The following is a 72,089-nucleotide window of genomic DNA, read 5'->3' on the forward strand; positions in this document are numbered from 1 at the left end:
CCCTTATAGCTCCCAAGGGTCAGCTCGAGCATTCCAAACTATGTTCCATAGTGCACTAGATTCCTACCCCAGTCGAGAGCCACGTTCTGCAAACTTCGGTCCTGGTCCGTACCACAAACCTTTGGCGATAGCGATTGCTGATTTAGATAGAGATATTTTTGATGCATCGCTTATTCCGGAGGAAGAGGTGCAAGCCTATAAAGATCTGAGTGAGGCTGAGTATAGTATGTCAGTGGGAGATAGACAGCTTAAGAGCTCGTCTCCAATATGGATCGTACCCCACCTCGGTAATTTCTGCTTGAAGGGTCTTGGTCGAAATCCGAGAGCACAACTTGGGGAGAGTGCTTGTACAGATACGTATGTTTTACCAACGCTCTCTTCCCCTGTTTTCTTGACTGCCAAGGGTACCTATTTCGTATGTTATGAGCGTGCATATACATGGTTGCCCCGTGACTTCTCGGGTACCTGTTATATTGCGAATCTTTTGCCACCGACTTTTACAGTTGCCTCAGACTATCACAAGACTAGAGTTGTGAGAGGCGTTATTAGTAAAGAGGACACTGCCGGTCAAGAAGCAGGAGACTTCTTTAAGGGTTTCTTGCCGTTTTGGGGACCTATGGTTAATAGTAGGAACCTGAGACAGTTGACCCGTGTAGTAGAGTCAACTGCTAACATAACTGCGAGTGCTCTTGGTAATCTAACAGCAGAACTTCAGGCGGATAGACTTATGATGTTGCAGAACCGTATGGTTCTAGATGTTGTTCTAGCAGATAGAGGTGGTGTGTGCAAAGTGATCCATTCGAGTTGTTGCATTTTCATCCCTGACAACGCTCCAACTGTTTACCAAGCCATCTCGAAGTTACATAAGATCTCCGAGTCCATACACGTGGACGAAGGTGGTTGGCCACTTCTAGGATGGTTTTGGGGCCTGATATCAACTTGGGGTTGGCAGATTCTGATGATCGTAGGGGTTGTTGTAACGTTTTTGCTCACGTGTTGTCTTTGTGTGCAGTGTGGTCCTGCCTTATGTGGTCTTTGTGCCACAACGTGTATAAGACGGCCATCTGTTACCAAGGAGACATTGATGGATAGAATGATGTTCCAGCAACAACTGAACGATTTGATGAATATCGAAATCGATTCTGATCTCGACTAGTGCTTGCCTACGTGAGGGCAAAAGGAGCGTCTGAGGTTCCGTGAGAATCGTAATGGCACTTTTTGGGTGTTTTCGAATATGGACGAGTTTGGTATCTACGAACCGCAAATGACGAGTTAGGTGGGTGTACGCATTTTCGCTACGCTACTATGTATGGTTCATCTCATTTCTGGGTATGTCCATCTGAACCCTCGGGTTCCATCTTAGGTACGGCATCCATTTTGTTTCTTGCCCTCAAGTAGCCAGCGAACGGACCCTGTCCGCTTCGTGACCCAGGGATTCCCAAGTTTCCGTGGAGGACACGTGTTCCTTTGAAGGTGTCTTTACGATGAGGGGGATGACACGGCAAAGGCAGATGGCTCCGCCCGAGGGTCATCTTGCTGTGCCAGTGTATTGTTTCAGTCATGCATGCATTAGGCACGAGTCCTTTGATCCTGCAATTAAGTTTCTGATATTACTTTTTACACTCTTTTTCCAATCTGTGTGCATCCTTGTCTTTCCTTTGCATCTGTTCCTGTCCTTTCTCCTAATTCGTTTACAGCCAGAATGGAATGTGCTTAATGTGGGGATAGTGTGCTTTTACAGTTGGGAACCGGCAATGCTGCTGTAATTATGTTCCGGGCTTCTGAAACATGAATGCGACCCTCTTGAAGTTTATTTTGGGAACTGAGTTGTAACCTTTGTTCGTCATGTTGTGCAATGACGAAAATGTGTATAAAAGGAGCGATCCACTTGTGCAATTTGAAGCAGTCTCCCAGAACCTACACGTTGTGTACTTCTTGCAACTTCTGTATCCCTGCAGTAAATAAACGCTGATCTTTGACGCTGCCGGAAGTGTCCCATGTCTCTGTGTTTTGTACGCCGGAACAAGTAACCCACGAAGGTTTCAGGTGTTGTCCCCTGGCACCGCTGGGCCTTAGAATAGCCCAGTCCTTCAAATCCCTCTGGCTTTCAAGAAAGCCATAGTGGTACCCCTCCTAAAAAAAAACGGAGCTGATCACGCGCTTTTACCTAACTACCGCCCGATCTCCCTGTTTCTGTTTCTGGTGAAGGTTTTAGATGCTCATGTAGCTAAATGTCTATCCAGCTTTTTAGAGGAGTCTAGATACTTGGATCCCCATCAGGCCGGGTTTCGGCCAGTTCATTCCACTGAAACTGTGATCCTCGCTGTCCTGGACACCCTCCGGGACAACGCTGATAGAAGCTCCCCTCAGGCACTGGTATTATTGGATCTCTCTGCCGCCTTTGACATGGTCAACCATACCATTCTGGCTGACCGTGTCAAACAGGCGGGTATTCAAGGTGTGGCGGCTCGCTGTCTGAATTCCTTTCTGGAAGATCGCTCCCGGGCCGTCCATCCAGGACACTTCTTGGCTTCCCCACGCAAAACCACCTGTGGTGTCCCACAGGGCTCGGCTCTCTCTCCCCACCTATTCAATCTTTATATTGCCCCCTTGATTCAGTCCCTCAAAGACAGGAAGGTGAAAGTTTTCAACTATGCAGATGACCTTCAACTAGTCTTCAAGATTGAAAACCTGCACAGCTCTGTCACTGACTTCCAGGCCACCATGCTGCACATCCAACGTTGGATGGACCATAACCACCTTAAATTAAACCCTGGCAAGACAGAGCTTGTTCACACCGGGGGCAGCCATAAGTTCTGGGGTCCACACTATTGGCCACCTGAGCTAGGACCTCCTCCCTCCCCTTCCCCTTCGACCCCTCGACAATGACCTCTCACTGAAAACTCAGGTTGGCGTGGTTATCTCTAAGTGCTTCTTTCAAATGCGCAAGATCAGGAAAATACATCGCCTTCTCACTGAGGAAGCACTGATCCAGGTCATAATAGACACTGTCCTGTCGCACTTGGACTACGTCAACTCTGTGTACTTGGGCATGCCACTATACCTGCTCAAACGGCTGCAGAAGGCCCAGAACCATGCAGCCCAACTGGTCTTTCGACAACCTAGATGGCAACCTGTAACCCCCTTGCTGAGGAAACTGCATTGGCTCCCCATTTCCCAGCGCTGCGCCTTTAAAACAGGCAGCCTCATCTTTAAATCCATGCATGGCAACAGTCTCGTATTTGTCAACAGCCTGATACTCAGGCACATTCCCTGACGCAACCTACGATCTGCCACCTCTCACACCTCACCACCCTGGCGTTCAAATGGGTATGTCAAGGAGGCCGCAGATTTGCTACCCTCGCCTCCAAAATGTGGAACTCCCTCCCGCTGGAAATACAGTCCTGCACCGACCTTCTGCAATTCAGGAAGTCCCTTAAAACATGGCTATTTGCACAAGCCTATAATTAATGTCCTCTTCGATAGCATACAGAGCCTATAGCGCCATGAAACCACCCGGTGTACGTGCGCTTTACAAGTCATTATTAACATTAACAAACAGCCAGCAAAGCAGCCCACACATTGACCTGTCAGACCAGCCCATCGGGCACAGCATGGTTGCCCTATAGCTCTTCTACCTGACCCTGCGTTCTTTTTCAACCCTTCTCTCTCATTCTCAGTTGTTTCATCTGCACTCTATGTCCTCTGGGCCTTTTCCCTACCCTTCCCTTTCCTGTCTTATATCCTTCCATGGCCTTTCACAAGCGGCCTTTGAACCCCTTCCTTGTGAGAGACCCTTTTGCTACCGTCTGCCATCCATTCAGCTACCTCCCCTCCACTACCTTCATATCTGTACAAGCTTGGCTGTAGTCGAGAAGTAAAAATGGGTTATGAGGCAGAGAAACGTTTTCATATTCTAGGAAGCATGGAAAATAAGATACTACCACTCGCATCAAACTGTAAAAATCAGCAGTTATGGTCAAACATATCATAATGTGGATTTGTAAAGCGCACGTTCACCCAAGGGTATCTTGGCGCTGAATAACTGAATCTGAATGTTTACAAACAGAATCGAAAAGTTAGATGTGTCCACACAAAAAAAATAACGTACAATGCATAACAATACCAAGATACACTTTCAGTCTTTTGTGGGAGCTAAGCAGATATTCAGATTTTCATTGTGGGAGAGAATTTTACATGAAACAGGTTTATAAGATTTCAAAAAGATGACTTTTAAAAGGGATCTATTTTAACACAGAGTAAGTAAAAAACCTAAGCAGTGAGCTCATTCATACCACAAAGAACCATGGAACTTCTTGGGTGGTCAGAAATGAAATAGATTAGATTCTGTCTGTAGTGCCTGGAAATCATGGTGGTTTTTTGGACGTGACCTACGCATGCTTTGGGCATACGATTGAGCGGAGGGGATGTAAGCTTGATTTTCAGTAAACAATAGGGGGCAGATTTACTAGGAAGTGCTGCAGCGTGGCAACGCAAGCCCTTTGGCTGCGCCATGCTGTGGCAATTCCAAAGCACAGGAATGCAACATATTTACAATAATATGTTGCATTCCTGTGCTCTTCCCTGCGCTGGCGCACAGCTGTCATGCGCTGGCACAGGCACCCTTGCACCATGGTGCAAGGATGCCTGCGTCATGGGGGGATTGTTTTTGTGCAAGAAGGGGCACCTTCCTGCATAAAAACAATCACTACAGGCATTTTACTCTTTCAATGCATGCTGTAGAATGCAGCACGCATTGAAAGAGGAAACAACGAGGAGAAATGAAAAAGTTTCTCCTTGTTTCACATTGCTCCGCCATCCCTGGGGAGGCGTAGCATTCAGACGCATTTCCAGATTTACAATTCCTCGTAAATCTGGAAATGTGTCTTGTTCCATGGGTGTTGCTTGGGAACACCCACAGCAACACCCATAGAACGCCCCTTGTACGCAAAAGTGCTGCGTGTAAAGGGGCCATATTTACAAGGACAGGAAAAGCCATGCAGGGTGGATTTTCCTGTCCTTGTAAATATGGAGCAGTAAAATACGCCACCAGTACGCCACAAAAAGTGGCGTACTTGTGGCGCAGGGGGCTTGAAAATCCGTAAATCCATTCAGTACATAACATAGAACTGTAGGCTGAGAACGTGAATTCTGTGTTCAGAGGGATGCCTGGATTGGGTCTTTGCGACGAAAACGTCTTGCCCACATAGAATTATCACAAGACTTAAAAAGCACTACTCTCTGGACATCGGTGCACTGCGTGAATCCGGGTTCCATTCATACTCGAGAAAAATAGTTTAATCTTTTTTTCCAGCTGTCAAATGTAATTAACAAGAATTCCATGATGCTTTCATTAAGGCTAAACCTCTTTGAGCTTAAAGGGTTTATATGATGTTAAAATCCAGGGTAATGAAGAGCAAATCAGACACAGTGTTGCTTGGCAATTGAAAACCCCACTTTTCTGGCATAGATGCATTTGCATATTAGTTCACTCCTAATGAAGAGAACAGCGCGTGCAGCTGCTACATATAACTAACATCCATGGACAAAGCCAATAGGTCTGGCTTTAATAAGCTAACACATGCAAATAGCATTTGTGCATGCCAGTGGTTGCTTGCATTCACACATTAAATCCAGACTTATTGACAGAGGCATGCAACCCCTTTTGCATTAAGGATGTCTATGCTGGAAGGCTCTCACTTGGTCCAGATAGGAAGAGAAGGCTTTTTCACAGAAGAAAGCTCCACAACTACTGGTGTCAGACAACCTATTCCCTCCAATTTAGCTGCTCCTCAGCTGGCTTCAGTTTCATCCCATGTCCGTTTGGAGGGTCGTGGCCTGCCTGTCATATGAATTGTGCTACGTAAGCAAATGATGCCAGTTGGACTGTTTCCACAAGGGTGAATGTTTGCATTGTCCAGCATTCCGTCCATGAATTGTTTTTTTTTGTGCATATGTCGCCCTAAGTGGGAAGGGTATGCCCAGACATGGGTCCCGTGCTCACTACACCACTGCATTCAAGCTAGCCTGGCTGATGATGGGTGATGCCCTGAAACTGATCCCAGGATGCTTGTGTTCGGTCCAGGGAGGGCCTGGCTTGGCAGTTCAGGCTGGACTGTTCCCACAAGGAACAGGGTCAAGACTGATTTGCATATGGCTGGGTCCAAACTGGGGTGGTGTGGAGAGCAAAAGAATGATGGATTAAACCCAGATCCTTGTGACTGGGGGTGAATGCTTGCATTGTCCAGCATTACGTCCATCAATTGTTTTTTTTTGCATATGTCTGTCATGTGAAGTCCGATATACAAAATAGCAGACCATATATGCCAATATTTGGGAACAGAAAACAGAAAGCTATTGTAAAATAACTCGGAAATTTAAATTCAGCATTCGTTTGCATTCTAGACGAGAATCTTTTAATGGTGATAACACTAAATAAAAACTATTGTTGGCATAACAATCAGAAGCTTCTTATCTAAAATGGGAGTGATGTCATTTTTGCATTGACAGAGACTAATTCACAGCCTTGCATGCACTGCACTACATTAGCAGACTGCTGGCCATACACAGCACGTGCTTAGCTGAATACTGGCTGTAAAATACGGTTTTTGTTTGTGCTTGTCTACATGAAAACAGAGTAGAACGGGGAGAACAGGTAAAGGCTGTTATGGAAAAGAGGAGTTTGCGGTGTTGTAGAACCTCGTCCTTTCTGCAGGGTAATGCAAAATGTTTGTCTTCCTTAGCTGAACCCGTTTTTATTGGCTTTAGAACTCTGCACACTTTAGTCCTGCTAACCAGTTGTAACATGCATGTACTCGCCCTTCCAAACATGGTAACATTGGTCAACATCAGATTGGTGCATTTATTCTACTTATAAGTCCCTAATATATGGTACTACACATATCCAGGGCCTGTAGATTAAAAGCTTTTAGTGGGCTGCGGCACTTATTGTGACACCCATTAAAGTAGCACTGTAAAACATGTCTCAAGCCTGCCACAGTAGCCTGTAGTGAAATTTTAAACTATCATTACGACCTAGTAAAATAAAACTTTTGCCTGACCTACATGTTCTTTTTTAATACTTATATGTCACCTGTAAGGTAAGCTCTAAAAGCTCATAGGATAGGATGCATTGTATTAAAAACGTAGGACATGTTTGCTTAAGTTTTACATTACTTGGCAGGAAAAAAACCAAAGTAATTTTTAAAAGTAGCAAGGCTAGCTCTCCCATAGGCTAACACTGGGTTACCTTATTACTTATAATCAGTGATAATTTGAGTTTAGCAATAGCTATAGAAATAGTTCTTCCACTCCATTGACTTGCAATTTAAAATCCTCTTTATAGGTCAATTTGGATTGTAAAATGCTATTCGTAAAATGCAGATTTTAGAAAGTTGGCCTTTTTCCGCCTAAACCCAATATGCTTTTGTACCAGTGTCCAAGGGCACATGACTGTTAATGGCTCCCCTGTGGTGTGATATGTATTCCTCTCTTGAGCAGGGTGGCCTGGGGACTAACACTCAGCTCTTCCTGAGCTTCAAAGATTAGCCTAAGGGTCCTATCTAGCCCCTTCCTGACATCTGAAGATGCCTACTCTGTCATTGGCAGATGCACCTCACAACTGGGCTTGCCTGCGCTATGTTTGGAGCCAGACCCAGGGGAAAGGGAAGAACTGACCATAGCCTGTTTAAGGTTAGTCAAAGGGGGTGTCCCCCACACACAGGCTGGTTCTGGGTATAAACGTGGCACCCTCAAAACATCTCATTAAAACACTCCTGAATGGAAGAAGATTCAGAGGAATGTTTGTCCTGCTCTCTGAATAAGGAAGACTGGGCCTGCTTGCCATGAGCCCAGGACCCATAAGTGAGCCAAGGAACAGTTTGCTGGCCTCCTGTTTGAGCTACAGAGACACAACAAGCATCCAGAGGTGTCTTTTGTTTCCAGCTGACTGTCGTGGGCACATACAGACAGCACATGCTTAAGTACACCCATGCATGTCGCCATTTCCATACTCTTTCACCGTATTACCAGAAACACATGAGATGACCACCAAGTGTGATTGATCAAACACTCTGGGGAAGTAATGCTGATCAAACACTCAGGGAATATAATGCACAATTGTATTTGAGAATCCAGAAGTACAGCGAATTGTATGTATATTTCAGGGGTAATGCAAGGCTGTATACATAGGCAAGTGCAAGCCTATGTTTTGTGAGGCTTACTGCGAGACCGTGCAAGACTTCCAAGTCTCAGAGGCCATCTTGGATCCCAAGGGCAATAAAGTTACACCCTCACTACCACACCCTGCTAGGCAATCTTGCCTCAACAGAAGACGTCCTTCTCCCGAGCGGCCTGTGCTGATTCCCAAAGCATGTGGGGATTTCAATCTTACCTCATATTTCTGCTCTCCTCTCTTGATCGCCGTATCTTCTCTGGCTGGCACAATCACCATTACAACAAACAATTGATGGACGGAATGCTGACAATGCAGACATTCTCCCCCAGTCAAGAGATCTGGGTTAAATCCATCGTTCTTTTGCCCACTACACCACCCCAGTTTAGACATGGCCATATGCAAATCAGTCTTGACCCTGTGCCTCATGGGAACAGTCCAGCCCGAACTGCCAAGCCATGTCTTCCCTGGACCGGAATCAAGCATCCTAGGACCGGTTTCTGGCTATCAGCCGTCATCAGCCAGGATAGCTTGACTCCAGTGGCGTAGTGAGCACGGGTCCCACGTCTGGGAATACCCATCCCACTTAGGGCGAAAAGCGTTACAACAAACAATTGATGGACGGAATGCTGACAATGCAGACATTCTCCCCCAGTCAAGAGATCTGGGTTAAATCCATCGTTCTTTTGCCCACTACACCACCCCAGTTTAGACATGGCCATATGCAAATCAGTCTTGACCCTGTGCCTCATGGGAACAGTCCAGCCCGACTGCCAAGCCCTGTCTTCCCTGGACCGGAATCAAGCATCCTAGGACCGGTTTCTGGCTATCAGCCGTCATCAGCCAGGATAGCTTGACTCCAGTGGCGTAGTGAGCACGGGTCCCACGTCTGGGAATACCCATCCCACTTAGGGCGAAAAGCGTTACAACAAACAATTGATGGACGGAATGCTGACAATGCAGACATTCTCCCCCAGTCAAGAGATCTGGGTTAAATCCATCGTTCTTTTGCCCAATACACCACCCCAGTTTAGACATGGCCATATGCAAATCAGTCTTGACCCTGTGCCTCATGGGAACAGTCCAGCCCGAACTGCCAAGCCATGTCTTCCCTGGACCGGAATCAAGCATCCTAGGACCGGTTTCTGGCTATCAGCCGTCATCAGCCAGGATAGCTTGACTCCAGTGGCGTAGTGAGCACGGGTCCCACGTCTGGGAATACCCATCCCACTTAGGGCGAAAAGCGTTACAACAAACAATTGATGGACGTAATGCTGACAATGCAGACATTCTCCCCCAGTCAAGAGATCTGGGTTAAATCCATCGTTCTTTTGCCCACTACACCACCCCAGTTTAGACATGGCCATATGCAAATCAGTCTTGACCCTGTGCCTCATGGGAACAGTCCGGCCCGAACTGCCAAGCCATGTCTTCCCTGGACCGGAATCAAGCATCCTAGGACCGGTTTCTGGCTATCAGCCGTCATCAGCCAGGATAGCTTGACTCCAGTGGCGTAGTGAGCACGGGTCCCACGTCTGGGAATACCCATCCCACTTAGGGCGAAAAGCGTTACAACAAACAATTGATGGACGGAATGCTGACAATGCAGACATTCTCCCCCAGTCAAGAGATCTGGGTTAAATCCATCGTTCTTTTGCCCAATACACCACCCCAGTTTAGACATGGCCATATGCAAATCAGTCTTGACCCTGTGCCTCATGGGAACAGTCCAGCCCGAACTGCCAAGCCATGTCTTCCCTGGACCGGAATCAAGCATCCTAGGACCGGTTTCTGGCTATCAGCCGTCATCAGCCAGGATAGCTTGACTCCAGTGGCGTAGTGAGCACGGGTCCCACGTCTGGGAATACCCATCCCACTTAGGGCGAAAAGCGTTACAACAAACAATTGATGGACGTAATGCTGACAATGCAGACATTCTCCCCCAGTCAAGAGATCTGGGTTAAATCCATCGTTCTTTTGCCCACTACACCACCCCAGTTTAGACATGGCCATATGCAAATCAGTCTTGACCATGTGCCTCATGGGAACAGTCCAGCCCGAACTGCCAAGCCATGTCTTCCCTGGACCGGAATCAAGCATCCTAGGACCGGTTTCTGGCTATCAGCCGTCATCAGCCAGGATGGCTTGACTCCAGTGGCGTAGTGAGCACGGGTCCCACGTCTGGGAATACCCATCCCACTTAGGGCGAAAAGCGTTACAACAAACAATTGATGGACGGAATGCTGACAATGCAGACATTCTCCCCCAGTCAAGAGATCTGGGTTAAATCCATCGTTCTTTTGCCCAATACACCACCCCAGTTTAGACATGGCCATATGCAAATCAGTCTTGACCCTGTGCCTCATGGGAACAGTCCAGCCCGAACTGCCAAGCCATGTCTTCCCTGGACCGGAATCAAGCATCCTAGGACCGGTTTCTGGCTATCAGCCGTCATCAGCCAGGATAGCTTGACTCCAGTGGCGTAGTGAGCACGGGTCCCACGTCTGGGAATACCCATCCCACTTAGGGCGAAAAGCGTTACAACAAACAATTGATGGACGGAATGCTGACAATGCAGACATTCTCCCCCAGTCAAGAGATCTGGGTTAAATCCATCGTTCTTTTGCCCAATACACCACCCCAGTTTAGACATGGCCATATGCAAATCAGTCTTGACCCTGTGCCTCATGGGAACAGTCCAGCCCGAACTGCCAAGCCATGTCTTCCCTGGACCGGAATCAAGCATCCTAGGACCGGTTTCTGGCTATCAGCCGTCATCAGCCAGGATAGCTTGACTCCAGTGGAGTAGTGAGCACGGGTCCACGTCTGGGAATACCCATCCCACTTAGGGCGAAAAGCGTTACAACAAACAATTGATGGACGTAATGCTGACAATGCAGACATTCTCCCCCAGTCAAGATATCTGGGTTAAATCCATTGTTCTTTTGCCCACTACACCACCCCAGTTTAGACATGGCCATATGCAAATCAGTCTTGACCCTGTGCCTCATGGGAACAGTCCGGCCCGAACTGCCAAGCCATGTCTTACCTGGACCGGAATCAAGCATCCTAGGACCGGTTTCTGGCTATCAGCCGTCATCAGCCAGGATAGCTTGACTCCAGTGGCGTAGTGAGCACGGGTCCCACGTCTGGGAATACCCATCCCACTTAGGGCGAAAAGCGTTACAACAAACAATTGATGGACGGAATGCTGACAATGCAGACATTCTCCCCCAGTCAAGAGATCTGGGTTAAATCCATCGTTCTTTTGCCCACTACACCACCCCAGTTTAGACATGGCCATATGCAAATCAGTCTTGACCATGTGCCTCATGGGAACAGTCCGGCCCGAACTGCCAAGCCATGTCTTCCCTGGACCGGAATCAAGCATCCTAGGACCGGTTTCTGGCTATCAGCCGTCATCAGCCAGGATGGCTTGACTCCAGTGGCGTAGTGAGCACGGGTCCCACGTCTGGGAATACCCATCCCACTTAGGGCGAAAAGCGTTACAACAAACAATTGATGGACGGAATGCTGACAATGCAGACATTCTCCCCCAGTCAAGAGATCTGGGTTAAATCCATCGTTCTTTTGCCCAATACACCACCCCAGTTTAGACATGGCCATATGCAAATCAGTCTTGACCCTGTGCCTCATGGGAACAGTCCAGCCCGAACTGCCAAGCCATGTCTTCCCTGGACCGGAATCAAGCATCCTAGGACCGGTTTCTGGCTATCAGCCGTCATCAGCCAGGATAGCTTGACTCCAGTGGCGTAGTGAGCACGGGTCCCACGTCTGGGAATACCCATCCCACTTAGGGCGAAAAGCGTTACAACAAACAATTGATGGACGGAATGCTGACAATGCAGACATTCTCCCCCAGTCAAGAGATCTGGGTTAAATCCATCGTTCTTTTGCCCAATACACCACCCCAGTTTAGACATGGCCATATGCAAATCAGTCTTGACCCTGTGCCTCATGGGAACAGTCCAGCCCGAACTGCCAAGCCATGTCTTCCCTGGACCGGAATCAAGCATCCTAGGACCGGTTTCTGGCTATCAGCCGTCATCAGCCAGGATAGCTTGACTCCAGTGGCGTAGTGAGCACGGGTCCCACGTCTGGGAATACCCATCCCACTTAGGGCGAAAAGCGTTACAACAAACAATTGATGGACGTAATGCTGACAATGCAGACATTCTCCCCCAGTCAAGAGATCTGGGTTAAATCCATTGTTCTTTTGCCCACTACACCACCCCAGTTTAGACATGGCCATATGCAAATCAGTCTTGACCCTGTGCCTCATGGGAACAGTCCGGCCCGAACTGCCAAGCCATGTCTTACCTGGACCGGAATCAAGCATCCTAGGACCGGTTTCTGGCTATCAGCCGTCATCAGCCAGGATAGCTTGACTCCAGTGGCGTAGTGAGCACGGGTCCCACGTCTGGGAATACCCATCCCACTTAGGGCGAAAAGCGTTACAACAAACAATTGATGGACGGAATGCTGACAATGCAGACATTCTCCCCCAGTCAAGAGATCTGGGTTAAATCCATCGTTCTTTTGCCCACTACACCACCCCAGTTTAGACATGGCCATATGCAAATCAGTCTTGACCCTGTGCCTCATGGGAACAGTCCAGCCCGAACTGCCAAGCCATGTCTTCCCTGGACCGGAATCAAGCATCCTAGGACCGGTTTCTGGCTATCAGCCGTCATCAGCCAGGATAGCTTGACTCCAGTGGCGTAGTGAGCACGGGTCCCACGTCTGGGAATACCCATCCCACTTAGGGCGAAAAGCGTTACAACAAACAATTGATGGACGGAATGCTGACAATGCAGACATTCTCCCCCAGTCAAGAGATCTGGGTTAAATCCATCATTCTTTTGCCCACTACACCACCCCAGTTTAGACATGGCCATATGCAAATCAGTCTTGACCCTGTGCCTCATGGGAACAGTCCAGCCCGAACTGCCAAGCCATGTCTTCCCTGGACCGGAATCAAGCATCCTAGGACCGGTTTCTGGCTATCAGCCGTCATCAGCCAGGATAGCTTGAATCCAGTGGCGTAGTGAGCACGGGTCCCACGTCTGGGAATACCCATCCCACTTAGGGCGAAAAGCGTTACAACAAACAATTGATGGACGGAATGCTGACAATGCAGACATTCTCCCCCAGTCAAGAGATCTGGGTTAAATCCATCGTTCTTTTGCCCACTACACCACCCCAGTTTAGACATGGCCATATGCAAATCAGTCTTGACCCTGTGCCTCATGGGAACAGTCCAGCCCGAACTGCCAAGCCATGTCTTCCCTGGACCGGAATCAAGCATCCTAGGACCGGTTTCTGGCTATCAGCCGTCATCAGCCAGGATAGCTTGACTCCAGTGGCGTAGTGAGCACGGGTCCCACATCTGGGAATACCCATCCCACTTAGGGCGAAAAGCGTTACAACAAACAATTGATGGACGGAATGCTGACAATGCAGACATTCTCCCCCAGTCAAGAGATCTGGGTTAAATCCATCGTTCTTTTGCCCACTACACCACCCCAGTTTAGACATGGCCATATGCAAATCAGTCTTGACCCTGTGCCTCATGGGAACAGTCCAGCCCGAACTGCCAAGCCATGTCTTCCCTGGACCGGAATCAAGCATCCTAGGACCGGTTTCTGGCTATCAGCCGTCATCAGCCAGGATAGCTTGACTCCAGTGGCGTAGTGAGCACGGGTCCCACGTCTGGGAATACCCATCCCACTTAGGGCGAAAAGCGTTACAACAAACAATTGATGGACGGAATGCTGACAATGCAGACATTCTCCCCCAGTCAAGAGATCTGGGTTAAATCCATCATTCTTTTGCCCACTAAGCCACCCCAGTTTAGACATGGCCATATGCAAATCAGTCTTGACCCTGTGCCTCATGGGAACAGTCCAGCCCGAACTGCCAAGCCATGTCTTCCCTGGACCGGAATCAAGCATCCTAGGACCGGTTTCTGGCTATCAGCCGTCATCAGCCAGGATAGCTTGACTCCAGTGGCGTAGTGAGCACGGGTCCCACGTCTGGGAATACCCATCCCACTTAGGGCGAAAAGCGTTACAACAAACAATTGATGGACGGAATGCTGACAATGCAGACATTCTCCCCCAGTCAAGAGATCTGGGTTAAATCCATCGTTCTTTTGCCCACTACACCACCCCAGTTTAGACATGGCCATATGCAAATCAGTCTTGACCCTGTGCCTCATGGGAACAGTCCAGCCCGAACTGCCAAGCCATGTCTTCCCTGGACCGGAATCAAGCATCCTAGGACCGGTTTCTGGCTATCAGCCGTCATCAGCCAGGATAGCTTGACTCCAGTGGCGTAGTGAGCACGGGTCCCACGTCTGGGAATACCCATCCCACTTAGGGCGAAAAGCGTTACAACAAACAATTGATGGACGGAATGCTGACAATGCAGACATTCTCCCCCAGTCAAGAGATCTGGGTTAAATCCATCGTTCTTTTGCCCACTACACCACCCCAGTTTAGACATGGCCATGGCACAATCACCATGGCGGACCCGCCTGGACATGCAAAATATTAGAAACAAAAAACAGCAGTCAGTTAAGTGACAATGTGGCAATGTATCCATGCATATATGATAACAGGACATAATACTAAATCACATAGTGGATCTGTCCTCGAGTGAGGGGATCATTTGTGATTTGGCATCCAGAATTCAAATCATGCCACTGTTAAGAGATATGTACTTACCTTAGTAGCCCCCGACATGGCCCCGCAGGGATGACATGGACCTACCTGCAAGTTCTCAATGTGCCCTTGATAAAGATGTGGGTCACCTCTGTAAGTCCTACCTCTTACTCAGGACTGTAAGGAAAGCAGATGGGACTGATGAAGGAAATCCTGTTGTGGAGTCAAATGTGCTGCCGCGATTCCCATGTATCTGCTGTTGTCGTACCTTGAGGAGACACAATTAAACAACTCATGTGGACATGACACCCAGTATCCGTTATGTTCTGACCTCCATATCCTAGAGTTGTGGCAAACAATAAGTGAAGGTAAGTATCTGCGATCAACAAAGCTCTTGTCTTTGATATCAGTGCACTCATAAAGGAATGGTGATTCTTGTTATCGGGGTTTTTCTGATCTCTGTTGTAATTGTATGCAGTTCACTCAATATCTGCAGAAGGGAGACAGAGGTATTTTACATTTGGAATGTACATGCGCATGGCTTCTCTAGTTTTCAATACAATGTGTCACACACTATGTACTATAAACAATCACCTAAAACCTCTGACACATAACTCATGGGGATTTTCTAGCCTTGCTCTGCTAAAACCTTGTTGTTGAACCTATGCATGAAGCAAATTGTAACTGCACCTTGGTGCACAAGCTGTTAGTTGCTAAGTGCAGCATTAGTCCCTGATAGCCACAATTGCAATGTTAGTCTCTGATTGCATAATAAGTCAAACACAAATGGACACTGTGCTTGATTCAACATGTACTGGTGTCCTGAGGCTGGGTGTAAAGTATCCAGGGCACGTTGAGTAGAGGAAAAGTACTTTATTTCCAGGAAATACACAACCCACGAAAAGAACAACCTCCTCGAAGAAAATCAGGCAGCAACTGACATGGGCAGGCCAGAATTCCAAACAGGAATGTAGAATGCACGCATGACAGCTGCCACAAGAAAGCGAATGCAGAACCCCCAACACTACACATCCTCCCCCCAAAACACAATGAAAAAAACAAATATTTTTCACAAAATATAATTAGACATCCAAGAAGGTTTCTCAAGGATTCTTTTCCCCAAAGCAGAGGGTACATTATGTAAAACCTCATTAGAAACAACCTTTGGCGAAACGACTTCCGCTGGAGAAGAATCGGACAAAGAATTACCATCAGTAAAGACCAAATCTCCACAAGAAGAATCCACATTATCCAAACAGTTGCTCTTTACACAAGAGGTAGAATCAAAATAAACACCTTTATTACCTTTGAGATAGCAATGCATTTCAGATTCCAAACCTTACCATCATTTAACATAACTGCATTTTTCAAAACTTTAGTGACCTCAAAGGGACCAAGAAATTGGTTAGTACCTTTTTTCACCTTCCATGGTTTATTGACCTTAACAAGTGTGCCAATTTCAATGTTGATATTAACCGTGGAACCTTTTCTAAGGTCATAAGATCTTTTGTTTCTGATGGTTTCTCTAACCATCTCCAAATCTAAATTGGAGACAGTGCTAGGAACCAACCATGCAGGGTTAAGTTTAGTTCTAGGAACCCTGCCTCTCATAATTTCGAAAGGAGTACATCCAGTCATTTCATTAAATGCAGTACGATAACTCCAGACAGTTTTAAAAATGTGTAACTCCCAATTATTATCGTCAGTGCCAACAAATTGGATAGCACCGTTGAGCACCCTATTGAAGCGCTCAATCATGCCATTCCCACTGGGATTGTACAAATAAGTGGTACGAAGCTTAATACCTAATCTTTCAAAAGAAATTGAGCTTTGTGGGAAACAAACTGTACATCATTGTCAGAGATGATTTTGAAGACCCTCCTCAGTAAAAATGGTGTCTACGAAGGATAAAACAGCATCAGTGTCGACCTTGTTAACCATCTTGACAATGGGCCACCTGGAAAACACATCGATAGCAGAAATTATATACTTGGATTCATTACCAATGGAACCCACAATGTCAACAGCAATGGTTTCCCATGGACCATCTGGAATGCAAGAAAAACTCATATTTGATCGCAAAGTTCTGAGAAACTTATCAGCATTGGCACGAATCGCATAATTCCTGACAATACGTTCCACAAAAATGCCTAAACCTGGCCCCCAGAAACCATTGCTGACAGCACGTTTAGTCTTCACAATGCCACAATGACCTTCATGAGATAACTTAACAATAGAGTCTCTAAGCTTAAAAGGAGGAATAGCTTAATCTCCTCTCCAAAGAATGCCTTCTGCAGAAGAAAGTTCATTACTCACTTCCCAAAAACACATGAAATCAGGACTTAAAAGGATTTTGCAAGGCCAATCATTATTGATAAAAGACAATACCCTTTGCACAACAGAATCATCAGAATAAGATTCAAACCAAACTTGCTTATGAATAAAAGGGATACCTTCATCATGAACCAAAGCAATATGGAAATCATCCCAAGAATTGGAAACGCATTCCTTAATTTTTAAAGGCATCCTGGATAAAAAATCAGCAAAAACATTGTCTTTGCCCGGAACGTAGAAGATCTTATATATAAAATCTTGAAGTCTCATAGACATTCTAGCAATGCGTGCAGAAGCCTTGAGCATGCCATCAGTAGTAAGAAGGTTGACTAAAGGTTTGTGGTCACTTCTAATGTGATATTGTTTACCCCAGATTAAAGCTCTAAAATGTTCCAAAGCTCAAACAACAGTTAAAGTTTTCCTTTCAATTACAGAAAAAGTCTCCTCAGCAGAGGTAAGGGATCTAGAAGCATAGGCAATGAGGGCCTCACTCCCATCGACCTGTTTCTGGAATAAAACAGCACTCAAACCTTTAGAACTGGCATCAGTAGTGAGCACACTCAAGAGATTGGGATCAAAACCAGATAATGTAGTGTCCTCAGCAATGGCAGATTTGACATCATTGAATTATTTCTCACAATCAGAACACCACAAAAATGTTGACTTATTTTTAAGAAGTTGTCTGATTTGGTACACTCTGCATGAACCTTTTTAAAATATACTTAGCATAGAAGTCAGTGAGGCCAAGAAACAACCGAACGTTATCTTTGCTTTTCGGAGCAGGTGCAGAGAGAATTGCTTCCACTAGTGTTCAGGTTTAGGTTTAACACCATCAGAGCACAAAACATTACGTAAATAACTAACAGAGGTTTCAGCAAACTTACACTTCGAAAATTTTACAGTAAGGCCTCTGGAATCTAATATCTCTAATACCTTGGTGAGTAAGGAATCGTGTTCAGATTTGTCTTTACCATACAAAAGGACGTATGCTGGAAACATTGGACAAAAAAAACTTGGCGTCTTTGACAGAAGAAAGCATCTCAGAAATACGTGGTAATGGAAACTGGTCAACAAGGATGTTGTTATTAAGATACCTTAAGTCAATGCATAAATGAATATTGCCATTGGAACGTTAGGCAATAACAACTGGAGATACCCACTCAGAAGACTCAATTTTTTCAATAAGGTTTTCAGCAACTAAGTGATTCAGTTCTTTCTCCACCTCAGTCCTAACAGTAATGGGAATGTCCCTTGCTTTGAAAATTTTAGGACATGCATCCTTCTTGAGAATAATTTTATGCTCAAAGTTAGTTAATTTTTCCAATTTTTTCACTAAAAACATTGGGAAACCTCTTGAGCATGTTTTTACTGGTAGGTTCACTATCTGCAAGGACCATTACTGATTCAGGGCTTGCAACATATTTTAGCCTTAGTAAGGAAATCTGAACTGTGTAGCAGAAGTGCTAAAGTTATTCAAGCTGAATCTGTTCCCAAACAAGTGGAAATTGTGAGTAAAATTAATCTTAATTCTTACTCTTCTAAGAGTTATGGGAAAATTGATCACAACCAATCTGACGAATACAGAGATAAATCTAAGTCTTGTCTGAAGGAAATCTTTAAATGTTTCAGGTGTGACAGTCCTTCTCATCTTGCCAACAATAAGTTTTGCCCTGCGATAAAATAAAAGTTTTCACAATGTGGTTTAATTGGCCATTTTGCTAAGGTCTGTAAAAGGAAAGCTATGCAAAAAGTTACATGTGATTGTGATTATAGTGATGACGATACCAAGTCTTTCTCCCTTGCTGATGAGAAATTTGTTCTTATTGTCAAGGATGAAAGTTCTGAGAAAGTTTGCAATGTTTCTAACAAGAAAAAACCCCTGTGTGATATGACTATTGGTGGAGTTGACATTCAAATGTATGCTGATTCTGGTTCTCCATATTCTATTGTAAATGAAAATGTGTGGAATTCTTTATTTATTTCCAAATTAGGGGCTGATCTTGAAGAACCTGATATTTCTCTGGAAGGGTATTCTGGAGAAAAAATTGATTTATTGGGTTTTCGGAATTTAGTTTTTAGGGTTCAAGAACCGTGAAAGTCTTGGTAAATTGTAGGTATCTAAAAAAGGACCTTCTGTTTTAGGTTGGTTTGACCAGGGTGAACTTGGTATTTTATTAGATTCCAACAGCCCAGTTTCCATAGTAACAGTTCATGGAACATTCAACTTAACTGACAGGTCACAAGTTTACCATATTTTCAAGTTCACCACAGAATGTTGCAAATACAAACAGCAGGTGTGGTTGGCTTTACAAAATATGACCTTATCCTTTCTACAGTACATTTCAAAATGTTTTACTAACTAATAAGAAACATGCTTTTTAAACAAAGTAAAATGATGCACCCTATTTTTAAATGTACAATGTTCTTAAACAACCAATCAATTCTCTACTTTCTTAAAACCAGCATCTTCTCCACCATTTTAGATACCTCTCATTCCACCAATTTACTACCTCAGCTACAGACATCTTTTGATTACTTCCAGTCATCCCTTCAAGATGCTTTCAGTGTGGAGTGTTGGGCACAGCTATGTTTCCTGGTGCAAAAGGTATGCTGAGCGCAGAGGTATTGACAAAGACCGAGCTTTGCAAAATGTTGACATTAAGGGGCATATTCTCAAGGATCTATTGCCGAGTTACAGGCACTTTAGCGCAGCCAAAGTCGCGATAAATATACCGCCCCATTCACAAGCTGGTGATAACAGCCAACACCACCAGTTTTCCGGCAATAGCATCCTCAAAAAACATCGCCACAGATGACACCAGCAACTATCACTAATGAGATGCAGAGTAGATGTTCCCAAGCAAAAATCCTCAACAACACCACTCCGCAACATTCACAACAACCAGCCAGATCGGTGATAAGAACACAAACCATGTGATAAGGTGCGTTAGCTGCAGGAAATTAACACCTGCTCTGACCTGGTGCAAAGCCGGATGACAACCGGCAGCATAAAGGGAGCCCAGCCCAGAGCCACACCTGAAGAACAACAGAGGCCATAGAGCTACTCATCATGCAGCTCGGAGCCCCAACATGGCCACAACACGCACCTCCACCACCCCCAGGACCGCCACCCCGACCCGACCTCCACCGCCCCCCCGGACCACCACAGAAGCAGCGTACACAAAGACAGCGGACCTTCAGGAAACGCACCAGCCTCACAGACTTAACACCAGAGTATGTAATTGCCCACTACAGGCTCAAAAGGACAGCCATCCTCTGCATCCTGAACATCATTGCCCGCAGGCTGATGGTACCAACACAGCAGACAACCAACATCCCTCCGCAGACAAAGCTGCCGGCTGTGCTGCACCTGTTGGCCCGCGATTCCCATGTATCTGCTGTTGTCGTACCTTGAGGAGACACAATTAAACAACTCATGTGGACATGACACCCAGTATCCGTTATGTTCTGACCTCCATATCCTAGAGTTGTGGCAAACAATAAGTGAAGGTAAGTATCTGCGATCATCAAAGCTCTTGTCTTTGATATCAGTGCACTCATAAAGGAATGGTGATTCTTGTTATCGGGGTTTTTCTGATCTCTGTTGTAATTGTATGCAGTTCACTCAATATCTGCAGAAGGGAGACAGAGGTATTTTACATTTGGAATGTATATGCGCATGGCTTCTCTAGTTTTCAATACAATGTGTCACACACTATGTACTATAAACAATCACCTAAAACCTCTGACACATAACTCATGGGGATTTTCTAGCCTTGCTCTGCTAAAACCTTGTTGTTGAACCTATGCATGAAGCAAATTGTAACTGCACCTTGGTGCACAAGCTGTTAGTTGCTAAGTGCAGCATTAGTCCCTGATAGCCACAATTGCAATGTTAGTCTCTGATTGCATAATAAGTCAAACACAAATGGACACTGTGCTTGATTCAACATGTACTGGTGTCCTGAGGCTGGGTGTAAAGTATCCAGGGCACGTTGAGTAGAGGAAAAGTACTTTATTTCCAGGAAATACACAACCCACGAAAAGAACAACCTCCTAGAAGAAAATCAGGCAGCAACTGACATGGGCAGGCCAGAATTCCAAACAGGAATGTAGAATGCACGCATGACAGCTGCCACAAGAAAGCGAATGCAGAACCCCCAACACTACACACCCTCCCCCCAAAACACAATGAAAAAAACAAATATTTTTCACAAAATATAATTAGACATCCAAGAAGGTTTCTCAAGGATTCTTTTCCCCAAAGCAGAGGGTACATTATGTAAAACCTCATTAGAAACAACCTTTGGCGAAATGACTTCCGCTGGAGAAGAATCGGACAAAGAATTACCATCAGTAAAGACCAAATCTCCACAAGAAGAATCCACATTATCCAAACAGTTGCTCTTTACACAAGAGGTAGAATCAAAATAAACACCTTTGATACCTTTGAGATAGCAATGCATTTCAGATTCCAAACCTTACCATCATTTAACATAACTGCATTTTTCAAAACTTTAGTGACCTCAAAGGGACCAAGAAATTGGTTAGTACCTTTTTTCACCTTCCATGGTTTATTGACCTTAACAAGTGTGCCAATTTCAATGTTGATATTAACCGTGGAACCTTTTCTAAGGTCATAAGATCTTTTGTTTCTGATGGTTTCTTTAACCATCTCCAAATCTAAATTGGAGACAGTGCTAGGAACCAACCATGCAGGGTTAAGTTTAGTTCTAGGAACCCTGCCTCTCATAATTTCGAAAGGAGTACATCCAGTCATTTCATTAAATGCAGTACGATAACTCCAGACAGTTTTAAAAATGTGTAACTCCCAATTATTATCGTCAGTGCCAACAAATTGGATAGCACCGTTGAGCACCCTATTGAAGCGCTCAATCATGCCATTCCCACTGGGATTGTACAAATAAGTGGTACGAAGCTTAATACCTAATCTTTCAAAAGAAATTGAGCTTTGTGGGAAACAAACTGTACATCATTGTCAGAGATGATTTTGAAGACCCTCCTCAGTAAAAATGGTGTCTACGAAGGATAAAACAGCATCAGTGTCGACCTTGTTAACCATCTTGACAATGGGCCACCTGGAAAACACATCGATAGCAGAAATTATATACTTGGATTCATTACCAATGGAACCCACAATGTCAACAGCAATGGTTTCCCATGGACCATCTGTAATGCAAGAAAAACTCATATTTGATCGCAAAGTTCTGAGAAACTTATCAGCATTGGCACGAATCGCACAATTCCTGACAATACGTTCCACAAAAATGCCTAAACCTGGCCACCAGAAACCATTGCTGACAGCACGTTTAGTCTTCACAATGCCACAATGACCTTCATGAGATAACTTAACAATAGAGTCTCTAAGCTTAAAAGGAGGAATAGCTTAATCTCCTCTCCAAAGAATGCCTTCTGCAGAAGAAAGTTCATTACTCACTTCCCAAAAACACATGAAATCAGGACTTAAAAGGATTTTGCAAGGCCAATCATTATTGATAAAAGACAATACCCTTTGCACAACAGAATCATCAGAATAAGATTCAAACCAAACTTGCTTATGAATAAAAGGGATACCTTCATCATGAACCAAAGCAATATGGAAATCATCCCAAGAATTGGAAACGCATTCCTTAATTTTTAAAGGCATCCTGGATAAAAAATCAGCAAAAACATTGTCTTTGCCCGGAACGTAGAAGATCTTATATATAAAATCTTGAAGTCTCATAGACATTCTAGCAATGCGTGCAGAAGCCTTGAGCATGCCATCAGTAGTAAGAAGGTTGACTAAAGGTTTGTGGTCACTTCTAATGTGATATTGTTTACCCCAGATTAAAGCTCTAAAATGTTCCAAAGCCCAAACAACAGTTAAAGTTTTCCTTTCAATTACAGAAAAAGTCTCCTCAGCAGAGGTAAGGGATCTAGAAGCATAGGCAATGAGGGCCTCACTGCCATCGACCTGTTTCTGGAATAAAACAGCACTCAAACCTTTAGAACTGGCATCAGTAGTGAGCACACTCAAGAGATTGGGATCAAAACCAGATAATGTAGTGTCCTCAGCAATGGCAGATTTTACATCATTGAATTATTTCTCACAATCAGAACACCACAAAAATGTTGACTTATTTTTAAGAAGTTGTCTGATTTGGTACACTCTGCATGAACTTTTTAAAATATACTTAGCATAGAAGTCAGTGAGGCCAAGAAACAACCAAACGTTATCTTTGCTTTTCGGAGCAGGTGCAGAGAGAATTGCTTCCACTAGTGTTCAGGTTTAGGTTTAACACCATCAGAGCACAAAACATTACGTAAATAACTAACAGAGGTTTCAGCAAACTTACACTTCGAAAATTTTACAGTAAGGCCTCTGGAATCTAATATCTCTAATACCTTGGTGAGTAAGGAATCGTGTTCAGATTTGTCTTTACCATACAAAAGGACGTATGCTGGAAACATTGGACAAAAAAAACTTGGCGTCTTTGACAGAAGAAAGCATCTCAGAAATACGTGGTAATGGAAACTGGTCAACAAGGATGTTGTTATTAAGATACCTTAAGTCAATGCATAAATGAATATTGCCATTGGAACGTTAGGCAATAACAACTGGAGATACCCACTCAGAAGACTCAATTTTTTCAATAACGTTTTCAGCAACTAAGTGATTCAGTTCTTTCTCCACCTCAGTCCTAACAGTAATGGGAATGTCCCTTGCTTTGAAAATTTTAGGACATGCATCCTTCTTGAGAATAATTTTATGCTCAAAGTTAGTTAATTTTTCCAATTTTTTCACTAAAAACATTGGGAAACCTCTTGAGCATGTTTTTACTGGTAGGTTCACTATCTGCAAGGACCATTACTGATTCAGGGCTTGCAACATATTTTAGCCTTAGTAAGGAAATCTGAACTGTGTAGCAGAAGTGCTAAAGTTATTCAAGCTGAATCTGTTCCCAAACAAGTGGAAATTGTGAGTAAAATTAATCTTAATTCTTACTCTTCTAAGAGTTATGGGAAAATTGATCACAACCAATCTGACAAATACAGAGATAAATCTAAGTCTTGTCTGAAGGAAATCTTTAAATGTTTCAGGTGTGACAGTCCTTCTCATCTTGCCAACAATAAGTTTTGCCCTGCGATAAAATAAAAGTTTTCACAATGTGGTTTAATTGGCCATTTTGCTAAGGTCTGTAAAAGGAAAGCTATGCAAAAAGTTACATGTGATTGTGATTATAGTGATGACGATACCAAGTATTTCTCCCTTGCTGATGAGAAATTTGTTCTTATTGTCAAGGATGAAAGTTCTGAGAAAGTTTGCAATGTTTCTAACAAGAAAAAACCCCTGTGTGATATGACTATTGGTGGAGTTGACATTCAAATGTATGCTGATTCTGGTTCTCCATATTCTATTGTAAATGAAAATGTGTGGAATTCTTTATTTATTTCCAAATTAGGGGCTGATCTTGAAGAACCTGATATTTCTCTGGAAGGGTATTCTGGAGAAAAAATTGATTTATTGGGTTTTCGGAATTTAGTTTTTAGGTTCAAGAACCGTGAAAGTCTTGGTAAATTGTAGGTATCTAAAAAAGGACCTTCTGTTTTAGGTTGGTTTGACCAGGGTGAACTTGGTATTTTATTAGATTCCAACAGCCCAGTTTCCATAGTAACAGTTCATGGAACATTCAACTTAACTGACAGGTCACAAGTTTACCATATTTTCAAGTTCACCACAGAATGTTGCAAATACAAACAGCAGGTGTGGTTGGCTTTACAAAATATGACCTTATCCTTTCTACAGTACATTTCAAAATGTTTTACTAACTAATAAGAAACATGCTTTTTAAACAAAGTAAAATGATGCACCCTATTTTTAAATGTACAATGTTCTTAAACAACCAATCAATTCTCTACTTTCTTAAAACCAGCATCTTCTCCACCATTTTAGATACCTCTCATTCCACCAATTTACTACCTCAGCTACAGACATCTTTTGATTACTTCCAGTCATCCCTTCAAGATGCTTTCAGTGTGGAGTGTTGGGCACAGCTATGTTTCCTGGTGCAAAAGGTATGCTGAGCGCAGAGGTATTGACAAAGACCGAGCTTTGCAAAATGTTGACATTAAGGGGCATATTCTCAAGGATCTATTGCCGAGTTACAGGCACTTTAGCGCAGCCAAAGTCGCGATAAATATACCGCCCCATTCACAAGCTGGTGATAACAGCCAACACCACCAGTTTTCCGGCAATAGCATCCTCAAAAAACATCGCCACAGATGACACCAGCAACTATCACTAATGAGATGCAGAGTAGATGTTCCCAAGCAAAAATCCTCAACAACACCACTCCGCAACATTCACAACAACCAGCCAGATCGGTGATAAGAACACAAACCATGTGATAAGGTGCGTTAGCTGCAGGAAATTAACACCTGCTCTGACCTGGTGCAAAGCCGGATGACAACCGGCAGCATAAAGGGAGCCCAGCCCAGAGCCACACCTGAAGAACAACAGAGGCCATAGAGCTACTCATCATGCAGCTCGGAGCCCCAACATGGCCACAACACGCACCTCCACCACCCCCAGGACCGCCACCCCGACCCGACCTCCACCGCCCCCCCGGACCACCACAGAGGCAGCGTACACAAAGACAGCGGACCTTCAGGAAACGCACCAGCCTCACAGACTTAACACCAGAGTATGTAATTGCCCACTACAGGCTCAAAAGGACAGCCATCCTCTGCATCCTGAACATCATTGCCCGCAGGCTGATGGTACCAACACAGCAGACAACCAACATCCCTCCGCAGACAAAGCTGCCGGCTGTGCTGCACCTGTTGGCCTTTGGGACATTCCAACAAACATCAGACAAAGTTGGAGGGATCTCACAGCCAGCCCTATCCAAGTTCCTCAATCCGGTCCTGGATGCCATCATCATCTTGGTACCCCAGTACCCATACTTCCCCCACACTGCGCAGGAACAGCTGCAGACCAAGCAAGGATTCTATGCCATAGCTGGATTCCCGCACTTCTCGGGGGCAATCGACTGCACACATGTCCTACTTCGGCCCCCTGCTGACACTGCACACAATTACAGCAACAGAAAGCACACACATACATCAATGTGCAGGCAATAGTGGACCACCGGGGGCTCTTCACCAATGTCGTTGCCAACTACCTAGGCAGTGTGCACGACTCATACATCTTCTGACAGTCCATCATCAACCGGCACTTCCAGGATGGCACCTACAGAAATGCAGTGCTCATTTGTAAGTACCAAATGGACACACCACACACCTCAACTCCACAATCATGTAACTCACCACTCTGGCAATACACACGTTACAAACCCACATACAACATGCCAAACAACATGCTCACCCACCAGACCCGACAGCACAACTTACTGTGGCAACCTGGGCTAGCCATGTACATGAGCCACCAACAGCATGGCACATCAGCCACACACCAGCGGAATGTGGAGGTAGGTGGCAACCAGGCATGTGCGAAGGAGGCGAGTGACCCATGAATGAGAATGCACACATTGCCAAGTGTGGCGTGGATGTGCTGGACAGACTGCAGTATGCAGACCACAGACATATACATGTCGACATATACTGCTGGTGTTGGTAGTGTTGTGGACAGTGGACACAGCCATGTCACCCCAGCCAGTGGGGAAGGTCACGGAAATGTAGCTTGTTACATCCCCCCTGTAGGTGTGTGCGGAGTGGGCTTGCCCGGCGTAGGCCAGGCTAGCATAGGGGTGTGAAAAAAAAGCATGTAGCCCTAGGAGTGGTTCTCCTCCGGAATGCCCAACGTGTCTGCCATGGCAGCGCCTCTCACCCTGTCACAAGGCCAACACCATGTGCGGCGGTGCCTGCGATCATGTGTGCCAGCCCGGGCTGGTGCTCCCCGAAACAGTATCGTCTGCCCCTGCGCATCCAGGCCTCACTGCTCACCTGCCGACACCGGCGTGTCTCCAAGAGTGCCCACCACATGTCTGTGCTAGCTCCAAGCCTGAGGCCCACTACCTTGGCAGCCTCCCCAGATCATCACATTTGGAACTGAGTTTTGTTTACACAATGGCAGAGTACATATTTAAGACGGAGGTTAAATCTCTATACTCCCTTCGATGTGGAGCCACCAACTCTGTGAATAGCATTCCAACCACACGTGTCTGTGGGCCCTTGCAGACTTCTGCCTTAGGCCTACACACCTGTCTAGCAGGCCTCAGACAAATACAATCCAGTTCGTCCCAGCCAGGACACACGCCCTGCTCTGGTGCCTCCACCTCCGTCAAACAGGAATCTTCTCCACATGCCATTCCAACACAGTGTGTTAGATATCCAGGAGGAGCTGGATACACAGCGGCTGCCCCACACTGACCGCTGCCTCTGGCACACACTACGGTTGAGTAAGACACACATTTGGAACTGACTCTTGATTTGTCAATTGCAGAGTTGATATCAGTGTACAGGCCTCATCGCAGAATGCATCCCCTTCCAGCTCTGGTGCCACTGACTCTGTGCCACGGGAGTCATGGGCACTCTCCCGTTGGACTATGTTGGTGTCTGAGTCCATTGCCCAGGAATTGTCTTCATCATGTAGCTGATACTGACATGGTGGGAAAAAGGAGACTATAGCATTCAACTCCTCAATAATTCCTGTTTCTGCGTGCTTCCGCCCTCTGCATCATGCCCTGGATGGACACCTTCCTCTGTCCCCCATAACACTCTGCGGAATTCTCCTGGGACATCAACGAGGAACCACTCAGCTCTCATTGCCCTATCTCAGTGCACCACAAGTCACCGTCCATTGCGGGTGTGCCTGTGCCGGCCCCAGTGCATCCGGGGCCACTAACTCTGTTCAGCTCAAGTCATGGACCCATGCTGTTTGTACTTTGGACATCTGATTGTCTGATCACTGTTGTAGTTGTTGCCAGCACCAACCAACCCCTGAGGGGTTGCTTACACTACCCAACATCCATCCAGCAAAGGCGTCACTGGACGTGTGACCCTGGCAATAAAAGGTGCCGGGCGCACGTGCCCATACCACAAATTGTCTCATTGTGTCTGTGTGGTCATTATGTATGCATGAGAGCATACCATACCATATCACATTGTGCTGGGTGCAGCGTCCGCAACCTTGTCACCTCACGCAGTGGTGTGGACCTGGGACATGTGGCTGTGTCGGCCCCCCCTGTGAGCATATGTGAGTTGACCAGCATACGGCAGTACAGCGTAGGGTGTGGTCTTTCGACATGTGTCTTTGGGCATGGTTGAGTTTAGGCCTTGAGGAAGAGGTAACTGATGCGTGTGTCTCTGGTGTGGTGTCACCCCCACCCGTCACGCATTGTGCAATTTTGCTGTGCAGCATGCCCACAGCATGTGGCCTTGGCTGAGGGATACATGAGGGTGAGCAAGCCCGCCCGTGGTCCGGGATCATGCATGCCAACTGTTGTGTGTGTTGCTATTTCCGCAGTATAAGCCAGAGGTCTACCCTCAACCGCAGGGCGAGTTCAGCCAGGCATGTACTCTACATCTGTGTCCGCCCTGTCCTTACCATAGGCCTACACGCACGTGGCCGCACACCTTCTGTGCACAATATCACTGTGTCGTTGTCAGGCTTGTGGACATGTGCAGCTGGGCATGACAATGGTGTGCCGTAGGGGTGAGGGTGATGCAACCGCACTGCACACACTAGTGAATAGGCTCATGGGGAGGGAGGAGCAGCAGTGAGGCTAGGTAATACACATTGATGTCGCTCATTTGCAACATGCAGTCATACAGGAATAACAAAGTCACACATATCACACACCAATGGCACAGTGAGCCTACCAACATATCATGCAGAACCAACTGTTGACTCATGTCTCTCTGCACTGTCTCAGGTGACCAAGGATATGAACTCTGCGCTTGGAAGATGACACCCCTCCGAGCCCCGAACACACAGTCCCAGAGCCAGTACATTGCGGCCCAAAAACGTACCAGGGGCATCGTGGAACGCGCATTTGGCATGTTGAAGTCACGTTTCAGGTGTCTGGACGTCACAGATGGAAGGCTCCTATATAGCCCAGACATCGTATGCAAGATGATCGTTGCATGTTGTGTGTTGCACAACATATGTGTACGCAGCAAGGCACCATAGATACCAGTTCCAGAGGCGCCAGACGATGATGATGAAGATGAGGCAGGTGGCCCACACCCCACTGCAGCCGCAGCAGGAATAGCCCGCAGGGACACCATCATTGCAAATTTCTTCTGATAATCACGTCACATTGTGACTGTCCCTGGCAATCATGGGGCAGTAGAGAATAAACACAGGCACGGCATGTGCAAATAAATGCATTCCAAAATTACATTCACTAAGTGCATGTCACTCATCTGCACAGGCACATCACTCGGACAGGTGTGAATGCAACATGTGTTGATGACGATTTTATGATGTGTTAATGGATGGTGGGTGTGTCACCTCTGTGCAGAGGGGCTGTTTGGGGTGTCACGTATTCGAACTGCCAGTCCTGTGTATCACAGTTAGTAGGTTATCCCACTCTTTGGCATTTCCATGTGTCCAAGGATATTCCATTTTGGCTGCCATTTGTGACCAACAGGTGACAATAGGGCTCCTTGTGGGGTCAGTTATGTACCACCATGATGCAGGGATGCCCCCGTGACACAAGTCCCACAACATGGGCAACATGTACGTAAGCAGGAGTCGCTACCCCTACATTCGTCCACGCAGTCATGATTGATTGATCATGGTCATGACACGTCTGTGTGCAGGAGGGGCTGCTTGTCCCTCTGCAATTTGAAGGGGAGATGCGGTTTCACTGCGTGTTCCATGCGTGTGTCTACATTGGGGCAGTTTACATGCAGATTGCATGTCAATATACATTGTGACTATGAGAGGATGCCTTTGTGATGCGGGGTAATGGTCATTTGTTCTACATCACGGATGTGGGGTTGTGCTTGTACATTGTCATGTCACCGTTTTTGTACTCTGGTTTTATGGTGCATTTTCCCACATAACGCGTGGGAATTGCAGACCTGTCGCTGATTTTCGCTGGTTTTTGTATCGCTATTGGCCTCATCGCAGCTTTTTTGGCGTTCGTGTTTCGTATTTTTGCGGCGTTGCCTTAATCGCGGACATTTGACGCGTTGTCGTGGGACTATCGCATGGCTTGGGAATACCACGTTAACATGGTGTTATTTTCCCGCGATGGACTGCTGGTGAAGAGTTGCATTAAGCTACTTTTGCGGTAGTTATCATACGTTCTTGAGAATATCCCCGTAAGTGGATTGGACAGAGAGGATTAAAGTGGCATCAATGAATGCCTTTGGTTAAAACCTTTTTGCACCTCCAACCCCCTGACCTCATGAGTGTGCACTGTGGAGACAATGACCTAGGCATATTGACTTGGGTAGGTCTGGAAATGCTAATGAAGGACACCTTTGCAGAATTTTTTTACATTATTTTTTTATTATTGTATTTAATTGCATTTTAAACCACAAAAAACAAAACACATACAATGATACAAAAGGGTTGTGAGGGGGCACCGCGATCGTTAATGTGACTGGTGAATGATCCGAGAATGAGCGGGCCAAGACGGAACAATCCTGCACCCTAGGCATTAGAGTTTGCAATATGAACCAATAGTCTATGCGCGTATGTACATCATGTTGCGCCGAATAATGTGTATAACCTCCACTAGCGCTAGAATGAGACCTCCATACATCGGCCAGCTGTAATTGTAAAGCGATATCCGTCACTGCCTTCACCGAAGCTGATAGCGGATGCAAGGGACCCCTCAAGCGATCAAGAGATGTATCTAATATACAATTAAAATCCCCACCAGAATACCGGCAGGGATTCGTGATCCTTAAGTAATGCGAAAAGGGAACGATAGAACCCCTCAGCCATAGGAGTTGACAATCAAACATTTCCACTCCGGGCTATAGCATCTAGACACAACATATCTGCCTGCCGGGTCCATCACCAATTGTTCCAGCTTGAGACCAGCCTTGGGGTTTAGTCATGTCAACACACCTCTAGAGTGGCAAGTAAAACAAGCTGCATGAGAGGCACCAGCCAATCTGCTACCTGCAAGAAGCGTGCACCCCGGCTGTAGATGCGTCTCCTGAAGCAATGCCACGTCAATCTCTTTACGTTTCAGATAGGCAATGATTTTCCGCACCTTGCGGTAGTCATTCAACCCCCGAACATTCCATGTCATGAGGGTCATTTGTTTAATCAGTCTAACCCTAGCATTAGACTCTGTCATGGAGCCCACAGATGCACAAAGTGTGACCACCATCCTAAGACCCACCACCCGCGCCCCTACCATGAATAAAAAAGGAAAACATGTGATGTATGAAAGGAAAAAAAGGAATCAAACCAAATGAGCATTTCCCCCCACGTCTTGCACACCCCAATTTTGCAAAGGCGAGCATCAACCCTCCCACATACCACAAAAACCAAGAGCCATGATGCAATCCCATCATGAATACTACAAAAAAACCCCAACAACTAGAAGAAATACAGTGGTCAACGCAATGGGGCAGATGTTACCCAGAGGTACAAACTTATCCATCCCACCGCCACAACACCGCATGCTGATTATAAAGCTCCATAAGAAGTGACCTGCAGCAGTAAAACAGTAACAAACAGCATTTAGATATGTGTCATGTTGATACCAGTAAACAACTGGGGGTCTAACCCCCTATATAATCAGCACCACAGTTGTGGTAATTGCACATCCCCTCAGTCATTATCATCAAGGCCACCGGGAAGAGCATTCATAACAGGAGTGTCACTCTGTCCTTTTCCACGCTTGCCAGCTTTTTCCCAATCTTTTAACGCTTTCAGTAGGGACTGGGGGTCAGAGTAAATCCTGGGCTCTTGCATGTTTATGCATCTCTCTTGCCTCTTTCTGCACCTCTCTTGCCTCTTTCTGCACATTTCTTTTTCTCTTTTTGCATCTCTGCTATCTCAATAAAGGGCAATTATTATAAATCATCAATCAAAAATATGAGATGCACTCCTGTTTTCTTCTCAGTTTTTATCCGTTTTCTTCCTCGTCCTCCGTAAGTTCGTGCCCACTGAAAAAAGTGCTTTGCCCTGGTGACACCTCGATAACCAAATTGTGATATGGGGCGATTAGAAGGGCTTTGGTATGCCCGAAATGCATTGGGTCTTTTAATAAACACTGCCTTGGACGAACTTTGCACCTGTATGTGTTTTTGTCAGAGGTCCGTAGGTGCACAGCATTAACATGGGAAACTTTGAAAATGGCATAATATTCCTACGTGTGGGTTAAATTGGAATTGATCATAACAGCAGGTTTAAAAATGGAGTACAACAAAAAAAATTGAGTAAATTGTTGATAATAAGCAGGCGCAGAAAAGGCGCAAGCATCTTGGCAGTGCGACTGGAGATGGGGTGAACAATCGCCCCATATCACGATTTGGTTATCGAGGTGTCACCAGGGCAAGGCACTTTTTCCAGTGGGCACGCACTTACGGAGGACGAGGAAGAAAACGGATAAAAATTGAGAAGAAAACAGGAGTGCATCTCATATTTCTGATTTATAATAATTGCCCTTTATTAAGGTAGCACCCGGCAGAAGAAACAGAAAACAATGACTTATTTCGATTACAGTGTAAATATTCACACGCATGGTGAAACACCTTGGTTTGGCAAGCAAGACTGTGTTTAAGAAATATGACAGTGAACTTTTAAAATAGTCATACATATTGGGACAATATTTAATGCTAATAGTGGTCATATCTTCTTAAATGTTGCAATTTTAATAGTACGTTGGTAACATGATAATGATCATCCTTTACTGGGTGATTTGTGGCGATTGTATTGCATTGTGGGTAGTGTGGTTTTCTTTTGCATAAAAGCAGTTAATGGGAGGGGCAGGGTAAAGTAATTGTCCATTCAGGTAACACTAGGAGGGCGGGATTTCTGACTGGTGAACGTGGTTAAAAAGCAAGTGAAAGCACGGGGTGAACCCTTTTGACCATGAGATGAGGCTCGACTAGGTTTTAAAAGTCGCAGCTGGTACGCAAACTTTTTGGGATACATCGCGGTTGAGAATTGAATGAGGCGATAGTCAGTGGGTTTAAAATGGGGATATATGTTGAGAACGAGTGACAGAGCGCATGTGTATGGTGTGAGCTAAGGTGAGCTAAGGTGGTGTGAGTTGAATTTTGAGTTAGTTATGATGGAAGGAAGGCGGGTTGTAGGGGGATGGATGTGATAATTGTAATACAAGTGGCAAATTTATGAAGTGGAGGGATGTTTCTAAAATCGGTGATTATTGGTCGAGATGGCATAGATAAGAGCAAGATGAGAGGCTGTAGCGGTGTTAGCTGATGAAGGTAATATGCGGGTATTTGAAGTGAGAGAACAGAGAGGGTCAAAGGGAGTAAGTATGCGATTCACTCAGGGATCAAATATTTTGTCAGGTGAATGATGTGTTATCGGTAGAATGGTGTTCAGAATTGGGGTATGAGTAGAGACATCCACAGAGGAGCAACAAATATATCGAGATAGATTTAGCAGGTAGTATAATAATAATATGAATTTAATATGTTAGATGCGTTATTATAACAGTGAAAAATGAATTAATGCCAAATGTTTTATTGTCTATTTTAGTTACTCCTGAAGAAGGACTTTGGTATGCCCGAAATGCATTGGGTCTTTTAATAAACACTGCCTTGGGCGAACTTTGCACCTGTACGTGTTTTCGTAAGAGGTCCGGAGGGGCACAACATTAACATGGGAAACTTTAAAAATGGCGTAATATTCCTACGTCTTAAATTGAAATTGATCATAACAGCAGCTTTAAAAATGGAGTACAACGAAAAAACAGAGTAAATTGTTAATAATAAGCAGGCGCAGAAAGGGTGCAAGCATGTTGGCAGTGCGACTGGAGATGGGGTGAACAATCGCCCCATATCACGATTTGGTTATCGAGGTGTCACCAGGGCAAGGCACTTTTTCCAGTGGGCATTCACTTACGGAGGAAGAAAACGGATAAAAATTGAGAAGAAAACAGGAGTGCATCTCATATTTCTGATTGATGATTCAGCACAACCTGACCCCATTTCCATCAGGACTACACAGACACACACTCTAAGACCCCTACCAGGGCACTCCAGGCCGCAGAGGGAATTCTGTATCACACAGAGGGGTACTCAGTTGGGACACACATTTTAGTGAGACATGGATAACAAGGCAGAACCAACAACATGGATGATGACAGTGAGAGGCGTGTGGTGGCACAAATGCTGTGCACCAGGAAAAGGGCACACTATAACCAGTGCAGGGATCAAAGAATTGACAGTTACGAGTGAACTAGAAAAAACTTGAGAAACTATGCAAAACTGAAATTTTGAAATGGCGGGAGGCCATCTCCCTCCAGGATTATATTGACAAAAGTATTGCACCATGGGGTTTGAGGATTTACATCACCCCATCATATAAGTTGCCGAAGTCGCAAATGCTTAAAGACTGGGCAGCCAATTCAGCCAAAAGCTCCAAAACTATGGTGGAAATTCTAGTTAAATATGCGTGGCAAGACAGAGAAGCCGTAAGAGGAGAAATCAGATGCATAAAGGATTAACTGAATACCAATAGTGAACAAGACACCATTGTCAAATTCCTGGGTGACAAGAAACTCAGACTCATGACCTATGAGGACGACATAAAAGCCAGAAAACAGAGGAAGCTACACTGTGACTGTGCTGATTAAGAATCAGGCAGCATCCTTACATACAGCCGCAAATATAATCACCTGTATGACAATAGCAAAGATACCACAACTACCACACAAAGGACACCGGAAGAAGAGCAAGGTAGTTCAAGCGACGTGGATACAGACACATCAGAAGCATTGCTAACTTCTGAAAGCTCAGCCTCAGGAAGTGATGCTACTGTGAGACCTAAGACCTTTTTAGACGAATACCGAATCCTGCGCAGGGGCCGCAAACCTCGAGACTAACCCCCAAAACCGAAACCCAAAGGCAAGTAACCCAATCAGATGGGGAGAGGGAGATGAAGGGGCTGAGGCGCAAACAAAAGAGGAGGAAGAGGAGGAAGAGACTCATGCAGAAGCAAAGGAAAAGAGATCGACAAGGGGCACATGGGAAACATGTCTACTCGCTCCAAAACCACTACATAATGGATGCCAACATGGTAAATTGTACGATCATCAACCTTAAAGAGAGACCTCTCAGTGATCTTGAAAAAAGAACTCTCTGTCTAGGTTTATCTTTCTGCCCTACAGAACCTGTTAACTATCTCGACACACACATAGATTTATTTAAATTCTGCCGGAAACTTAAGTTGAAAAAATGGCTCAATCTCAAACCAGACACTACTTTTTAAACCACCAATAGCAGTGGGAATATGACATGTAACAAACTACTCATTGGGGACATAGACACTCTAGTCACCCTACACAAACTTGAGAGTGGCGATAGCAATGTGAATGGCAATGTTCACTATGTTCTTGATGATCTTGATATCACTTATGACAGAGCAGCATCCAAGAGTTTTAAACCGGAATCCACTTTTCTTCCTAACACAACACATGACAACATAAACATCTTTCAGGATGTGGTAACCAATCAGCTTCTCAAATTTAGGCACAAAACCTGGTTTACCAAATCCAACAGGTTAGCGCATAATCTCACCATAGTACAGAAGAACGCCATAAAAGATGTAGCCAATGACAACACGATCATCATACGTCCTGCAGACAAGGGAGGCAACATTGTGATCCTTAGTAGGAACATATACATTGATGAAGCCATGCGTCAATTGAACGACCCCAAATCATACACTAGCAAGAATAAAACGTAATACAGCGACAGCATCACAGGTATATGGAGCAGGTTGGTGGAATGGAGGGACAAAGGTCTCTCAGAATGGCAAGAATATTGCTTCCTCAAGAAAGACTATCCGATACTGCCCGTTTAATACCTCCTACCTAAAACACACAAGGACTTTCTGAAGCCACCGGGAAGACCCATCGTATCCTCCCGAGGTAGCGGTTTAGATAATGTGTCCAGATATGTTAAACATTTTTTGAGGGACCAAGTGATCACTGTCAGGGACACGAAGGATTTTCTCAATAAAATCTATGACATGAAATGGCAAACAGGATACCTGTTGATCACTATGGATATCAATTCCCTGTATACTATCATTGAACATTAGCAAGGTATAAGTGCCTGCACCAAGTATCTATCCAGAAGGCCAGTTAGACACTTAGAACATACCAGAATGCTTACGGACATGATTAGATATTGTCTAAATAAGACCTTTTTCATGTTCAATGGTAGTATATTAACACAAACTCTCAGGACCGCCATGGGGACATGTTTCGCTTTGAGTTTTGCGAATCTGTTCCTGGGGGCATGGGAGGAAACCATCAGGAGAGATCCCGCCTTGGAAGATGATTTAGAAAAGGTGAAGCTATGGCTCAGGTACGTAGATGATCTTTTTGTGATATGGATGGGGACTGAGAAAGAAGCCAGTGATATCATCAACAAACTTAACTAAAATATTTACAACCTTACACTCACCAGTAATATCAGCAGAAAAGCAGAACAAAGTTCTGGACACCAAGGTAGAAATGCACAACAACGAGATCCATACCAAGTTGTTCAGGCCACTGCTGGTAACACATTACTACATGCAATGAGCAGTCACCCCGACAACCTTAAGTGGAGCATCCCATATGGGGAACTCCTGAGGGCCAAGCGCAACTTGAGCTCCACCACCACCTATATGGCAGAATAAACCACCATAATAGCTAGGTTCACAGAAAGGGGATACCCCAAATGGGTTCTGCGTAGGGCCATCAACAACATCAAAGACATTGACAGAACAAAGACTTTAGAGAACACTCTCAAGGAATCTACCATGAGGGTGGATGACAACCCCACTAGGGTCATACTCACCTATAATGGCAATTCCAGAGAGATACAGAAACTCTTCACCAAAAACTGGGAAATACTCACCAAAGATCCCATCATAGATACCTCCATTCCAGATACACACAACATTACATACAGGAGAGGACGCAGTCTCTGGGACATTCTGGTCCACAGTGACATCAATGCCACCAACCATAGCAGAGGTATCAACTTATAGGGCTTCCTTCCGACAGCCACTGGAAGGCCTGTCGCAATAGCCAGATGAAAAAAGAATACCACAACCCCACCACAGGCACCACTGTTCCCATCAATCAGTTCCTCACATGCAGGCCCACCTTTGTAGTGTACATTTTAGAGTGTCCCTGCAACCTCAGGTATGTAGGCAGTACAACATACATGGCCAAAAAGCGAGTATTACAACACATGAGGGCAATTACCAACAATAACATACACTATCCTATAGCAAGACATTTCAAGACACACCATTTCTCGGATAGTTCGAAACTGACATATTGTGCCATCGAACAAATTGCTCCCAATAGCAGAGGCGGTAACAGAGTACTGCAATTGAGGAAAAGAGAATCCAGACACATTATCAACCTGGGGACCAGATACTTGGGTGGACTCAATAAGGACGACTAAATGTCCATACATTTACATGATGAATGAGGTTTGCATATGCTCCCTCAGACCTAGTAGAGCTTCTGTATCTTTCACTCTGTCTAACCTTGTTGATTCACACATGGGAATTCTTGAACCACCCTTGAATATTTTTTAATATCTTAGAATATATATTTTTAATATTATGATCCAGTTATAGTGATGTGCATTTTGATCTTATTAGCCCTTTCCCGATCTCTCACCTGTCTATTTTTCTTCTTGTAGGAGGAAAGGAAGGGACCTGTTGGATTGATCGCGCTTACCCTGGTGGGCTCCCTACCCTTCTCTTCGTGATTGCATCCACCAGATTTTGCACGTTGTCCAGATAAGCAACTTTACTTTTAAAATTTTGGTTGATAACACTTAAGTAGTTTTCGTTTGCACATTATCTGTGGATAGGAGTACTAGCTTGGTCTCCATGAGGTATCTAGGTTCACTTCACTTTTTAGTAACTACACTTTTTAGGTCATGTTACATTACACAGGTTTTCCACTCTTGGACTGCCCAGACATCCTGTAATTGAGTCCTGAGGTTTCTGTGTCACTTCGGTACTGTGACACTCGTGTGTCTGGATCACCACTTTGGGGCCACTCTGGCACTATGCCGACTTATCCTGTTTAACTTAAGTTACCTCGATGACATTCTCAATTTCACACTAGAGGACGTATATACTTGTTACAGCCTAGTTCTACCTTTGCTCAAAGTGATGCACCTTACAGGCACTTTGCTGCTACGAGCTTTTCTAGGTGAGACGTGCCGTACACTAGGTGAGACGTGCCGTACACAGGCATACAGCAGGCCTCATGTCACGTTGAACCATTTGAACCGCCGCCAGCATACACTTGCAGGCATTTACTTTAAACGAGATTTGTTACTGTTCATGTACTCTGTTAACATGTTCCAAGATGGCCGCCAAACTTTTTCACTGTGTCATTCTATGATGAGTCCTATGTTTATTGCCATGATAACATGTTTCTGTAACTGACATTGTTGTTCACTCTGTGTGTGCTCAAGGCCATCTTACGGCCGAAATGCGCAATGCGGGGTGTTTGATGGAATAAATCCCCTTTGTGTTACTCAATCTTGTTGTTGATTTTGTGTGCGCTATATCGCATTGGACTTACATTTACTTATCGGCTTGCTCCGCCGGTCAGCGTACCATCCTACTTGGGTCTCTGGCTCCCAGAAGGAGCTTTTTGTTTGGGATGGTTATATGTACATACACATATATACATAAATATATCTAACATTGTTATGGTTAGAGAGAAAGAAAAGATAATTAGCTGTTTGAGGAGCAGTGAATAAAAGAGGAAGAGTCACAGTTGTCATGGAGCTATATGATGTTACTGCACTCTATGTTGGGATGTTTTACTTGGGATGTATTGAATACTCTTTAAAATGCTGCATGTTGAGGATAGTAATAAAAGGCTATTGCATAATGTTAGCCTCCAGTCTTGTAATGGAAATGTTTCAGGTAATGCTGACCCATTAGATGAGCAAGGGACAACTAGGGGAAATCGAAACCCTCTTTTGTCAGTGAATAACAATAAAAAAGCACTAAAGAACAGAATGTCCATTCAAAATGTTTATTTTAAATTCCTAAACTAATGTAAATGAGGTAAATTGTACCATACAGAAAAAAACAGTAATGCAGATGTAGTAATTTATAAATAATGAAAACAACAGGAAACATTCTAACATTGGGAAATTTCTAGGAGTTATGCTAGTTCTAGCAGATTAGTAAATATATTGCCCAGTTCTGAGTTCTGAAAGCGGTGCACATTGCATACCTGTTTTCCACTAGATACAAGCCTGCTATCTTGTTCAAAAGCCGTTAATGAACACATAGCTGCTCGTGAAGATCACGCACCACACAGCAACTTTCAATTGGAGCCAGTACTGTAGTTGTGTCTTTCCCCTCCATTATCACTGGTGCGGAGCTCCTCACTACCCTCAGGCCTGACATGCGAGGTTTTTATGGGGTTTAGCCAGAGAACCTATTGAAAGCCATTTGGGACTGCCCGCCTATAAGGTGGTGGTCCCACACATAGAATTACGACCCCCACCACGGCAGTCACATCTGCAATATTTAACATTGCGGCGAGTGCTGCTAGCTGCAGCACCCACCGCAATGTTAAAAATGCACCTTGAACATTTCCTTGCACTACGTGGCAGGCACCATGCGGTGCCTGCCACACGGTGCAGGAAAATGGCCCCCCAAGTGCATTCACGAACTGCACCTGGTCAAGGGGGGCCCGCAATAGGCCCCCTAAGTACATCTCCGCCAGCCTTTCCATGGCGGTTGAACCACCATGGAAATGCTGGTGGGGATCCTGCATCTCAATCAGGTGGGCGGTGCCTGTTAGGCACTGCCACCATTCTGAGGATGCGGGCGGTCCAACCGGCAATGGGAACAATTGCTTCTGTCGGACCTGTGGTGGTCAGGTTTCTGCCCGCCAGCACACCGCTCGCCATTTCAATCTGGCGGGTGGAAAATGGCCACAAGATTGCAGTGAACCAGCATCCTGCAGCCTGCCGGTGGTGGGTTCACCGCAATCATAATCAGCCCCTATGTTTGTTAGTAACTCATAACAATGACACGCTAAAGCAGAGATGTTCAACTATCATTAATGTATTTACGCAAACTTGATTATCGCCATCTTATAATGTATTTGTAGTACAGAAGGACATACTAGGATTGTGCATTAGATTGAATCACAGTTATTTTGCTTCCCGCTTCTTTAAAAAACACATTTCATGCTGAAACTAAAGATCTCTGCACTAGAAATAACACAATACTTACAACTTAATGAGCTAATAGATTTTGCTCAACCTGGTTGATGACCTTATCATGAAGTTCTATTTCTATTAATTCATGATCGTTAGATCTGACATCCTTGTTGTGGGTCTACCCTAACTTTTTGCCTTCAACCCTCCCGGTTTACTGACTTTGTTGTTGCTGACCTCAGGACTCTGCACACTTTACCACTGCTAACCTGTGCTAAAGTGCTTGTGCTTTCTCCTTAAAACATGGTAGGATTGACTTATACCCAATAGTCCTTTGTAAAGTGGCACTACATGTGGCAAAATAATATAAACTTAACGTAACTAGTGGGCCTGCAGCACTAAGTGTGCCACCTAATAAGTAGCCATTTAAACATGTCTCTTTCTGCCATTGCAGCCTGCGTATGTGGTTTTAAACTGTCATTTTACCAGGCAAAATAAACATTTTGCCAGGCCCAAACCTTCCTTTTAAGTACACATAAGTCACCTCTAAGGTGGGTCCTGGACAGCCCTGAGGCCAGGGTGCAGTGTATTTAAATCTTTGGACATTTACTTTTAAATGTTATATGTCCTGGTAGTGAAAACCTTTACATTGGTTTTCCACTCCTGCAAGGTCTACCTCTTCCATAGGATAACATTGCAGTTACCTCATTACATTTAGGATGCTGTAACTTCCAAATAGGAACATGTAACCAGTGCATGCTTGGTGTCTTTGGAATTGTAATGAAAAACCCTCTATTTTGGCAAAGTCAGATTTTAAATTACAATTTCAAAAATGCCACTTTTATAAAACTGGCATTTTCCTGTCTTAGTCATTTAGTGGCTGCAGGCTGTCTCTGGGTCTCATAACTGGGTGTAGCTGACAGTTGGGCTTTGTATAGTCTTCCTAGACAGCCACTCACAATAGAGAGCTTGGGTGTGCATGGTTGGACCATCCCTGGCAGGTGTGGAAGGTGGTGCTGGGCACAGCCCTACTTACACTCGAATAGCTGTGTCCTGCCTCCACACAAAGGGCTGCATACCTTCTGTTAGAAATCTGGAGCCAGGCCAGGGTAAGAAGGAAACCTGTGCACTTCGAAGGGAAAACTCTAGAAGCTTCTCCCACTTGAAAGGAGGCATCTCGTATAAATACTGGACTTGAGACACCGCTTCTTCAGCACACTTCTGGACATGTGGAGATGCTGCCAGGAAGAAGGACTGCTGTGTTGCTGAAAAGACTGCCACTCTGCTGGACTGCTGCCCTGCTGGACTACTGCCTTGCTGGACCGCTGCCCTCCTGCCTGAGTCAGAGGGTTTGGACCTGCACCTGAAACTAGGACTCCCAGGTGACTAAGGGTTAGTCTGCTGGCCTGCTGTTCAGAGGCATAGGTGCTGGAGCAGGGTTTTCTACTTAAACCTAAACATCAGTTTATATTTTTGTATGTCATAATTAAAATTACTAATGATTAATTATTAAGTACTAAGTTTTGTTGAGTTTTTTATTAACCAACCTTATTAATGAAAGAACTATACGTGGGAATGCAATTGCATGGCTAAATTAATAAGAGAACTAAGTTGGTGAGCAAATTAATTAAATAAGTGTGGCTTATGTGATATTTGTGATGTGATTGCGCTTTAAAATAATATGCTTTAATGCCTTTTTATGTTGCAAATGGCTAGATAAATACATACACATAAGGGTATTAGTGGGAATTAACACTGTATAATCAATACAATGTAGTAACGTTGTTTTGTGTTTATTTTTAATTAAGTTGTCCGTTGTGGCCTGTTAAGAAAATGGCCGACATCTACAGCCTGCATTTGAGTAGATGAAATATGAAGAGAGGCTTCGCTGATTGTGACCCTGGCCTCTGCCTGAACTAAAAGTTATGAAAAAAGATGACAACTCTGGGATGACCGCCAGTTATCCTTGCTAGAGAACATTTGTCACAAATGAACATTTTTTATAAACTTGTGGTGGCTTCACTGCGAGTGATACAATTCCGGAGAAAGACATCCGTGGATGTTACGAATTAGTTTTGGACTTCCTATTTCCCTGTTTTGAGTTTTGATGTATCCAAGAGCGGAGATTCTTCTAATGTTGCAAGATGACATTCTTTCCTGCTTAACGGACGTTTTAGAGTTTGTTTGTAACTTTTAGTATGTAAATTTTAGTATAAATATTATTAGACTAGAGAGGGTCTGTGGCCACTTCTTCCTGAACTGATGATCGGAAGACCGATGCTGACTGAGAGGATGGTGACTCTACATTACAGCTTGAGAGACTTTAATTCTTTGCTGAGAGACCTGTCCTGACTTAGAAAACGACATTTAGCCAGAATAGGTAAATATGGGAATAATGATTTTGCAAATTGAATGGTTTCTATATGAATTAATTTAGATAAATAATTCTTGTTTGAATTACAGTGTCGGGTGGTTATTTCTTTGTCATGTTATTGAGATCTCAGATGTGTTTAATTGTTTTTATCAAGACTCAAGATAATTCAATTTGGTTGCATTGACCTCCAATTAGGTGCAGATTGATTAAAGAGTTCTCTCTTATATTCAGTGTGGATAGAGTAATAGAATGAATGTTGGTGTAATGGGCCCCACCAGCGTATGATGAGTGTATGTGCGCATGACTGTGAAATTACTTTGTCCGTGGAAGTAGGGAGAATTTATAAGCTTTGATCTGCAGCAGTTTCCTGGTAGCAGTATGATGGTTTTAATTATTGTCTTGATCTGATAGATTGCTTGTACATAGGCTTTTGGATTTATTGATTGATGTTGATACATGTACTAACACTATATGTTGAAGTTGTATTGAGTTATATGTAGTGTGTATGGCTTCTGGGACGTAGGGAGTCGGTGACAGTTCCGTAGTAGGGCAGAGGGAAGTGAGTGCTGCTCTCAGGAAAGGCAGGATTGTTGGCCCTGTACGAATGCAGGGAAAAGCGTGTGACAATTGAAGTTGCGCGTCGCATTGTCTGGGTTCGATTCAGTGACATCGTCGTGTGTTACTACTAGTGACATATTTCCTGTATAAGAGAAGTGTGTATGGTTGCGAAGGTTATCTGTGAAGTTCTGGTCTTAGGTATCAGGGATCCTTTTTTGGGATTTTCATTAACGCTTATCACTGGGAAGGTAATAGGTATTCTCTGAGCTTGTTTGAAGGACAGAGCAGAGGTAAGCGCTGCTTGGTTAACGTATGTTATAATTCTGTAGTAGGACAGATTGTTCAGATTGTTCGCTGTTCTCGGGAAAGACAGGATTCTGTGTGAATGTGCTACATTTTCTGGTGTGAAAGTGCGTGAATGTATGGGCATTTAGTTGATTGTGAAGCTCCTAGGAACATTCCGGAAGGAAACAGTTAATGAATGCATGTTAGAAGGGCAGAGTAGAGGGATGTGCTATTGTGTCAACGAAAGTGACAATTCCGTAGTAGAGCAGAGGTAAGCGCTGTTCTAGAGAGAAGCGGGATTCTCGTGGGAAAGGTCTTTACTATTCTGTGGTTAGCGGAGCAGACAATGGAGATGTTTATATGTTGTAACTAATAGATTTGTAGATTTTGAAACAGAGTCTACCAAGAAGGTTTTGTAAAGGAGGGGTAGACGAGTGACGGGAGACAGGAGTAGAAGCGACTGCAGCGAGTGCTGACGTCAGAAAAGACCGCGCTGCGATTGGACAGTGGGTTAGAACAGTGAAAGCACTGTGATTGGTGCGTTGGTGTGAGCCGCGCAGGGATTGGAAGAAATACAGGGTGACGTAGACGCTCCGGGATTGGTGCGTTAGTGTGGGTCGCGCTGTTATTGGACAAAAGATCGTACAGTTGTATAAAGGACTAGAGGGTTGTGGTAAACGCAAAAATGTATTACCAAACAGAGGAAAAGAAAAAGAAATCCTTGTTCAGTAAAATTAAAAAATGGTTTGACAAGGATAAGGATATAGTAACTAGAGAAGGTGAGTTACTACCTCCGACAAGAACTCCTGCATCCTTCATGGTTGTGAAATATGGGTATCATACCTGTATTTGGTTAGACAATTGGGCTAAGTATACTAGAGAGGATGGTGCTTTAGCATTCCCGGAACATGGTTCATTTAATCTGGCCGTGTTGAGAAATTTACGGGAGAGAATGATGAGTCTAGTGCCCAGACCAAGGCCGAAACAGTTCGAGGCATTGGTAGAATGGGAAGATGAGGTGCATGAGCGAGAAAAACAGAGGAGTGGAGGTAATTATAGGTATATGTTTGGGAGGAAATATGATCGTGAAACTCATCATGATCGAATGAGGAGATGGCGAGATGCTAGTATGACTGAGGGACTATATCCTGTGAGAACTGTTGAGGAAGCAGAAGGGAGGAAAGGTACGGAAAAGGTACATAATGAAGAATTGAGAAGGTATGGGGCTAATGAATATGAGGATGAAGTCTTGGATGACATGATCTATAAGAGACCACCTCCATATAGACAAGAACCAGAAGTGAGAACACCAGTTGCTACCCCAAGGAGAGATACTTTGCAAATCATAAAAACAGAAGTTGTGACACCTGATCTGAAAAGTAGTAACTCTTTCGCGGAAAGGGAAAAAGAGAGAGAGCGAGAGAGAGAAAGAGAGAATGAAATCGAGGATGAAAAAACAAGAGAATTAGCAAGAACCACATTTGAGTTGACAGAGCAAATCAGGGAATTAACTATGAATCTAGAAGCTGTCACAGTGCCTGTAACCATAGGTCCGGTTATGCCTATTATTGATAAGCAAAGAATGGGTGAAAGTGGTTTAACAGTTCCATATGTAGGAAATGGACTAGTTAGTTCTCCAGAACAGTCAGGAATGAGGACGGGAGAGAATCAGTTGAGACATACCATATGTGGTGGAGAATTAAATGTACAGCCTAACTCAGGATTGAATACTGGTTGTGTGGAAAGAAATGTTATGATGGGAGGATCAATTTTGGAACCACAGAGGATGACAGAACAAGTGAGTACAGAAAAATCTACAGGAATAACGGCTGAGGATTTGAATGATTGGTTGAAAGCTCTTCAAAGGAAGGACAAAGATTCTCAGGCAATTGATGTAGCCAGGTTACGTATGGAATTGGAAGAACTTATAGTGGGAACAATTCCTACAGAAACGTTAAAAAATCATCATGATGGAGAGTTGTTATTCATGTGCAAGAGCATCACATGGAGGGCTAAGAATACACATGACAGGTTAAAAGGAATAGCGAGTGAAATGGGAATTGACATGGATAAGGTGAAAGCTTTACAGAAGCCTTACCGAGTGGATTTTACGGATAAGGATATTGAGAATCTAAATGATGTTGGCCGAACAGGGCAGATTAAAGAAATGATTGGATTATTGCGAAAATGGGGTGATGTGGAAAAGTGGAAGGATAGATGGTATAAGAAAAGAGAAGATACAGTGGACAGAACTTACCCAGCATTCCCCATGAGAGAAAAGGAAAAAACAGTGGATGCTTATCCTATGAGAGAGATTCCTGGAGGGGGATATGTACATGTCCCATGGACTAGGCAGGATATTTTGTCATTTACAAATGATTTCCCTCGGCTGAGAGAGAAGCCTGTCGAATGGTATAGGCAGGTTGTTAGGTTTGTGAAATTGTCAAAAGTGCTGTGGATTGACCTGAATAGTCTGTTTGATATAATTGTTCCAGCAGACTTGTGGGCAGAGTGTAAAATAGTCATAGATTGGCCCACTAAAGAATACCCGAGAGATCAAAGAACAGGAGCTCCGGATCAAGAGGTTATGAAGAAATACGAACAGGTCATAGTATTCTTGAAGAATAAGGTACCTCCTAAAGAGACAGATTGGGTTAAGATAGATCGAACACATCAGGAAGTAAAAGAATCAGTTCATGCCTTTTATGAAAGGTTAATACTGGCTTTTAAACAGTTCAGTGGAGATGAACATCTGGGTGATAAGGATTTGAGTCATTTTGTATACAGATTTGTATATGGCGTGCGACACGAAATCAGTGAAATGATACGAGAGCACACAGTTGATTGGCAGAGTAAGAAGATTGATGAGATCTTGAGACATGCGAAGTACTTCAGTGATGAAATTGAGGCGAAACAAAGAAAGCTGAAGGAAAAAGCGATGTGAGCACAGGTGAAGGTTGCAGAAAGACAAGAAGCACAGCTGGTTGAACAAGCAAATAATCCAGGAAATAAACCCAGATATGGTACAGGAAAAGGAAAGGGGAACATAGAGGAGGCGAATAAAAAATTTCCGTGCCACAACTGCGGAAAATTAGGGCACTGGAGATCCGAGTGTACGAATCCACCATTAGTGAATAATGACAATCAATCCTTGAATCAACAGGTGCAGAACGAGGGGTGTAATCATCCGCATCAACAGCAGAAGGTTGTCAAGCAGCAGAATCAAGAGCCAAAACCGCCTTTGCCACAGAACAGAGGATCCCAGAAATACAATCAAGACTCGGGATTCTACAATGAGGAACAGGTAACCAAACAGAGACGTACAAATCCAATACAACAATACTGGCTAAAGAATGAGGGGAGTGAGTCTGAAGGGGACTTCTGACGATGCCGAAGAGAGGAGGAAGAGTGCATACTTGGAGCAACTCTAGAAATAGACCAGGCAGGACCATTTGTAGATGGGAAAATAAATGGAGAAAGTGTTACTTTTTTAGTAGACACAGGAGCGACGAGATCAACTGTCAGGTCAGCAGATATAAGAAATCTTCCTCTCTCGGACGAAGCAATCCAAGTGGTTGGTGTATATAATACACAGATTAGGACTCGTCTTACTGAACCAGTAAGAGTAAGGATAGGGAAATTTTCAGATATGCACAGGTTCGTAGTGTGTGACACTAGCCCAGTGAACTTGTTAGGTAGGGATTTGTTGTGTAAAATGAATTGCACAATTTTTTGTACTCCGGATGGAATAGCCTTTGAGACACCGGATGAGGATGTCTTATACAGAGTAACTCTAGGTAATACAGAAGATGAGGTTATTGGAACATATGCTGTATTTAATCCAGATGACTTACCTCAAGAATTGAGACACACAGTAAAAGCAGCAGTTTGGGATTTCACTGGAGAGGATGTGGGATTGATGAATAATGTAGATCCAGGAAAGATTACAGTGAAAGAGGGGATCTCTTATCCTAATATCCCACAATACAGACTGACACCAGAGATAATTGAAGGAATAACACCTATAATTGACAAAATGATTCAGCAAGGAGTCTTGAGAGAGTTACTGAGTAGTCCATGTAATTCACCTATAATGGGACTGAAGAAACCTAATGGGAAATTCAGAATAGTACAAGATTTGAGAAAGGTTAACAAAATTGTGGTATCATGCTGTCCTATTGTGCCAAATCCATCAGTGATTTTGTATCAGATTCCCCATGATGCTGAATGGTACACAGTAATTGATTTGTGCCATGCTTTCTTTTCAATTCCATTGCATGATGATAGCCAGCCGATTTTTGCATTTCGATTTGGACAGCATATTTTGGCATGGTGCCGAATCCCACAGGGGTATACAGAGAGTCCTTCAATATTCAATCAGTTGCTGAAGAAATCTTTGGAAAGTCTGACCATGCCTGAAAGCTCAGTACTATTACAATATATCGATGACCTACTTGTGGCATCGAAGACACGTGAAGCATGTGAAGTAGATACCATAGCTTTATTGAATCATCTGGCTGATGAAGGATTAAAGGTATCTCCAGCCAAATTGCAATTTTGCAAGAAATAAGTACATTATCTTGGACACAATATTGAAAAAGGTCTAAGAAAAGTGACCATTGACAGGATCAAAATTATCAGAGGAATGAGAGCCCCAATGACCCAGAGAGAAGAGAGAATGTTTCTGGGAATGGTAGGTTATTGTCGTCAGTGGATAAGTAACTTTTCCCTGATAGCAAAGCCACTGATTAAATTGACCAAACGTGAAGTAAAAGACCCATTGGAATTGAATGCAGAACAAATGGCAGCATTCGAAGAATTAAAGAACAGATTATGTGAAGCCCCTGCTTTAGGAATGCCAGATTATGAGAAGGAGTTTGAGCTGTACTGTAGTGAGAGGAATGGATGTGCACTTTCACTGTTAATCCAGAAACATGGACGTCTGAGGAGGCCAATTGTGTACATCAACACTTGACCCAGTAGCTGTGGGTTTACCAGGTTGCCTGAAAGCAGTAGCTGCTACATGCAGAAGCTTGGAACAGAGTGAGGGTATAATAATGGGATATCCTGTACGGGTGTTCGTACCTCATGATGTGGCAATTCTTTTGACAAGAAGCAGAACTCAATATATGTCACATAGTCGGCTGACTAAATATGAAAAAATCATTCTGGGAGCATCAAATGTGACTCTTGAGAGATGTGTGAATGTGAATCCAGCAACACTATTGCCAGATGCTGAAAATGTGAGTGTGAGAGATGATGTTGATCATGATTGCTTGGATGTGCTTGATTACTGTACAAAACCGAGACCAGACATAAGAGATCTGCCACTGCCTGAGAGTGATCATGTGCTGTTTGTGGATGGATCATGTCTGAGAACAGAAGAAGGTGTGCTGAGTGCTGCATATGCGGTGTGTAAAGTTTCAGAAGTTATGGAAGCTTCACCTTTGAAAGGAGTTAAATCTGCTCAGGTAGCGGAATTGGTGGCACTGACAAAAGCTTGCAAGATTGGAAGAAATGTGAGAGTGACTGTAATGACTGATAGTCAGTATGGATTCGGAGTTGTTCATGATTTTGGCCAACTTTGGCTACAGAGAGGTTTCCTGACCTCGAGTGGAACTCCTATAAAGAATGCTGAAGTGATTGGGAAATTGCTTGAGGCGATACAGCTGCCTAAAGAGCTGGCAGTTGTAAAATGTGCTGCTCATGGACAGGGTGATGACTTTGTTACTCTTGGAAACAAGTTTGCTAATGACATAGCACAGTATTGTGCAAGGAACAATCATTCCATTAACAGGGGAAAAGAGAAAGAAATGTCTTTTTGTTCTGTGATGTTTACTAATGTGATGGAAACATGGGAGGAGGTGAGGCAGTTGCAGGATGAAGCAGGAGATGAGGAAATGAAAGATTGGATCAAGGCAGGTTGTCCACCAAGAGAAAAGGATCATGTATGGATCTATAGGAATGGAAGACCAGTCATGCCAAATGCTATGTTGTCGACAATGGCGTGAATGTATCATGGTCAGGGACATCTGGGGAGGGATGCTATGATTAGATCCTTTAAACAGACCTGGTACAATGCAAAGTTCAGGCTGATAGCAGAGAGCATCTGTCAAAGATGTTTGATTTGTCAGCAATTCAATCCTGGAAAGAAAACAGTGGTGAGCCTAGGAACAATAGGCAGAGAAGGAGGTCCTTTTACCAGAATGCAAATAGATTTCATTGAAATGCCCCAAGTCAATAGATTGAGGTATGTTCTAGTGGTAGTCTGTTTGTTCTCAAGGTGGGTGGAAGCATATCCAACTAGGAGAAATGATGGAATAACAGTGGCCAAGTTGCTGTTAAGAGAGTTGATTCCTAGGTACGGGTTCCCAGTGACAATTGAGTCAGACAGAGGAGGACACTTCTATAATGAACTCATGAGTTTAATTTGTGAAGCATTGAGTATACAGCAGAAGCTACATTGTGCATACCGACCAGAGGCTTCTGGCGTTGTTGAGCAGATGAACGGTACAATCAAAAACAGAATTGGCAAGATGTGTTTAGCCACTGGAATGAAATGGCCTGATGTCTTGCCTCTAGTACTGATGACTATTAGATCTACTCCAGACAGAACTACGGGGTTGAGTCCACATGAAATAATAATGGGACGTGCAATGAGACATGCATTCGTGCCCGTCAACAAGCTGATGACTATAACTTATGACATGATTTTGGATTATTGTAAAGGCCTGGCTGACGCAGTTCATTCTGTGTTTCACCAGGTTGGAGAAGACGCCACCACACTTGAAAAGAAGGCAGCCCATGATCTGAGCCCAGGGGACTGGGTGAGACTAAAAGTGCACAGAAGAAGAAATTGCTTGGTTCCAAGGTGGGGAAGGCCAAGACAAGTCATTCTGACTACGACGACTGCTGTAAAGTGTGCTGGAGTGAAGAATTGGATTCATGCAAGCCATACTCTGAGAGTTCCAAATCCAAAGGAAGGGATTGGGAAAGAATACTTTGAAGAGTCAGATTCCAGTGATGATGCAGACACTGAAACAGTGAGAAGAAAAAAGAATCCTGAAAGGGGGGAAAGAGAGTCAGAAAGTGAGTCAGGAGATTCTTTTTTCTTACCAGAAGAAGTTTCAAGAGGAACATTGCGAACCTCAGAAGAGAGTTCAGATTCTGGGAAAGTGCCTGAAGTTCTAACTAGCAGTGGAGAAGATAAGGAGAAAGAAAGAAAAGAAAAGAGCGATTCCACAGAGACTATACCTGAGTCAAATGAGGAAGTTGAGAGGAATCCATCTGAGATAATTCTTGAAGAAGTAGGGTCAGAAGAAGATAGAGAGGGACAGATTGCGGAAGAACCCCGAGGAGGTGTAGGGAACATTCATGATAAGCTAGGTGAAGCGACAAGTAGACAGCAAGAAGATTGCGTGTCGGAGACCCGAGGAGGGACTGTAGTAGGGAAAACTCAATTGGTGGAGAAGAAGATTGTGGAAAAAGAGAGAATTGTTGATGAACAAGAGGCAAATGAGACAGAATCGGATGAGAGTGAGAATGAGATACCAGAGGGTCGAGTTCTGAGAAAGAGAACTTGGATTGGAGAAAGGAACAATAAAGAAGTAAAACAGAAAAGAAATGTAAAAGGAGATCTTTGGCCTAACAAGATAAAGAGGCTGAGATATCGACTAACACGAGTGAATTCATCAAAAGCTGAACAGGTGAACGAGGTGTCAAGCCAAAATCAAGCGAAAGAAGAAGAACGAAAAGAACCAAAGGAACCAGAGGAGATCAAGAGAATCAGAAAGCCAAACCAGAAGTATAGGTCACCAGAATGGACGTATGTGGCACTGTCTGAAGAAGAAGAAGAGGCAGAGGGTCAAGGAAATCCAGAGGGGACCTTACTGAAAGTGGTTGAGGAGGAGGAAACTGTTGGAATCCTGAAAGTTGTCTTGTCTGACATTGGAGAAGAGACAGATATTCAGGATCTGATACAATTTGATGTTGATGAAGAAGAAGTGAAAAGTGATGAAAATCCAAATTGAGTGAACTAAAGGAGTCACTTGGAGAAGAGTGAAGAAGAAGAAATATAAAAATTAACAGATTGTAACGATCTAGTGTTCTAGAGATTCAGTAGTGAAGTAGTAGAGGCTAAGTCAAAAGACACAGTTAAAGTAATAAGATGGCTAACACAGAAAATAATCAAAGTAGATGTACCTTCCTGAAAAGATGGTGCAGAATGTGCTGCTGCTGTACAGGACTATTAAGGCTACTATGGGGTGTGCTTGCTTTATTAGTTACTTTTAGAGTTACAGTAGAGACTTTGGGAATACATACTGAGAATATGACTAACATAGGGAAGAGTTCGCAGAAAGTAGTACCAACTAGAATTAGTAATATATATATACAGAAGGATAGGTCAATTAATGATTTTTCTAGCAATGTTTTTTCAAAATTATTGTATGAATATGTAAAGACAATGGAGGTAAGGGATTGCTACGTCTGTATGCAATTACCTGCATCCGTTTCAGAGGGGGTTACTTATCATCATCTCTCAGCTACGTATGGAATTTCATGTAGTGTGTTGATTAGTATTTTTTATTTATTAGGGAAAATAGATTATGATATGTCTAATAAAGATAACATTTTTGGGCAACGGCCTATGAATAAAAAACTGAATCCTGCTAAAGAAGCTAACATTTTAGGTGAGATTTTTATTGAAATCGAAGAATTAACATTAGATTACATTTTTAGAAACAATTTAACTTGTAGTTTGAGGGAAGAAGAAGAAGCTTTTCTAGATATGGTAGAGAAAAGGAGAATGGGTATGCATGAAAAGGCAGGAGGATATAAAATGAGTGAGACAATGTGGGACATTGAGATGGGAAAGGAGTTGAAGAATGGGGCCAGTCGTCCAACTTTGGCTTTAGATGCACCACAGAAGGGTAAACTATGCATTACCAGAAGGAAATCCCAATATGATTATTATTTTGTTGGGACTAGTGAGTGCCATGATACATACTTTATTGCAACGGGATGGGGATTCAAAGGAGGAGAAGATCCAGTTTTCCCGGGAGTGTATTATATTTGTGGGAATAAAGCTTATTATAGGTTGCCTGACCATTGGTATGGCACATGTTATATTGGCCTGGTCTTTCCAAAGATTTTTCATATGGATAGAATAGAAGATGCAGAACAAATTAATCTACTAACACATTTTAAAAGAGAAACTTGGACAGAAATTGTAGGAGATATTTTTGGAGCTTTGATACCAGCAGTGGGAATTTCACTAAATGCATATGGAATTCGGAAGCTGTCAACAGTGGTGGATCGCTTATCGACAAGCACCGCTGGAGGGTTTCTATTGGTAAAAACAGAGATGGTTGCTTTACGCGCTATGTCTACGCAAAATCGACTTGCCCTTGATATTCTATTGGCAAAAGAGGGTGGAGTCTGTGGAATGCTGAAAGTTCAACATTGTTGCACTTACATTCCTGATGTAAGCAAAGATCTAAAAGTCTATATCAAAAATATCACTGATTTGCATGAAGAATTAGTACCACTGGAAGCTGAAAGTATCTGGACTAAAATGGCTAATAAGATGATTGCTGTTAAGAATTTTATAGCTAAGATAGGTAGTATTTTTGGTAAGATATTATTTCCATTGACATGTGTGATTGCTACTTTATTGATTCTTAGATTAGGGTGTTTATGTTGTAGATATAGGAGGAATAAAAAGAAAATAATAAAAGAAAATGTTGAAAAGAGACAAAAGAGGTCAAAAAGAGACCCACAAGAAATAGAATTGGAAGAATTTAGGGAGAGCATGTACTTAGAAACAAACAGAGATGATGAAAGAGAAACGGGAGTTTAATGAAAGAACAAAAAGACATTTGAATTTTTCCTAAAAAAGGGGAACTAAATTTTTTGGGTTGGATTTTTGTGGTGATGGTATATCATCAAAGGGGGGATTGCTGGAGCAGGGTTTTCTACTTAAACCCAAACATCAGTTTATATTTTTGTATGTCATAATTAAAATTACTAATGATTAATTATTAAGTACTAAGTTTTGTTGAGTTTTTTATTAACCAACCTTATTAATGAAAGAACAATACGTGGGAATGCAATTGCATGGCTAAATTATTAAGTGAACTAAGTTGGTGAGCAAATTAATTAAATAAGTGTGGCTTATGTGATATTTGTTATGTGATTGCGCTTTAAAATAATACGCTTTAATGCCTTTTTATGTTGCAAATGGCTAGATAAATACATACACATAAGGGTATTAGCGGGAATTAACACTGTATAATCAATACAATGTAGTAACGTTGTTTTGTGTTTCTTTTTAATTAAGTTGTCCATTGTGGCCTGTTAAGAAAATGGCCGACATCTACACCCTGCATTTGAGTAGATGAAATATGAAGAGAGGCTTCGCTGTGACCCTGGCCTCTGCCTGAACTAAAAGTTATGAAAAAAGATGACGACTCTGGGATGACCGCCAGTTATCCTTGGTAGAGAACATTTGTCACAAATGAACATTTTTGATATACTTGTGGTGGCTTCACTGCGAGTGATACAATTACGGAGAAAGTCATCCATGGATGTTACGAATTAGTTTTGGACTTCCTATTTCCCTGTTTTGAGTTTCGAGATATCCAAGAGCGGAGATTCTTCTAATGTTGCAAGATGACATCCTTTCCTGCTTAACGGACATTTTAGAGTTTGTTTGTAACTTTTAGTATGTAAATTTTAGTATAAATATTATTAGACTAGAGAGGGTCTGTGGCCACTTCTTCCTGAACTGATGATCGGAAGACCGATGCTGACTGAGAGGACGGTGACTCTACATTACAGCTTGAGAGACTTTAATTCTTTGCTGAGAGACCTGTCCTGACTTAGAAAACGCCATTTAGCCAGAATAGGTAAATATGGGAATAATGATTTTGCAAATTAAATGGTTTCTATATGAATTAATTTAGATAAATAATTCTTGTTTGAATTACAGTATCGGGTGGTTATTTCTTCGTCATGTAATTGAGATCTCAGATGTGTTTAATTGTTTTTATGAAGACTCAAGATAATTCAATTTGGTTGCATTGACCTCCAATTAGGTGCAGATTGATTAAAGAGTTCTCTCTTATATTCAGTGTGGATAGAGTAATAGAATGAATGTTGGTGTAATGGGCCCCACCAGCGTATGATGAGTGTATGTGCGCATGACTGTGAAATTACTTTGTCCGTGGAAGTAGGGAGAATTTATAAGCTTTGATCTGCAGCATAGGGACATAACAGAATCACAACCACCTGAACCAGCACACAGAGCCAGCTTGAGCAAGCCCATGACCCCCAAGTGGTGTACATTAGGTCGAAGACCCTTGAGGCCTCATTAGGATGGCGGTTGGACAGCCACCGACAGGCCATTAGTCTGACCAAAATCCAGAGTGGTCCGACCGCCACATTATGATGCGGTCAGCCGGACCACATGGAGCGGAGGGACCGACTGACGCTTCCGATGGCCTCAAGGAGCCTGTCAGGCCATCGGTTAGATTGCATTCCCTACAATAGGGGCAGTGCCTGCTCAGGCACCGCCATAGGGATTATGATGTCCCTTTCAGACAGCCTTTTAATGGCGTTCTGACCACCATGTAAAGGCTGTCGGAAAGGGACATTGGGGGGCCCTGTTAGGGCCCTTGTGTCCCTTGGGCTTCCTCTTTGAGGCCCAAACATTTAAAAACATCCCTTTTTCCATTGCGGCTTGTGCTGCGGCCCTTTTTGAGCTGCAGCACAAGCCGCAATGGAAAAGGCCATGATTCCTATCACATACGCTGGGCTCATATCATAATTTGGAGGGTGGGCCCACCGAGTACTTCTTGGTCAGTCCCAATCCTTTCTGCAATGGTAGTCAGATGCTCGTCCAACTGCCATTGGAATCGGCCCTAGGTGTGACTTCAGAGAGACTAAATTAAAAAGTGTTGGCTCTTTACGACCACGAACGGTCCTGTTGGTGCTGAAACTTTGTCATTTGCACACCCTGCCAATATGACATTCTGGCAGCCCATACCTTCGTGCTACAGAATAAACTATTCACAGAGAGCACCATTGTAAAGTACTGGCCCATCCGTTCACGACAACAGGATCTTTGCGCTACAGCAACGACCATCCGAGCAGCGGCAGCCGGCACAGGCAAATGCGGAGTGGCGGGGCATGGTGGGAGGGGGGGAAGCCGATAGATGACAGAATAGGTATATTTAAATAAATAAATAATACCTATTCCATCATCTGTCGGCTTCTGCCCTGCCGCGCCCTGCCCTGCCCCACCGTGCTTACCTGTGTCTGCCGCTGCTGCCGCCGAGACACCAGGGCTGTTCTTCATGCTGCATCAACGACTGCCAGTGACACTTCTCTGTTCCTCGCAGTCTCCTCCACCACAAATGGGACTGTTTGTGCTAGAATGAGAAGGTAACTTTCAGCAAAACTAACCTGGTACCTTTATCTGACCCGCCTTCCATCGCAGTTGACCTGAACTTGTGACTTTTTCCCTGTCTCACACGAGCAGATAGCTGCAAGTGGCACTTTAGGCTTTCTACTGATTGATTTTTTTTTGTTCTGGGCTTGATTTATTTATTACATTTTGTTCTATTTTTCTAAATTGGTGATATATTTTTCTTGTGTGGTGGTTTCAATTTATTACTGTTTGAAGTGCCGCATAAATACTTCACACATTGCCTTTAAGTTCAGCCTTGCTGCTTTTGTACTAAGCTGCAAGAGGGTTAAGCACTGGTTAATTTGTGGTTTACTTGTGCCTCATCCTGACAAGGATTGTGGTTGCTCAATGAGCAGGGTTTCAGCCCCTCAACCAGTATCCCAATCTCTCACAATGATGAACTGTGCATGATTTTGGATTAAGGATGAACAGCAGCTATGATATTTCTTGTTTATCACCTATGAAGTGTTGTCCATGCATTTCTGGTAGGTAGGCTGTGTAGAAAGGAATCATAGGCAAGGCAGTAGTCTGAATGCCTCCTGGGCTCATCATTTAGTGGTTCTAAGGATTAAAAGGCAGTGGCAAGATGGCTGCACATTCTCTCAATATGGAATGCCCTCCATCTTCAGTCTGAACAATGACTACCTGATTTTTAAGGGAAAACATAAGACAGGTCTATTCACAATTTAACTGCTATGGAGGCACTAGGCTCTTCGTCTCAGATGGTCAAGCCCCAATAAGGCTTCACCAGCAAATGCTGTGTGTTCTCCCAACACAGAGTCTTTACATTGTATGTGTAAGCTACATAATATAGGGTGTTTTCTACTTTAGCTACCCTGTGCAAACTCCTTGCTTTCCAGGGCTCAGAATTTTCTCATAGTACGCAAGTCAGTCTTTTGATTAATATATCCCTACTGGCTGCAGCTGTATTGCAGAAGTTAGAAACATTTTATGAATGCTTTCATTCCTTTTTAGGTCTCGCAAAGGGCAGCGCATGCGCTGCCTCTCCGAGGCATCAAGTAATTAGTATGTTGGCTGAAACTCCGCCCACTGCCAGGTATTTCTGTTGCTGCTTGCCATTAGTTTAACGTTGGCATAGCTGTTGTCATCTGGCTTTTTAGTGGCTGTTGATGTGAGACTGACTTCCGTTTAGTCCGGAAGCAGCAGCGCCTTACTACTGTTTCGGTCCGCTTGTATGTTTAATGTGTTGCTGTGGAGAACTCTTTTATACGATTGTTGCAGCGACGCGTTCAGACCCCTCCCGCCTCCTCCACAGAGCATGCCGAAGCGCCTTTATTTATTTCATATCAGCGGCGCTTTCAGACCCCTCCCGCCTCCTCCACACAGCATGCGAAGCGCCTTTATTTATTTCATATCAGCGGCGCTTTTGACCCCTCCCGCAGCCTCCACACAGCATGCCCAAGCGCCTTTATTTATTTCATATCAGCGGCGTTTTCAGACCCCTCCCGCCTCCTCCACACAGTATGCCAAAGCGCCTTTATTTATTTCATACCAACTGTGCTTTCAGACCCCTCCCGCCTCCCCATACAGCAGCGCCTTTATTTATTTCATACCAACTGTGCTTTCAGACCCCTCCCGCCTCCTCCACACAGCATGCCGAAGCGCCTTTATTTATTTCATATCAGCGGCGCTTTTGACCCCTCCCGCAGCCTCCACACAGAATGCCGAAGCGCCTTTATTTATTTCATATCAGCGGCGTTTTCAGACCCCTCCCGCCTCCTCCACACAGCATGCCAAAGCGCCTTTATGTATTTCATACCAACTGCGCTTTCAGACCCCTCCCACCTCCCCATACAGCATGCCGAAGCGCCTTTATTTATTTCATACCAGCGGCGCTTTCAGACCCCTCCCGCCTCCCCATACAGCATGCCTAAGCGCCTTTATTTATTTCCTATCAGCGGTGCTTTTCAGACCTAGGTGAAGCGCCTTTACTGTTGCAGCAGACCATTCACAAAACTTTCGGCCGCCCTCCTCTCTGTGTCAGCTCCACGTCATTCTCCAGACAAACATTAAAAACATGGCAGAGCGGCGAAAGACAGACGAAACGGAGCCAGGTAAACAGAGGCCGTTCCTTTCCTCATGCATGTTCACGGGTGGTTGTTTACTGAACACTGCACTTTAAAAACTTACAGGGGGTGTTTGCCTAAAACCTCTTGGAGGCGGAGCCACACTACGAGAGGATTTGTGCCCAGCGTGTTGCACTTTGTACTGCTGGCGCCTCTGGTGTGGCTCCTGCCTCAGCAATAAAAGGCAACGTGTTTCCTACGTGAGTGGCCGAGTGTGTGTTTAGTTTGCTCACAATGCCAGCCTTGGGGTGTATTGACAACTCCCCTTCATTCGAAATTCCATGTAAGGGTTGCCGTTGTTCTATTCGTCACTCTTAACTTCTTTCAACCTCTGTTCTTAAATCGCCCCTTTCCATGTAATCCTACCCCTCAGGCACGCAATGCCCATTGGGCTCAACGGGCTTCAGCACTCCCCCCACACCCCTCTTCCCCCCCGCCCCGTCGTGTGTGTCAGCCCGAGCTGAGACAGCTTCCAGGGCGCACACACAGACAGTTTTTAAGCTACCAGCTGCACCCGAGTACTTCACAGGTCGTTAAAAGACTATTCACGTGTTAACGAGGCTTTGTTATTTTATCACTGGCTTCTGTCCTGTGTGTGTGACACGTCTGTGTGTGTGTGTGTTTTCTGCATATGTTTGAGCTTCTGGTGTGTGATTTCGTGCATTTTACCTTGTGTGTTTGCGCACCCGCCTGTATGTATGTATGTATGTGTGTATATGTTTGAATGCATTTGCTTGTAGCTGCTGGCAGTAACCTCGCGGGCAGGCAGCAGCAGCGACAGACATGATGAAGAGCAGAGCTCATCGACAAGCCTGCAGGCCGCCAAGGGGCTGGCTGCCCACGAGGCTGAGCACAAAGTAAAAAAAAAAACACTGCGAGCTGCTGCAGACTCCTCAACACGAGACATCCTGCGGTCTTGTACAATGGGCAATTAAGACAGCCCCCTCACACCTGTGAACGTGTCCCATCCAAAGTTAATCGCCATGCACTTCAGGATTTCATATCACGCTTTTGGCTCACCGCTGCCACTATCAGAGTTCTTTAAAAAAATAATATATTTTGACCCTTCGCCATCCTATATATTTTTGAGAATTCACTTTCTAAGCTACCTATTTAATACATCCCATTCCTTGTTCCCCTGTCACCTTGTAATAGGTGCTAAATTGCAGTACAAACATTTTTTTGTTTGAAATCTCTTTAGTTATGCAGATTGTTACTTTCTTACATGTAATCAAGAAGCACCTGAGCTTCCTTGTACAGCTGGAGCAACAAAAAGTATATATTTTTAAAATTATTTCACCGCATACTGATGTATTTAGCTTTTGCCATTTCCAATATAGCGCCTTAAGTGAGTCACTCCTTCACACTTGCTAAGCTACCCGCTACATTCCATCATTATATTATGAAACACGAGCTCCCTATTTTAGGTTGGAAGCGTTTTTCATTGCTCAGTTTTTAAGCTGCATTCTTTTCCTTCCCATTCGGACTGGTTTGACCTACTAAGTCGGTGATTAAGTATCCCCTCATGCTGGCTTGTGGATCCCGGCTGTGACGCAAGTCCACCTTCACCAGCCCCCCTTGGATGACTTCTGTTGGAGGGAGGACCACCGGGGAGTCGGGGAGACTACTCCGGGGCACCTTCCTACCGCAAAGTTATAGCCGAGCGCCGCTGAGAAGCACCCTAGGGGAGGTCCTTCTCCTATGATCGTACTAGGCCCAGTAATACCACCACACAGGACTCCGTATCAGTTGCTTAACTTGGTTCTTTATCAATAGAAGTACGTTCGATATTTACAGTGGGATCGAGGGATCCAGTAAGAGTCTCAATGTCTTTAGAGGGGTAAGGTAGCGGGACAGTCTTGGTACCAGCCAGGTACGGGAAGGCTCTGCGCCAGACCTTGAGTGCTGGTCTCGGAGCGGCTCGGACGTGGAGAGCCGCAACGGCGTCTGCAGGGCTCGGGTGGTAGTTCTGCTTGGGTCGAGCCGTGACACAGTCAGCAGGGCTCCGGTGGTAGGTCCGCTTCGGTCGAGCCGCGACGAGGTCAGCTGGGCTCTGATGGTAAGGTTCAACAAGGTTGGGCCGCGACAGCGTCAGCAGGGCCCCAAAGGTTTGTGAAGGTCTTTAAGCATGGTGGAGCCGCGACGTCGTCAGCAGGGCTCAGAGTGAGGGTTCAGGATGAGTCTTCTTCCGTAGGGTCAGCCGCGATCCGATCAGCAGGGCTCTTGACTCCAGGATACAACTGTTGTCCTGTTGTCAGGTCGCCCCAGATATAGGACTGGAGCCCTTTGATGTCCGGACCCTTGTGCCCGGAGGGGGCGGAGAGGCCGGGTAGGGAGCGGCCAGACGCCCAGCAGGAGAGGCACCAGGCCCCAGAGAGCTGTGGGGCGATCGCACCTAGGTGTGGAAGGACGGTTGGGGGTCCCATCGATACTGCCCTCCGCCGGGAGTGGGAAGGGTTCACGTGGTATGCCCCGGGCCAGGGGCTGGAGCCTTGATGTCGGGCCTCGCTGGGACAGAGGCCGGGTGAAGCGGGGTCACGCAGGTGGTCACGTGGAGTGACGTATAATCCAAAATGGAGGAGCCCCGAAGTGCATGGGACCTTGTGCGGCTTAGCGAGGGGGAACAGGACCACGCCACGAGGCCGGCTCCCACACGCGTCCCCCCCAGCTGAAGGCAGGGAGAGTCACCCATCTCCTTGGGGGTTCTCCTCGCCGAGGCGGAAGAATCTGGACAGGCCGTCAGCGTTGGCGTGGTCGTTGCCGGGCCGGTGTTCCACAGTGAAGTCCATCCCTTGCAGCGAGATGGACCATCGCAACAACTTGGTGTTCTCGCCCCGCATTTGCATGAGCCACCGCAAGGGCCGGTGGTCAGTTTGGACCCTGAAGTGGGTGCCGAAAAGGTAGGGCCGGAGCTTCTTGAGAGCCCATACCACGGCGAAGGCCTCCCGCTCGATGGTGCTCCATCTCTGTTCTCGCGGCAGCAGTCGGCGGCTGATAAAGGCCACAGGTCGGTCGAGGCCCTTGGCGTCCAGCTGGGAGAGGACCGCCCCGACCCCGTACTCCGAGGCATCGGTCTGGACTACAAATTCCTTGCTGTAGTCAGGGGCCTGTAGCACAGGGGCAGCGCACATGACCGCCTTGAGGGCCTCAAAAGCGGTCTGACAGCGGGGCGTCCAGTGCACCGCCTTGGGCTGTTTTTTGGAAGTGAGCTCCGTAAGGGGGCCCACAATGCTGCCATAATCCTTGATGAATCATCGATAGTAGCCTGTGAGGCCTAGGAAGGCCCGGACAGCGGTTTGGGTTGCGGGGGGCTCCCATGCCTGGATGGCGTCGACCTTTAACTGGAGGGGCGCCACCTGGCCACTCCCCACCTGGTGGCCCAGATAGGTCACAGATCCTTGACCGATCTGGCATTTACTGGCCTTAATGATGAGTCCTGCTCTTTGGAGAGCGGCCAGGACTTCCCCGAGGTGTCTTAGGTGCGCGGCCCAGTGGTCGCTGAAGACGGCAATGTCGTCGAGGTAGGCCGCACTGAAGGCTTCTAGTCCGGCCAGGACCTTGTTCACTAGCCTCTGAAAGGTCGCCGGGGCGTTCTTCATACCGAAGGGCATTACCCGAAAGTGGTAGTGCCCATCGGGGGTGGAAAAGGCGGATCGTTCCTGGGCGCCGGGAGTGAGCTTGATCTGCCAGTACCCAGCGGTGAGATCAAAGGTGCTTAGGTAGCGGGCGGCCCCTAAGCGATCGATCAGCTCGTCTGCTCGTGGCAAGGGGTGGGCATCGGTCTTGGTGACTGCGTTCAGGCCCCGGTAGTCGACACAAAACCTGAGTTCCGGGGCAGTGCCGGGGGCGGCGGCCTTCAGCACCAAGACCACCGGGCTGGCCCACGGGCTGTCGGACGGCTCGATGACTCCGAGGGCGAGCATCTTGGCGACCTCGGTCCGTATGCAGGCTCGGACTCGGTCAGGTACTCTGTAAGCGCGGTGTCGCACAGGGGGGCTGTCCCCAGTAGCCACGTCGTGGATGCACCAGGGGGTCACCCTGGGCGTGAGAGAGAAGAGGGCAGCGAAGGGTTGCAGCAGCTTCTGGCAGTCATGGCGCTGTTCTGGTGTCAGGGTGGCGGAGAGGCGGACGCCCTCCAAGGAGCCGTCTTGGCCCGAGGACCCCAGGAGGTCTGGTAGGGGCTCGGAGTCACTTTCGCCCCCATCGTCGGTAGCCAGCAGCAGGCTTAGTTCAGTTCGGGCAAAGTGGGGCTTGAGCCGGTTGGCGTGCAGGACCCGGAGGGGGTTCCTCGGGGACTCCATGTCGACTAGGTACGTGACGGGGCTCTTCCTCTCAACTACCTTGAAGGGCCCGGTCCACTTGTCCTGCAGGGCGCAGGGGTCCACGGGTGACATGACCCAGACTTGCTGGCCCGACTCGAACTCGATGGTTGAGGCATTTTCGTCATACCAGCGTTTCATGTCTTCTTGGCTGGCTTCGAGGTTGGCTTCTGCCAGGGCCCGGAACTTCCGAGTCTGGTTCTGCAGGGTCAGGAGGTACCGGTAGACGTCGGGAGGGGCATCTTGGACTTGCGCCTCCCAGCCCTCCTTGACCAGGCTGAGGGGCCCTCGGACGGGGTGCCCATACAATAGTTCGAAGGGGCTGAAGCCCAGGGATTTCTGTGGTACCTCCCGATAGGCGAACAGGAGGCAGGGCAGCAGGACATCCCATCTCCTCCTCAGGGGCTCTTCCAGGCCCTTGATCATCCCCTTCAAGGTTCTGTTGAACCGCTCGACCAGTCCGTTCCTGTTAAATGGTAGCGGCAGTTTCATTTGGTATCCTTTCAAGTATTTGCCCGGCGGTAATCGCCTCTCATACCACTCGATAATTTACCAATAAAAGAGGCAGGCGCCGGAGACTGGAAGGCAGGAAACAAGGTTTTATTCCGTCGGAGCAGATCACATCAGATCAGACAGCAAGGTATCGTCACGAGGTGCTCTAACTGCATCTCTGAGACCTGGTCTCTTATACACTGGTTTATTGCTTTATTATACATAGTACATTCTTGAGATTCCCTTGATGTGCGGGGGAATATCCCCTGAAGCCCCGGTTCAGATCCGTTCCCACACATAGATACAGTAGAAGTTCCCACCCCATCCACAGTAGGAGATGGCTATTGCGCAGCAGGGTATTCCGCCAATTCCTGGGGGTGTGTGCGACCGGTCGGGTCTCAGGGAGTAGGGGCTTTGATCTACTGTAATCCCTTTGATGTGGGGTGTTTCCCTTACAGTAGGGGCAATAAACTGCATCCGCAGGGCTAGGTGATGGCCTGGGACCAGTTCGGACAAGGGGGCGCAGAGGAAGGGGGTTATCAAAGGAGAGGCATGACCATGTATGGGTTGTCGGTCGGAAGTGGTTCCGTAGCAGGGTCGCGCAGAAGGAGAGGGTTTATGGCCTGTATGAGAGAGCGGGGGTGGCCAGCGCGCGGGGGATGCTTGCAGCGCCAAGGGGACCGCGCTGGCGATTGACAATGAGTGGGGTGCCTAAAATGGCGGCCGTGCATTCGCTGTGCGTGGCGCTGGGGAGAGGCAAGATGGCGCAGATAATGTTCAGTTTGCAAGCTAAATTTCCACAGTCCTCCCTTTTAACATATCTCGCCAGCTTGTCCGGCCAATATTCACCTTTGTTAGCCTTTCAGTTACAGTATCGTCAATGTTCGTCACACATTTTAAAGATACAGAGTCGTTAGGGTAGGCAGGAGTAATCTGACACATTTGTACATTGTCTCATACAGTTTGATAAAGTAGGCGAGGAGGAAGTGCATTCAAAGTTGCAGTATAGTCGTGTACATGGCTGGTGTTGTATGAATGTTACTATACAAAGTTACATTTTCTTAACTTCTCAGTGTACAGTCGGAAGTGATTGATGCAACATCATGAAAACTTGATAAGAAGATAGTTAATATAATAAGGTGGTTGGGAGAGGATTTTCAACTTTGACATGGGTCCTTCTTTCCAGTGTCCTTGTTTTATAAAGAGCTATCACTGGTAAGCTCTCATTGTTGTCCTTCTTTCGTTGGCACTGTTGAGCACCGGCGGTGGAGCTAAGGTCCAGCTCAAGTCCGATTTCTCACGTGGCAGGGTGTGACCACTCACTGTTCTTTGATCACAGTCCTGTTCCTTAACACAGTTCACCACAGGCACTTTGAGACAGGGTGCCGGCCTTTTGTTCCTCGGTAGTAGGTCAAAGTCATAGTCCAAATGAAAGAGGAAGAGAGAATGGGGTGGCATGGGATCGGATCAAAAATGCGGACCAAGGAGAGCAGAATCTTTTCAGCACTGAGCCCATCAATCGGGCCCGACGGGTTGAGACTTCAGGCACGCTGGTCAGTGAGCAGGGGCCTCGATGTAGCCCTCCGCGCTCATTGTTCTGATAATGGTGTCTCGTCTCACACCCTTGTTGCTTCGTCGCTTCCCCCTTGGTCGATGTCGTAGATGCTTTATGATCCGCAGCCAGACTGTGCGTCACGTCCGACCCCTCTCTTCCGATGGCTGCGGGTTATCTATCTCACAACGTTTGTCTATGTTTTCCCTGATATTGAACTTGGTTCGGTCCATGTCCACTCCACTCTTCAGTCGGAACTTCGTCGTGACCTATAGAGGGGAAAATAAGAGGGGAGGGGAGGGGAGGTGCAGTATTCAAAATACCCCAGCGCGCGCAGACACGAAAAGTTCTACCTACCATGTACCAGGCTAGCCGCAGGGGTGGGTAATACCACGGACCTATTATTCTTTAGTTCGAGGCAAAGATGCTCTAGTTCATTCATCTCCTAAATTCGGGTTCCCTGGTCGTGCATGTATTTCTCAATTGGTCGTGTATTATGGTGCAGGATACCATACCTTGCGTGCGACATATACCTTAAGTTATAGTTCATTGTTGATTTGACAATTCTTGGAAAAAGGGGGGCAGGCGTGATGGGTACAAATTCCGTTAGACAAAAATATTTTAGGCAAATTGAGTCCGTATTATCTGTATGCTTTCGCTTAGGAGTGACCATCTTTTATTTAAAAGAGAAACCTTCAACAACCCAGATGATTAGTCATGACACTGATTCCGTAATTCCTTTTTAAGAAGCCCTTTATTTAAAACAATGTCAGTGTAGAAATACGGGCCTACAGCCGCTATAGGCCGGCCACGGTGCGAGAGGCGTCGAGCAACATGAGCAACACTAGATTAACATAAAAATCGGTTCCCCCCCCTCTCCCCCACCATCATGTGTGAAAGCATCGCATACATATATTTATATATCTCTTTTTAACACAAATGTCACGTGGCTGGAACGCCACAAGGAGTTGTAGGCCACTCCTACATCAGCGCCATCTTGGGGCGGGGTCGGGCCAGTGCACAGTCTAAGTCTCTCCATGAATTAGCTGTTGAACCAGAATTCCTTTTGGTAGTTCGAGAACTTTCGTTAGCGTCAACTTTGCGTCAGCATGGCGTCACTGCAACCCTGTAGCAATGCCACGGTTTGTTCTTAGGGCGGGGCAGCAGTAGCAGCAGCTCTTCGGTACAGTCACCGGAGAGGAGCCAGCAGCAGTAACAGCGGCAGTCCGGATGGTACTGCCACCGGGGTGATTCCAGTAGCAGTGACGACAGCAGTTTGGATGGTATCACCACCGGGGTGGGTCCCCGATTACCTTGCTGCGGGGGCCCACTCCTCACGTCGGGTGCTAGCGGCAGTCCTGGTGAACCCGGTGCTTGGGTGGTTGCCTGGCGGCCGCGTGCAGGGGTGCCGGCTCAGCCGAACGGCGAATGAAGTGGCAGGGCGCAACTCAGCTGGCTGACGTGTGAAAGATGCGGTTTGGGGTGCCCTCATCTGCTGGCGAGCCTCCACCTGGGGAGGTGGGGGAGGCCCGTCCGCGTCGCCTCCCCCCGCCAGGGCACCCTCCGTTATTGAAGGAAGAAGTGACTGGGAAGATCCGCACAGCGTGCCAGGGTGAAATTCAGCAGGCCGATGAAAAAGATGGCTGGGTGCAGCTTAGCTGGTCGGCGAGTTAAAGACGGTTGGGTGCAGCTTAGCTGGTCGGCGAATTAAAGACGGTTGGGGTGCAGCTTAGCTGGCCGGTGAGTCAAAGACGGTTGGGGTGCCCGGCGAGCCTCCACCTGGGGAGGTGGGGGAGGCCCGTCCGCGTCGCCTCCCCCCGCCAGGGCACCAGCCCTCATTAAAGAAAGAAGAAGAGAAGGCGGAAAGGCCCGCACAGCGTGGCGGGCTCCGCCTTGGTGTTGCCAGAACTTTCGGCGCTTCGTATAGCCTCCGGCCTATTCGCACAATCGCCCGCCACTGATGTCAAGGGAATTTTGCATGGCTTTTATAGCCCAAAGTCAACTAAGAGGGACCGCCCAAAACAGGCCAATGTTGCGATTTCGAGGAAGGAGAGGCGAGGACGGTGTCACGTGGACGTTAAGGCTTTGGGATGGAGGTTGCAGCAGACTGTCATGTAAATAGTTGTTTTAAAACGTGTTTTAACCTGTTTACCCTGTTGGTGTGTTTGTTATATCCTATAAGTTATTAAAATGTTATAACTACATTACTTCGTTGGAGTGTTTGTACATATTTGCAGTCTGATGACGAGCACAAGGAGGTTACTGTGCAATCGGAAAAATAACATAGCCCAATTGTGCGCGATCTAGCCCTAGTTTGGTGACGTCGATGGTGGGTGTCAGCAGGCTTCCATTTGTGCGGGATTTTGTCATGCTTATTGGGCGGGGTGGGCAGTAGGGCAGACATGTTTAGGTAGCGAGAGTAATGGAGTCGGGCTACCTCGCGGTCGTCTCGACCGTGAGCTTGACTCCTTCCCTTGGTTTCATATGTCCCACAAAGGGCTAACTCCTAGCGTTATTTTAGTTTTTGTAAGGTCAAAAAGGATCCTACCAGTGCCTTTACTATCTTGTCGATTCCTGTTCGTTCATCCTTAGTTAATCGATTCATTCTGGTGGACTCTTTCTTTCCTATCTCATGGTCGTCTAGCGTTGTAGTCGACGTTGGGTTCGGCACAAGAGGCTCAGCCGGCGCGGAGGCCGTGAGGGCCGAGGCCCCTGTACTGCTTTCGCTCGTGTTCGGGGGTTGTGGGTGTTGCACTATTGATTGGGAGGGTGCATACGGAGGGGGCATGTAAATGATCGGAGGACCTAACAGTAACTCGTCATTCGTTCGCTGCTTGGAGGACAACTCAGGGTAGAGCAAAGAAGGGGTCCTAACAGCGTACTGGCCTGAGGTTTCGGGTTCCTGTCTTAGTTTAGTTTCCCTTCTCTCCTTTATGTCCTCTTCTAACTTTCTAGCGGCAAGGTGAGCTGCCTTTCGTAATTCCTTTTCTGCTTTTACTTCTTCCCTCTTTTTCCGTTGCGTTGCTTCTTTGCGCCACATGCCGATACTGTCAAGCATAGTAGGCGTCGTCTTATTGCTACGCAGAGCTATTTCTAGCGCTTCTATCTTATGGTCGTCGAAGGATCCCATCAGTGGCCACTGACTCTCGGGGTCCTTCTTTGTATATTTATGCCATAGCTTGGTATAAGCTACGGCGACTAGTCCATATTTAGTGAACATGTCCTTATTAGGGGTGCCTTCCAGTGGAGCCGGATGGTTCACCTCTAATAAGCGGTCCGGGCAGAACCAACTACCAATCAGTGGGGAGAAGATAGGCATGATGGGTTTCAACGGGGACAAAAGTCAGCACTACCTATCTTTTCACTGCTTGCAAAGACTAGACAGAATATCTCTATTCTTCGTTATTTGTAAGCAGAGAATACCTCCAAAGAACCAATATCGAACAACTAGTGTTCGGACAATCAATCAATCAATCAATGGGGAGATAAAGATAGGCACGACGGGTTTCAACGGGGACAAAAGTCTGCGTTACCTACCCTTCACTATTTGCAAAGACTAGACAGAATATTCCTATTCTACGTTATTTGCAAACAGAGAATATCTCAAAAAGCACTATTCTTCAAAACAATCAATGTTCGGACAATCAATCAATGGGGAGATAAAGATAGGCACGACGGGTTTCAACGGGGACAAAAGTCTGCGTTACCTACCCTTCACTATCTGCAAAGGGAGAGAGAGAGAGTATTTCTACTCCTCCCCGTTTGTAGACAGCGAATATCTCAAAAAAGAACAATCAATGAGCAATACTAAAATTTCCAAAGCTTCAAACAATCAATCAATTATTTCTCAATTTGTCGTGTATCACGACCTTACCCGGACCGCGTGGACAGTTTCTTGTCTTCCGCCTCCAGCGCCCGATCGTCCTCTACTCTCCGTATTTGCCGCGGCACTCCTGATGGTTCCCAGTCAGGACCGTAGATCACTCGAGAGAGGTCTGCTCGGAACCAGTGGAGTTCGGATGATCGGCTGCCAGACGAGGGTCTATTGGGCAGGAGCTCTCCCGATCGTTGCAGTCGTTCACTCTGTCGTCGGGACCTCTCCCACTGGATCCACGTGTCGCTGATGGGCCCCACGTTTGGGACGCCAATTGTTAAATGGTAGCGGCAGTTTCAGTCGGTATCCTTTCAAGTATTTGCCCGGCGGTAATCGCCTCTCATACCACTCGATAATTTACCAATAAAAGAGGCAGGCGCCGGAGACTGGAAGGCAGGAAACAAGGTTTTATTCCGTCGGAGCAGAACACATCAGATCAGACAGCAAGGTATCGTCACGAGGTGCTCTAACTGCATCTCTGAGACCTGGTCTCTTATACACTGGTTTATTGCTTTATTATACATAGTACATTCTTGAGATTCCCTTGATGTGCGGGGGAATATCCCCTGAAGCCCCGGTTCAGATCCGTTCCCACACATAGATACAGTAGAAGTTCCCACCCCATCCACAGTAGGAGATGGCTATTGCGCAGCAGGGTATTCCGCCAATTCCTGGGGGTGTGTGCGACCGGTCGGGTCTCAGGGAGTAGGGGCTTTGATCTACTGTAATCCCTTTGATGTGGGGTGTTTCCCTTACAGTAGGGGCAATAAACTGCATCCGCAGGGCTAGGTGATGGCCTGGGACCAGTTCGGACAAGGGGGCGCAGAGGAAGGGGGTTATCAAAGGAGAGGCATGACCATGTATGGGTTGTCGGTCGGAAGTGGTTCCGTAGCAGGGTCGCGCAGAAGGAGAGGGTTTATGGCCTGTATGAGAGAGCGGGGGTGGCCAGCGCGCGGGGGATGCTTGCAGCGCCAAGGGGACCGCGCTGGCGATTGACAATGAGTGGGGTGCCTAAAATGGCGGCCGTGCATTCGCTGTGCGTGGCGCTGGGGAGAGGCAAGATGGCGCAGATAATGTTCAGTTTGCAAGCTAAATTTCCACATTCCCCTGGGGGTGGTAAGGGGTGGTGAATTTATAGGTGACCCCACATTGTTGCCAGAGGGATCTCATGTACTTTGAAATAAAGTTCGTACCCCTGTCGCTCACCACTTCTCGGGGGAATCCCACCCTGGAGAAGATGGCCATCAGGGCCCGACCAACCACTGGAGCTGTCACGGTGCGAAGTGGGATGGCCTCGGGGTATCGGGTGGCGTGGTCGACCAGTACCAGGATGAAGCGGTGTCCCAGGGCGGTTCGGGGGTCGAGGGGCCCCACGATGTCGATCCCCACTCGTTCGAACGGGGTGTTGACGGTTGGAAATGGTTGTAGGGGGGCTTTCACTCAACCCCCAGTCTTCCCGCTAGCTTGGCAGGTCGGGCAGGACCGGCAGTGATGGTCCACGTCCCTTCTCATTCGGGGCCAATAGAAATGGGTCACTAGGCGGCTGTACGTTTTGTCCCGCCCGAGGTGTCCGGCGAGGGGTACGTCATGTGCCAGGTTCAGGAGGAACTCTCGAAATCGTAGGGGGACCACCAACACCCGGCCGGCCCCTAGTTCGGCGACTTTCTGCTCGCTATACAATAAGTAATTGTCCCAATAGACCCAGTAGGTTCCCGTGGGGTCCCCCGCAGCCTGGGCGGCCGCTTGCTGTCGGGCCCCCTCGAGGGATGGGCAGGCCTTCTGCTCTTGCTGGAATTGTTTGCGGGTGGGGCCCCCGTCGTGGCGCCACTGGGCCAGCTCGGGGATCTCGCTGAGGGAGGCGGCCTCGTCGGTAGAAAGTTCGGATGGCCCGGCCTCCTCGTCAGGCTCCTCCGTACCGGAGGAGGGTGATAGTTCGGGACCCGTCAGCTTGTCGGGGGCCGTGGCAGCGGCTGGTTGGGTGGTCATGGACCGGGTGGTGGCGCAGGCCCACTCGGGCAGTACTAGCATCCCCAGATGCTCTCGGCGTTCCACCTGGGCCCAGGGGGAGCTCTCTAGGTCATTCCCCAGGAGGCAGTCCACTGGGGCGTCGTCGCGGACAGTCACTTTTAGGGTGCCGGACACTCCTCCCCACTCGAAGGGGATCCTGGCCATCCGGCACATGCTCTCGGTGTTGTCCGCGGTCCGGACAGGGCATAGGACATGCGGCAGGATTTGTTCAGGGGTCACCAGGTGGCAGCGGACAGCGGTCACACTGGCCCCAGTGTCCCGGAGGGCCTCAGCCCGTCGTCCATTGATGGTGACCCACTGTTGGTACTTCTGGGTGTTGCTTGGGATGGCAGCTCGGGGCACCATTTCTCGGGAGCCCAGGCATACAAGCGACATGGCAGCTGGTTCCCACTAGGGGGACCCGCCGTCGTGGTTTTCCTCCTCGTCTTCTCCCTCCCCCAGGGTTGCGGCGGCTATTTGCCGGGGAGGGGGCCCAGCGGTCCCGTTCCGTCGGTTCACGGGGCAGGCCGGGTCGCTCGCATAGTGGCCGGTCTGCTGGCAGCCGAAGCAGGTCACTGTCGGTCGTGGTCCAGGCCGTGCGATAGGAGTCCCCCTTCGGCCCAGGGTCGGGGACGTGTGGTTGGTGGCTTGGCCTCGTGGCGGGCTTCTGGGCGGCCCGGCCGGGAATTACCGACTGCGGTGGGACCCCCCTCCTCCGCCTCGCTGGCGGGGAGGTCCCGTGGTACTCCGTTGGTAGTCCCCCACGGGGTTCCGGGGGACCCGGGTGTTGACCCATCGGTCTGCTTCGGCGGCGAGCTTCCGGGGCTCGGTCAGTTTACTGTCCAGGAGGTGTTGCCTTAGTTCAACAAAGCAGTTATTGGCGAGGTGCTCCCAGACAATTAGGTCGAACAGTTCATTGTATGAGGTGACCTTGCTTCCTTTTATCCATCCTTCCAATGCTCGGCTGAAGAAGTCCACGTATTCGACCCACGTGGTACCGGGGAGCTTCTTGCAGTCCCGGAAGCGCTGCCGGTACATCTCGGCTGATAGTCCGTAGCGATAGTCCGTAGCGTGTGAGTAGGGCTTCTTTCATGTGGTCGTATGATGTCATCACCGCGTCGGGGAGTTGCAGCAGGGTATCCCGGCCCTCGCTGAGGAACCTCCCCCATAGGCCTGCACCCCAATCCTTCCGGGGTACCCGATGGGAGGTCATGGCTACTTCGTACGCTCGGAACCATTGCTGGATGTCGTCATTTTTATAGTACTCCCTGACAACATCCTTGGGGATGTGAACCTTTGGCTCGGTCAGTGGCAGAGCGTCCCGGGCTCCGGGGGAACTGGTCTCCCCCGTTTTCGCTTTTAGTTCAAGTTCCTTGAGGCTCCTCTCGTGCTCGAGGGTTAGCCGTCTCTCCTCTAGTTCCCGATGCCGTTTCTTTTCCTCGATTTCCTCTTGCAGCCGTAGTTGCTCCAAGGCTATTTTCTTCTCCGCCAGTAGGAGTTCACCGTCTTTCCGGAGTCGGGCGAGGTCCA

This window comes from Triturus cristatus, chromosome 4_1, assembly GCF_964204655.1.
Source record: "Triturus cristatus chromosome 4_1, aTriCri1.1, whole genome shotgun sequence".
NCBI classification, from domain to species: Eukaryota; Metazoa; Chordata; class Amphibia; order Caudata; family Salamandridae; genus Triturus; species Triturus cristatus.